Source organism: Chanodichthys erythropterus, chromosome 17 (assembly GCF_024489055.1).
Source record: "Chanodichthys erythropterus isolate Z2021 chromosome 17, ASM2448905v1, whole genome shotgun sequence".
Taxonomy (NCBI): domain Eukaryota; kingdom Metazoa; phylum Chordata; class Actinopteri; order Cypriniformes; family Xenocyprididae; genus Chanodichthys; species Chanodichthys erythropterus.
The window spans coordinates 11,212,062-11,284,150 of NC_090237.1; the positions used below are offsets into that span (position 1 = coordinate 11,212,062).

Below are 72,089 nucleotides of genomic sequence, written 5' to 3' on the forward strand. Positions count from 1 at the left end.
AAGACAGTTTTATGAAGTGGAAATAGGCAGGCTAAAAGTAGGACTTTTAAACTGTAACAATATGTGTTGGGAAAATAATCTTAAGTGACATGGTAATTTAAGAAAAAGTGAATTGAAAATATGATAACTGTTCCCGGAACAGTGGGGATAATTTTAGAGTAAAATAGGTGTACAGGTTAAAGAGTCTGTGAGCAGAAGCTCGGACTCAAACATGTAACAGTGGTGTGTAAGATTGTCTCTCACACTGCACTGTCTGAGGACCGAGAAGAGCTCATAGTTCAGAACGCTTAATGCTTAAAGACTGGAAAACAATAGTTGTGATAACTGAAGGGAGGCACTGACTACAAAATAAGTTAGGTAATTTTTCTTTTATTAGAAAATTAAAGAATAGTTTAAAAGGAGTAACAAATCTGTAGTATTGAAAGAATATAATTGAAAATCCCAAACAAAGAGGATAATAGAAGATTGCTAACAATAAACTTGATAAATAACAATGCAAAGTAGTAGGAACTAAAAACAGACAAATAAATAAATAAATAATAATAATCTAAGATGAGAAAAGTTGATGTGTCAGGACCATCTCAGCCATCCGCACTTCAGTATGAGAAGGCTGCAATAGGGAGAGATTTATGTGTCAGGGTGAGACAGAGCCAGGAGCTTGTATTCAGTGCTTGAATTTGACTCTGATACCACTGATAGTGAAAGCAGAGAATTTGATATATTATCTTAAAAGAAGTTAGACTACTGTAACAGTTGATGTAAAAGAAACACTTTAAATACTGAATGATTAACCTGAGGTTAAAGATGGAATACAAATATTCTGATATAGTGGGATGATGTAGGATACTTAAGAAAAGAGGGGCAAATAAAGTTGTGCCTAACAGAAATTTGACTTACAGACAGATAAAGTCAGCCCATTGTTCACCCTTATTGTATCCGTATTGCTTAAACCAAAGTTTTAGAACTAGTAATATTGTCATTAAATAATAATAATAATAATAAAGGATTCTGAAAAGGGAGTTAGAGAAAGTAAGAAAATATCAAAAGAGTGGCAAAAATATCAAAAGAGTGGCAAAGAGAATTTTCAGAGCCCAGATAAAGCGTTGGAAAAAGATCACAATAACAGTAGGATTTAGATGATCCCAGTCTGGATTTTAACCGAGTTCAATGACGAACAGAATAGTGTACAAGAAAGAATATTAGAATTAAAATTGTATCGTCTAATATAACTGTGGTTAGTTATATTTTAATTGTCAGTAAATCAGATTTAAAGGGAAAGGACAGTAAAATCATATAGAAAAAAATAGAGAAAAATAGTCGAAGATGCCCCTGCAAGACAGACCTGTATCAACTGAAGTTTAATTAAAATAATGAAATTAAAATAATAAATTAATCAGGTTATTCTTGAGAGATATTAATGGATAAAATAAAAAGTGATATTGAGATAAGTAATAACTACATTTTCAAATTACATTTGTATAGACATAAACTGGCTGTTGAAAATACCAGAAAAATAAAAGGGCAATAAACTGAAAAAAAGAAAAAAACTGAAGCTTAGAACAATCTCAGTTTGTAACATGATAATGCAATTTAGAGAGTTACTAAAAGTTAAGAAAAGGATTTAAAAACCAAATCAACAGCAGACTACAATAAAAATAAATAAATAAATAACGTTAGTAGATTTGTTGGACAATATAGTGATGGGGAAAAGGCTAAAAAAAACATGCTGTATAGCTTAACATATTGCAAATCTAGGATTACTTTAGTCCTTATTAAAAAGTAAATAATAACTACAGCTGTGAAAAAATGCTAATATAATAGAGTTACTTAAATCTTAAAGTGATTAGAAGTCTGATTAAGTTTTTTTTTTTTTTTTTTTTAATAAAATAATAATAATAATAATAACATTGAGAGTAGAAAACTGAAGCAACTTGAGAATGATTGACTAGAAAAGCCCAGAAAAAGGAGAGACTGAGACTCAAATACCACAGGTTTTCTACAGGAAAACTTTGATACCAGGTAAGAAAGAATATGATTTTTATTTTGCTATGTAGACATTGAGATATATTCCTAAGATACATTTTTTAATTAAAAATAAAATATTATATGATGGAACAGCTGAGAATTATGGGATATGTATACATGTATACAAGGTATAAAGAATCCACTAGGTAAACTAGAGTCCACTGGAAGATAGATGAAGTAAATGAGGGGTAAATACACTGTAAAATGTAATTAGTTGAGTTTACTTAGAAAGCTTAATTAAACTGTTGGGTTTAGCTACCACACAGTACAGAGTACTTAGAAATCTTGAGGATTGGTAATTCAATTTTACAAATTGAGTACTTAGTTCAGTCATGTTAAAAATCTTGTTCACATTATGTAGAAACTGCCTTAAACTTCTCAAGCATTTTTTACTCAGTTGCAACAATGGACCATACATTTATTTGTATTTATTAAACTGGAGATACTATTGAAAATAATAAAGTTTGATGTCACCATCATGGTGGAAAGTGTTTGCTTTAGTTGGGCTCTTGACCTTGACTTTTAACATTAGTGTTTCTCTGGCTGTTGTAACTCTGTGGTTGTAAGACACAGCTGTTATGGTGAAAAAAGCCAAGAGAAATCGAAACAGTTACCAACTTGTTTTGGCACTGCCTTTTTGTCCAGAGTTTCTGGTCTGACATTTGTAATTTTATTGCAGAAAAAATTGAGGAAGATTTCAAGTTGTTTTGGAAGGATGTTCTTTTTGGTCTTTATGATCTCAACAGAACTAAGACTAGGCCTAATGAAACATTTTTAAACTTATTATTCCCTTGGCAAAATTTTACATTCATAAATGTAAGTTTGCGCATTCCAAAACATATTTTATTGCTTTCAACATTGAGGTCAAGCAATATATCAACACGATTAAGTATTCTCTTAAAGGGATACTCCACCGTTTTTTCATATTAAACTATGTTATTCCCTTAACTAAGACGAGTTGATACATACCTCTCTCATCTCAGTGCGTGCACTAAATCGCTCTGTCTTGCGGCGAAACTTTGTTAGCACTTAGCTTAGCCCAGTTCATTCAATAGGGGCCAAGCAGAGAAGCTACCAAACACCTCCACGTTTTCCCTATTTAAATACAGTTACACGAGTAGTGAAACTCGACCTAGGACGGTGACACAAAACAAAACGTTGCGCTTTTCTAAGCGTGTAAAATGGATAACTATATTGTATGGCGGAATACCATAGCAAGTGCTCGGGAGCACTTTGACTTGGCGCAGTAATATCTTCACTCGTGAAAAGTCCTCTCACCGGCCCCCGCTCCCTCTCCTCCTCGCTCTCATTTCCGTCATTAGAACCAACGTGACTTTTACAGGAGAGGGAGAGGGAGATAATCACTTAATTATCTCATTAACTCTGACACATGCTTCAACGGTACTTTAACTCAGTAGTGCGCAAACGCATGTGGTAAATAGCATGTGGTAAATAGCAGTGGTAAATAGACTGGGCATACTCTTAGATAAATCTTACCTATTTCATTTACATATGACTTACAAATATGAATCACATTGAGTTTATTATTTTGTTTATGTAAAAACTATGTAATCCAGATGGATGGAAATTTTATATGTAATTCAATTACATAAAACTTATGTTTAGCCTGAAATTTTTTTTTTGAGTGTACAGGCTCACCCAGCATCACTTCAGACTGCTTCGCAATTAATGAATAGTCCACATTTATGCCAAGTGATTGCTTATAAGCTATTGTTGATGAACGTTATTTGGTGGACCTTCAGGGAACCTGTTAACTTCCCAGATGTCCTCTTTGTAACGTTCTTGCATGACCATAAAATAACCAAAATAGAACGTCCCCCCTAAAGTCATATCGGGAATGTTATTAAATGACCAATAGAGGACCATGTGGGAGCGTTCTGTTAATGTCCAAAATGTCCTCATTGTAACATTCTTTTTTGACCATAAAATAACCAAAATGGAACGTCCCCTTAAAGTCATATAAGGAACCTTGAACTGCAGCACCTCATATTTCATGTTTACATCATAATAGCAGTGTAATACCTATGTCATTATACAAATTGGTGCCCTTATAAATCATGAAAACAAGCACGCACACAGCAAAAACTGCAGTGTTAAATTAACTCTCCTGGGAGTACATGTGAGACCATACTCAAGAGTGTTAAAGTGTTAAAATACGAGTGTTAAATGAACACTGAAGCGGTGTTAAAGTTATTGAGTTAATTAAGTGATTAATTGAGTGATGATTGACCATTATTGAAGACACCTGATGATAACAAGCAGAATCACCAAAGGAGAAAATCACTATTTTTAAGTTACCATCATCGTGGAGATGAGTGTTTGTTTTAGTTGGGCTCTTGTCCCTTGACTTTTTAAAATAAAATTTTGTTTGGTCTGTTTTAACTGAGTTATAACATTCTGAAAAACAAATGGAAAAAATGATCAGGTTTTGGTTATGTTTTCACATGATCATTATTTGATTTGAATCCCTGAACTCATTTAGAGCCCAATCTGTGAGTTAGAGTTACATTAATGATTACAGCAGCAATGTGATTCTATAGCAGAAGATCAACTTTATCAATATAATCTGAAGGATTTCACAAACAGTCATTCTGATCAAAAAAAAAAATCTATCTTTTAGGCACACACAGACATCAAGAATCAGTCTGTGAATCTCAACAGTGGTGAGAATAATAAACCATGTTACAATGCATTCTGGGTGCCACCAATCAAAATTCTCTAAGTCAAGTCAAGTCAAATTTATTTATATAGCGCTTTTACAATTGGTAATTGTTTCAAAGCAGCTTTACATATTAGAAGCACAGAAAAAAGGGAAGTGGTTAAAAATAAACTGTACAAACAAGCGTGGTAATATGTAACATATACAAGATGGTGCTACATTAAGCCAATGTCGGCTGACTTCCAGGGGTGGAAAAAACCCCCTAGGAGAAAAACCCAGCGTGCTAACACTGGGAAAAAAGTCCTAGGAGGGAAAAAACCCCTTGGAAGATATATATATATAATATATGTAAATGTATATGGAGATCAAAATCTGAATTGTACATTTTTATTATAGAGATTAAAAATAGATTATATATAAATATATGTAAGCGGATACGGGGATTAAAAATCTGAATTATAGATGCAGCCAGAACTGGATCTGTAGGCCCATTGTCTCCTGGGCTAAGTTGTAGTCAGGTCCAGACACAGGTTCTCCATCTGATCTGGATACGGCCTGGATCCAGCACCCGGCAAACCTCAGGATAAGCAGAGAGACATATATTAGCGTAGATGCCATTCTTATTCTGATGTACAGGTATATCTAGTGTTATAGGAAATGTTCTCGGTTCCGGCCGACCTAATTATTGCAGCGTAACAATCCTTTAACGGATTTGAAAAATGTTAATGCATTGATAATGTGTTATGTGTATGCAAGAGCAAAGAGATGTGTTTTTAGTCTAGATTTAAACTGACAGAGTGTGTCTGCTTCCCGAACAATGCTAGGAAGATTGTTCCAGAGTTTAGGTGCTAAATAGGAAAAGGATCTGCCGCCTTCAGTTGATTTTGATATTCTGGGTATTATCAACTGGCCTGAATTCTGAGATCGCAATAAACGTGAAGGACTATAATGCATTAAGAGCTCACTTAGGTACTGGGGAGCTAAACCATTTAGAGCTTTATAAGTAAGTAGCAAGATTTTAAAATCTATACGATGTTTAATAGGGAGCCAATGTAATGTTGACAGAACTGGGCTAATATGGTCATACTTTCTGGTTCTAGTAATAACTCTAGCTGCCGCATTTTGGACCAGCTGTAGTCTGTTTAAAAGCCGAGCAGAACAACCACCCAGTAGAGCGTTACAATAATCTAGTCTTGAGGTCATGAATGCATGAACCAACTGTTCCGCATTTGTCATTGAGAGCATATGTCGTAATTTAGATATATTTTTTAGACTAACACCAATCTCCCATCATGCATTGCTGCATGAATAAATTATGAGCTGAATTGTCTTAGTAATTTTCTTTTCTCATATTTTATTTTGTTCCGTTTATGCAACTTTTTAGTAGCTTGTTTTCTAATATTCAGAGTTGATCTGTTTATCAGAATATGTTGCTTGTCACCGTCATTGAGATTCATACGCTGATTCTTGATGTCTGTGTGTGCCTTTTTTGCTCAGAACAACTGTTTGTGAAATCCTTCAGATTAAACTGATAAAGCAGTTCTTGTGCTGCTGTAATCAAAAATGTAAATCGAACTCAGAGATTGGGCTCTAAATGAGTTATGTTGATAGTGATTTAGATCAAATAATGATTATGTAAAAACATAACCAACACCACCGGACCATTTTTTTCCACTGCGCAAACATGTCAAGAGTCAAGAGCCCAACTAAAGCAAACACTCATCTCCACGATGGTGGCTTAAAAATAGTGATTTTCTCCTTTGGTGATTCTGCTTGTTATCATCAGGTGTCTTCAATAATGGTCAATCATCACTCAATTAATCACTTAATTATCTTATTAACTTTAACACTTTTCAGTGTTCATTTAACACTCTTATTTTAACACTTTAACACTCTTGAGTATGGTCTCACATGTACTCCCTGGAGAGTTAATTTAACACTGCACAGTTTTTGCTGTGCACACTTTAGTTGTTCTTTTTTGAAAGAAATGGCTGTGCTGTTTTTTCCTTTTCACCAAATCATTTGCATACTAGTTTTTTTTTAAACTCCAGTGTCTGTGTTTATCACAAAAGCTCATTGATTTTGTAAGTTTTACTAATCACAGAACAAACATACAGAAATACTGTAGCCTCTAAAAGCTATTCGCATGAGCATGTTTAAACTAAAGGGTTTATACTTTAATTAGTTTTTTCAAATTGCTTACACAGTTTTTGAATCTGTGCCTCCATTTCTCAAAACTCTAAACACAAAACCACAAAACACGCACACAACATGCAAAATGCCACACAAATCTTTCTAAAACTACTACTACTACTATTTTAAAAATTGTATTTTTGTGTAGTAACTCTACACACAAACATAAAATGATGAGCCACATACACACCAAACTGTGAAAAATGTAAAACTCTACTGTCTTGTGTCTTTTGCTTGTTCAGTGTGCAGTGAAGTGTACAGGAGTTTGTCATAGCACTCATATGTACATTTGCACAAATACACAGTATATACAGTATGTATGCACAACTGATGCATTTTACGCAGGTATGAACTGAACTGAATTAATACTGAACTGACTTGAGCTGTATAATGACACTATTGGCTTCTAAGAGATGCTTGACAGCAGAATCTGAATGCTTCATTTGCTCACAATACCACCTGGTGGTCAAAGAGTGTAAAACAGGCTATTATAAATGGCCTTACGTGATGCACTGTATTTTGCGCCAGTTAAGGCTTAGAAATAACGATGGAAAAGGAAAAGAAAAAAAACACATAAATTGTCCCCTCAGACTACTGTTTATATGAATATAATGTGTATTTTCTGGTGGTATACAATGATTGTAGCTATAACATAACTGTGTGATAAACGTTTTGGCTTGAAATGAATGGGGCTATGAAATGTGTGTAGCCTAAATCAATTCTTTTGTCATAATAGGCAGGGGGGGCGACATTCTAAACCACACATTTTGAGGGGACCCATGGGTATCCGTCAAAATGTCACGGCAAGATTCGAACCGCTTCCAGAAACAGTCAGGTACAAGCGAGACTTCGGACGTCATCAATGACGTCATTGGTCTAAAGCTATAAAGCCTCGATACGCGCATCACTGAAAGATTCCGGGATTTCTCGACACACACTCCGAAGCCTCGGCGCAGAACGTAACATCACTATTTAAAAGGTCTTCTGGTATGTGTGCTTTTTTTGTGCTTGGACCACCATTAATACTGTAATTAATTACTTTATATAATAGTTTGTGGTTGTGCGCTATCCAACACAGTGATAGTTTCCAGAGGTGGGAAGTCCAGGAGTTAGAGAGTAAAAGTCCTGCCATATTTTTTTTCCACCCACTAAAGTGTTAATGAGATAAATAAGTGTTTAATTGAGTGATGATTGACCATTATTGAAGACACCTGATGATAACAAGCAGAATCACCAAAGGAGAAAAATCACAATTTTTAAGTTACCATCATCGAGGTCAGGGTTTGTTTTAGTTGAGCTCTTGACCGTTGACGTTTTGATGTTAGAATTTGTTTGTTTGGTGTGATTTAGAACGCAGCCTCTGAGTGTCGACTTTGAGCGATGTTAACTCACAGTATATTCCTGTAGGTTACTTTCTCGAAAATAACAAATATTAGTCAGAATGTCTTGTTTTCTACAGTGTATTACTGTTTTAATGGAAAATTGTTTGTTACTGTCAGAATTTGGCTGTTTTTCTACAGCAAGGTCTAAAAGTGTGTGTTCACCATTACAGGTTAAATGTTTGTTTATTACATAAAAACTCAACCAGACACTTGAAAACAATTACAAAATTAAGTTTTATTAGTCTTAGTCTATAAGATTAGTCTTTAATCAAATCTATCTGTTACACTTAAAGTTACACACTTCAAGTTGAGGGTGTCATACTGTATTCTTTGTATGTTAAACAACACTTTAAATAAATAAACCTCAACTGACAATTAATTCTTTTAAGTGAAAGGGTGCGTGATTCAGGCAATTTATATTCTGCCCACACCAATACTTTGTGTTTTAGGTGTCTGCCTTTTAGGTTTGATCCAGAAAGCAGACATTGTGCTGTCTGTGTTAATAATTTGTTGTTCTTTAAGAAAACAGTTTTTTCCCTCTTCACTAGAATACAAAACATTGATTCAATTTCCAGTGAATAATCATTCACAAGAATTTGAGGAAACATCTGAATCCCATGAAATCCGCGGGGCACACCCGCAAGCCGAAAGATTGAGGGGGATGCGTCACACTTGCAAACTTTGTGCAAGTGTTATGCCGGTGAAAGCTTAACCTCGGTCAGTATTCAAAGTGAAAGTAAAAAGTGGCGGAGCTGTCTGACTCTGCATTAACGCAGCATATTCTGTCAGTGACGAACTTCAACATAATATGCTGATAACGGTAGACTATATTTTACTGTCATAATTTATTCCATTATTTCTCTTGTGGCCCGTACATGTAAAAATGAGAAGAAAATTTCGTAGGCCTATTAAAGTTGTTTTTATACCCAGCCAGCACAGCTATGTGGGGCCCAGATGGGTGTCTCCTGGGCTGTCTACGGTGTTTCTTGATCCTTGTTATTCTGGTAGCCTGTTTTCTCCTTGTGTATACCCCAGTGTTTCTCATGTTCTTTGTCTGGTGTTGTTCTTCCATGGATGTTATGTGTGTGCGGTTGTTGTCAGTTTTTCCTTGCCCATGTCTGGATTTATCAGTTTTGCCTGGATTTACTTTGATTTATGTTTGTTTGAATAAATGATTGCTGCATCTGGATCCTACTCCTCTGAAACAGCCACCGTTACAATCAGAATCACAAAATTGATTATAATCATCATTAATACATGAAACCTTATCATGAATGCACAAAAGAAAATCATCACATTTTTCTTGAGAAAACTGAGAAGTATACAATTTTTTTGTAAAAAGAATATACAAAGGTTGAGATCATTCCTGGATCTGTACATAAAACACTATTAACATTTAAAGCAGAGAGAGATGTCTTTTTACGATTTCTTTTCTCTAGAGCAAAAAAGTAAATAGTGTTTCTTTCACACTTCTCGATCCACTTCGCTCTAGAGCATATAAAAGCACCTTTAACAATCACTGTGTACACATTTTCAATGTGCGATTGACATACGCTCAATTCAACCTTATCTTCTTTACTGGGATTTTCTTTCTGCATTAACAAATGTAATCTATGAATGAATTCAAATTCTTTCATTTTTTTTTTTTTAATTCGTTTATTTCTATTAAAGGTGCGGGCATTTAAAGGGGATGTGCGCTGAATCGCCGCATTTTTAATTATGCCCCGAAATAGGCAGTTAAAAAATTAAATAATAAAAAATCTATGGGGTATTTTGAGCTGAAACTTCACAGACACATTCAGGGGACACCTTAGACTTATATTACATCTTGTGAAAAAGGGTTCTAGGGCACCTTTAACAGCAAGGTCTCTAACTTTAAATTTAAAGAACTCCCAACTAGAGCCAAGGTCGTCTTCAGCGTTACTGAACATAGAATTAGACAGCTGAATTACACTATCATTAAAATTAGCGTCTTCCAAAAGACTGTTGTTAAATTTCCAATAACTCCTTGTTCTATTTAACTTTTTATATTGTGCAAGATCTAAAGAAATTAACATGTGGTTAGTAAATGGGGCAAACTGATGATTAACAGCATGAACATCTTGTGAATTAGAAACATGTGAATTAGAAGTAGTTCTTGTAGGAAATCTATCTTGTGCATCGTCAAGAGTTTCATTAAAATTTCCAGCTATAATCAAATAAGCGTTAATAAAGCAATTCTGTAAACTTTTAAGCTTAGCTCCCAATTCTTTAAATTTCAACATGTTCTCCAACCAATACGCCTATATAAGTCGTTTGTCACTTCCCTGAAATACGACCCATAGGAGCGTTTACTAAGGTTGTGCCCCTAATCGACAACAGGACACTCATTTTATCTGCGTCATATTTCAGGTTTCGCGTAGCTCAATTGGCAGAGCATTGCAATAACAATATGCAATCGTGATCATGCGATCGCAGGTTCGATCCCAGGGAGCGCATGTGCTCATAAAGTCTACAGTATATTCACTATAAATCACTAAGGGTAGGTTTAGGGATGGAGTGGGTGTAGTCGTTAATAAAAAAAAAAATGAGTTTTGCTAAATGGAAATAGGAGAAATGGTGTAAAAACTCCACACATTGCATTTAAATGAGCACACATTTTGATTCGTAACGACAGTCATACGTAGAGGTGGGAAGTCCAGGGGTCAGAGAGTAAAAGTCCTGCCATTTTTTTTTCCACCCACTGAAGCATTAATGAGATAAATAAGTGTTTAATTGAGTGATGATTGACCATTATTGAAGACACCTGATGATAACAAGCAGAATCACCAAAGGAGAAAATCACTATTTTTAAGTTACCTTCATCGAGGTCAGGGTTTGTTTTAGTTGAGCTCTTGACCCTTGACTTTTTGATGTTAGGTTTTGTTTAGGCAGTTTTAACTGCATTATAACCAATCAGACAAGCAAAGTCAATTGCTGATTCATACGCTGATTCTTGATGTCTGTGTAAAATAAACTTTTTTAAAAAAAAAAAAAAAAATTCAGAACAATTACTCACATTTGCATTTATGTGAAACTGTAAGAATTGAAAATATCTAAAGATATTTTAAAATGAACAAAGACATTTGCTTTACTGTTTCAACCCCCTCTCTCTTGCCAAGGGCCATTTGGAAGGCTCAAAGGTGTTGATAGTGATCAAGCCCTGTAGGCCAAGATGTATGTACATCGGGGGTCTACAAATGGTCACACCTTTAGTACAGTGGGGGGAAGTTTAAATCTTCTGATTGGTCAGTTTGAATGTCTCACATTTGAGTTTCAGTCACATGGTCAAGGAAGGGATAAAAGAAGATTTTAACTGTTGCTCTGGTCTCTTTTCTATGCTCTTCTTCCTTGGATCTCGGGCACTCCCTTGCCCTCTCTCTCTCTCTCTCTCTCTTTATTTCTCTTTCTCTCTCTCAGGTAACTTTTTACATACATGCTGTGTACAATTAATGGTATATGATTTTATCATCTCATACATCTATTTTGTAATTATTTTAAGTGTAGCCATAATCAGATATTGTCATTAAACCCTTTCTATTACAAATGATGTGCTAACTAGTTTTGATTTAGTAACATTAATGTGTTCCCTATTGCAATACAATTTTGTCACACTATAGCAACGCTCTCCCACATATTTTGCTATTATAACTGCGCTTATTTCCGTCGTTGGTATAAGTTGCAGTGGGTGGTAATAGACAAGAAATGTACAGTATTCTAACATCTTATGTTTTGAGTTCCACCCTTACAAAACCATAACTAACACCACTAGATCATCTTTTAACCTTGCTTGCCTGATTGGTTTTAATGCAGTTAAAACTACCTAAACAAAATCTAACATCAAAAAGTCAAGGGTCAAGAGCTCAACTAAAACAAACCCTGACCTCGATGATGGTAACTTAAAAATAGTGATTTTCTCCTTTGGTGATTCTGCTTGTTATCATCAGGTGTCTTCAATAATGCTCAATCATCACTCAATTAAACACTTATTTATCTCATTAGTGCTTCAGTGGGTGGAAAAAAAATGTTTGAAACATTTGTGCTGCTTAATGTCTTTATAACCTGTGATCATTTTTGATGAAGAAAAAAAAAACAGCTTTTATTCAAAATAGAAATCTTTTTCTAACAATATAAATCTTTATCACTTTGTATCAATTTAACACATCCTTGCTAAATAAAAGTATTAATTTCTTTAAAAATTACAGACCCCAAACTTTATAAAATATTTATTTTAAATAAATGCTGTTATTTAACTTTTATTCATCAAAGAATCCTGAAAAAAGTATAAAAAACAAATATTAAGCAGCACAAATGTTTCAAACATTGATCATAAATCATCATATTAGAATGATTTCTGAAGGATCTTGTGACACTGAAGACTGGAGTAATGATGCTGAAAATTCAGCTGGAATAAATTATGTTTGAAAGCATATTCAAATTAAAATGTTTAATTGTTATATATATTTAATCATTAAATTGTAATAATATTTCACAATATTACAGTTTTTTTGTTGTTTTTTTCTGTATTTTTGAACAAATAAATGCAGGCTTGATTAGCATAAGAGACTTATTTCAAAAACATTAAAAATAGTAACATGTCCAAACCTTTGACCGGTACTGTATAATATAATGGTACATGGATTCTCCATTGCTATGCTGATGACACACCGCTTTACTTTTCATTTCAGGCTGATGATCTGACAGTATAGCTGCATGGATCTTGGACTGCCTGGTGGACATCTCGGCATGGATACAAGAACATCACCTGCAACTCAATCTGGCAAAGACAAAACTTTTCGTCTTCCCAGCCACTCTGACGATTCAGCATGATTTCTGTAATTCCTTGTGGTAATCTTTGATGACCAGCTGACGTTCAGAGACCTCATTACAAAGACAATTTGGTCATTTAAGTTTGCACTGCACTATACCAGGAAGATCAGGCCCTTCCTAATGGAGCGTCCAACACAACTTCTCATCCAGGCCCTTGTCATTTCTAGACTGGACTATTGCAACGCTCTTCGAACATGTGCAATCTCTCTAACCCTAACTGGACAGCTGAATCCCTGACAATATTCAAGAAACAACTGAAAACTCTCTTCCATAAACACTTAATGGCATCCTACTGACTCTAAAAAAAACCCCACTATGCTTTAACTATTAAATCCCTCTCTGTTCTAGATTGTACTATTCTGAATAATGTTTGAATCTTTGTATTTTTTAGCACTTCTTGTGTTTATTGCCTCCTTAAGATGAATTGTTCCTTATTTCTAAGTTGCTATGAATAAAAACGTTGGCTAAACAAATGTTTAAATGGTTAATTAATATTTCAAAGTTATGAATGCAATAATTCATTACTAAACAGCAATGATTATTTTTCATATTGACCACTGACAGCTAGTGCATATTTACATTGTTTTTAATATTGTGGTTGTTTTACAGTAAATAACTGTTTTATACCTGCTTTTATGACTTTTAAATAAAAACATCTCAACCAAGTTTTGTGTCCAACTAAATGATTTATTTTGAGTTGGACGAGCATAAATAAAATTATTTTTATAAATGAATCAATTTCATTAAAACTGTATTTAATAAAATTAAGTTGGACCAACTCATTTACATTTCATTGCATGAATTTGTCTTTTTTGAGTTGGGGTCACACATTTATTGGATGGAAAACCATCCAATGAGGTATTTTTTGAGTGTACTACAGCAGAAGGCTGAGCCCTGTTGAGATGAGATTTTTTAAAAACATATTTTGAAAAAAACATTTTTAACTACATTGTTTAGATACAGACAAGAATCAGCATAAATCTCAACAACAGTGACATGCTTCATGCTGTAATGCATGCTGGGAGCCATCATAGTTTACCTCATCCATGGCAGCATGCATTGCAGCATGAAGCATGTCACTGTTGGGATTTATACGCTGATTTGTATTTTGCCAAATATACTTCAAAAAAGTGGACCCCAAAAGGTATCATTTCTCAATGCTTCATTTGCTCACAATGGTGGTCAAAGAATGTAAAACTATTATATTTAGATTAGATTATTTAAACTATTAAGTATTATAGATGGCCTTATGTGATGCACTGTATTTTGTGCCAGTTAAGGCTTAGAAATAACGATAGAAAAAACATAAATTCTCCCCAGAGTACTGTTTATATGAATATAATGTATATTTTCTGGTGGTATACAATGATTGTAGCTATAACATAACTGTGTGATAAACGTTTTGGCTTGAAATGAATGGGGCTATTAAATGTGTGTAGCCTAAATCAATTCTTTTGTCATAATAGGCAGGAGGAGCGATATTCTAAACCACACATTTTGAGGGGACCTATGGGTTTATATATCGCGCCAAGATTCGAACCGCTTCCTGAACAGTCAAGTACAAGTGAGGCTTCGGACGTCATCAATGACGTCATTGGTCTAAATCTATACAAGCCTCGACACGCGCTTCACTGAAAGATTCCGGGATTTCTCGACACACACTCCGAAGCCTCGGCGAAGAACGTAACATCACTATTTGAAAGGTCTTCTGGTATGTGTGCTTTTTTGGGGGGTTACCATTGTGCTGAAGAGTTAGAGCCTGTGATTAGGTTGGCCAATAACCATTTTTACTGCGTTTACTTAATTTATATATTTAGTGGTTGTGCGCTCTTCAACAGTGTTTCCTTGCACAATTCTTTAAACCATGCAGGTATGTTTGTGTTTTATAACTAGTTTAAGAATATGAAACGTTTTAATGCAAGTAGTTAAAAAATATAAGAAATGTTTTACATTATGTCTTTCTTTACATGTGTGTTTGTTTTGCATGAGTAAAATATCTGCATAATAGGCCTATTAAACATGCAGCACCATATCTGATGAAGTGTATTAGGCCTACTGAATACAAAATTACATAATATAGGCTAGCCTACATTATGATATTTTAGTAAATATATTGTAACGTTTCAGTAGCATAGGCTATATGAAAAGCGGCAATTCCCTATTATTCAATATAGCTTGTAATATTAATATATTTGTAATATTTACAAATATATTATCCTGTATAGCCTATATTTTCAGATATAGCCTAATGTTATATCATTTAATAAATTGATCATTCATATAGGCCTATAGGGAAATATATTTTCTTTCTGTAAGCGAGAGTAGGATAAACAACATGATTTTTGATGTCGTACGAGCTCGCAGGCGATAGACCTTTTTCACAAGAATCGGAAATCACGTGACGCCGGGTAAAGTTAGTTTCGCTATGCGTCTACGGCTATTCGATTGATATGCTCTTTTCTCAAGTAGCGCTTCTTACCTTTTCTATTTTGTGTTTTTCCCAAGTTGCTGTTGTACAGTCTACAAATAAATTAATTTCTACTTGTTTGTGGTTATACAGCCACTCAGTCAGACCGTTGCTCGAATTCACCGGCAGATGGATTTATATCACCAGCTGTCATAAAGTAAAGGCTACGCAGCTACTCATTCAGTAATTCCCCCGATCGTATCACGTACGACAAACATTATTTATATAATTTATTCATTAAAAAAATTAACTCCCAATACTTCAATGGGGAATATAAAGTCGTGAGATACATATATTGTAGTGAGTTTAATACGTTTTAAAAAATATATGGCATGTAATCTCATATGGCATTACATCCCACATTCAAGTATGTTATAACTAATCTTGATCGATTAAACTGATTAAACTAAGAAGACATAATTTATTTCCAACACTACACTGTTACACAACTATCAGTATTTGCAATAATGTTGCAACAGCTCAATAATACTGTGCATAGGCTAATACACACTTTAAGATGATGATGTTTATATCCAGAAATATCCACGGTGCGAGCGGTCCTGTTTCAAGAATCAGAGGATCAGGCTTGCTTGATAAGGGAGCTGCCAGATGATTTCCCCAGCACGTCATGAAAAACTATACACCCCAATGTGCATACTATCCACCCTAAATAGTACTGAATATTACTAATGTCAAATAGACTACTATTTAGGATGGATAGTATGCACTTTGAGACTCAGGCACTGTCTTTACAGCACATGGAGCACGATAACCCACACAGCGAAAGTCCAGGGGTCAGAAAGTAAAAGTCTTGCCATATTTTTATTCCACCCACTTAAGCGCTGTTAAAGTTAATGAGATAAATAAGTGACCATTATTAAAGACACCTGATGATAACAAGCAGAATCACCAAAGGAGAAAAATCACAATTTTTTAAGTTACCATATCGAGGTCAGGGTTTGTTATAGTTGAGCTCTTGACCCTTGACTTTTTAATGTTAGAATTTGTTTGGGCTGCTGTAACTGAGTTATAACAGACAGACAAACAAAGAGAAGAAAAAAAAAGATTAGGTGCTGTTGGTTATGTTTTCACATTGTCTGATCTGAATCACTGAACTCATTTAAAGCCCAGTTTTAGTTAGATTTACATTATTGATTACAGCAGCATTGTGTTTTTACGGCAGAAGATCCAGCTTTTTCAAAATAATCCAAAAGTTGCTCTAAAAAAATTTATTCTCTTGACACACAGATCAAGAATCAGCATATGAATTTCAACAGTGGTGAGAATAATAAAGCATGTTGCAATGCATTCTGGGTGCCACCAATCAAAAGTCATCCACGGCTCCCATCATGCATTGCTGCATGAATATATTATGAGCTGAATTGTCTTAGTAATTTTCTTTATTCTCACTATTTTATTTTTTGCTGTTTTTATGTGACTTAGTAGCTTGTTTTCTAATGTTTAGAGTTGATCTGTTGATCAGAATATGTTGCTTGTCACCGTCATTGAGATTCACTGGCTGATACTTGATATCTGTGTGTGCCTAAAAGAAAGTTTTTTTTTTTTTTTTAATCAGAACAACTTTTAAGAAATCCTTCAGATTATATTGATAAAGCTGATCTTCTGTAGAACCACAGTGCTGCTGTAATCAATAATGTAAATCTAACCATTAGATCAAGCTTTAAATGAGTTTGGTGATTCAGATCAAACAATGATTACGTGAAAACACAACCAACATCACCTGATTATCTTTTCTCTTTGCTTGTCTGGCTGTTATAACTCAGCTACAGCAGCCCAAACAAATTCTAATATTAAACAGTCAAGGGTCAAGAGCTCAACTAAAACAAACCCTGATCTCTGTGATGGTGTCTTAAAAATTGTGATTTTTCTCCTTTGGTGATTCTGCTTGTTATCATCAGGTGTCTTCAATAATGCTCAATCATCACTCAATTAAACTTTAAAAGTACTTCAGTGGGTGGAAAAAACATATGGCAAGATTTTTACTTTCTGATCCCCAGACTTTCCACCTCTGTCGCGAACAGACCCGTATCGGCGTCCACTTGCGCGCAGTGACAGATCTGCAACGAAGGCAGATCGCGGACCTCGCCTTGGCTTCGCACTGCATCCGCTCCGCATCCGAGATTAAAACCTTACCTCCACCGCGGGTCCGTTTGGGACATGCAAATTGATACAACCATTACAGTAAAGGCACTTCAGCGGATCCGACATGGATCTGCTCAGGATCGCTGACTGACAGTACAGTTTATGGCATCGCCTGGAGGTGGACTTGATCCTCTGGGTGGCGCCAAAACAAATGTGATAGTCACGCGGGCTTGGTGACTTGAATGCGGATCCGCCTATGAGTCCCCTGCTGTGTGGGAATGCACATCCAAACAGACACGGAGAATGTAACCAGTTTAACCGCCATCACTTTGAATTATTTATTAAATTTAGCTCTTAATAAGAGCTCTGTAGTCTCACCAATAATTCACCAAAAACATTTTCATGATATTTAATTCGTAAAACGACTTTTATTCCCGAGCTGGTTCTGATCGAGGCTATGTATCACTGTAATCGGAAAAACTTTTACCCGGCGTGGATCATTTCGGAAGCCAAAAACCCGGAAGTGTGATCATTTTTTAAGCATGTTTGAAAAACTCGGCCCGATTTTGACCAGTGCATAGGCTGTCCCGTATTGCTAAATCATACAACCACGAATCTCAAGAATCGCCTGTGATGGGGGGCTATCTGGATGTGAAAGTATGCATCTTTCAGGTCCAGCGAGCAGAACCAGTCCCCGGGGCAAACCTGCGCGAGGATCTGCTTCAGCGTTAGCATCTTGAACTTCCGTCTCATGAGGGAGAGGTTCAAGAGCCTGAGATCTAAGATGGGTCTGAGACCGCCATCTTTTTTGGGAACTAGAAAATAACGGCTGTAGAACCCCGAATTGCTCTCTGAGGGGGAAACTATTTCTATAGCTCCTTTCCTCAGAAGAGACGTGACTTCGGCTCGGAGGACATGAACGTCGTCCTTGTTGACTGAAGTCTGAAGCACCCCGCTGAAGCGCGGGGGCCTTCGGTCGAACTGAAGCGAGTAGCCTCGACTTATGGTTCCCAGAACCCAGCTTGACACTCCGGGGATGGCCCGCCAGGCCTCGGCCCGCGTGACAAGGGGTTGAATGGTATCGGGTGACGGGCCGCCAATCGGGGGCCCGTGCACCGGAGAGAGTGGAAGAGGAACTTCGCTCTTTCTTAGAGAAGGTAGAATATTCATAGTGTTCGCCATAAGAATAGCGTTTTGCATGGACACAGCTTACCCAGTTAGCACAACACTGAACATATCTCCCACGTCCGGAGCTGAACGAGGCGGAGGGGGGGTGGAACGAAAGAGCTTTTGGGGTGGTCCGGCCGTGGCGAGACTTTGCCCAATCCTCTTCCTTCCTGAAACATCAGGAGGGCTTAGGAGGTGTCGGGTCCAGCGTAATCTTAGGCGGGGGTCCCTGACGTTGCCTCGGGAAGGAGGCAACGTCAGTTTTAAGTTTTTAGAAGTTTGATATACATGTGTTGTTAATGGGCTGTTCGTGTTCATACAGTAATTAAATGACCCAATATTAATTTAGTGCATTCCCAGTGTCCGTAGCTGTATCCCTTCTTGACCTTATACCCTAAAATTGGTGTCTTCTGAGTTAAAAAAATGCTTCAGAGAATTATTTTAAGCTTGCAGTTAAGACAATTTGATGCATTCCACATAGGCCTACACAAAAATCAATTGGCCTAAGATTCATTCTATTTGCCCTATATAAAAATATCATTAATTTATTTGCGATAACCCGGGAGCCTGTTCTCTTCTTGGACGAGTACAGTTTAAATCCATGGGAACAGACTGTGAAATGTGGGCACGGTTTACAAATTTGTGGGTATATGCGGATTGAAAAACCAATATGGTTTACAAATCTAAGCGCACAGATTGGATATTCCAGGGTACGTTTAATTTTGCACTAAGTGAAATAGCAATAGATTCTATTTATACTAAGTGAAAATAGCATCATTTCTTATATGCTACTTATACTAAGTGAAAAAAGCTAAATATTCTATTTGCCCTATAAAAAAGTATTGTCTTTGCAATAAGTGCACATATTAGTTAGATGCTATATTTCCAGGCTACCTATAAATAGTGTCAGATAATATTTGTACATTAGTGTTGTTGTACATTAAACGGTATACAATAATAATGGACAGGGACATGCAGAAAGTTCCTCAGGGGCAGGGGCTCAAATGTAAAAAAGGGGCAATGTAAAACAAACAAACAAAAAAACATAATGTTATATTTTTGCAAGAAACAGTTATGCTGCTTAATATTTTTTTATAACCTGTGATACTTTTTTCCCAAGATTCTTTGATGAATAAAACTTTAGAAAAGAACAGCATAAATTATAGGAATAAATTATATTTAAAAGTATATTAAAATAGAAAACCATCATTGTAAATTGTAATCAACTTTCACTATATTGCTGTTTTTTATCAAATAAATGCAGGATGAGTTTAAGAGACTTTTTTCATAATGCTGCATAATTATCAAAAATAGTAACATAATGTCCTTTCTTTTCATGTCACCATTTCACCAGCCTACACAAAAGGCAGATTCGAACCTCTGTCAATTTGCGTCAAAACTATTTTTTAACGCACCTTACCTACACTTTTATTCATTCTCAGGATGTCAGTTGTTGATATCAAGAACTGAATTGTTGATATCAGGAATTACATTTCCACTAGTAAAAACTTAATTTTTACTAGTAAGAACTGCATTTCTGATATGTGAAATTGGAATTTCAACTAGTAAGAAATCAATTCTTGATATCAACAATTGAATTTGAATGGCAGCCTATGGTGACATTTCACTAGTGAAAATACAATTACAGATATCAAGAATTCTAGTGTCACGATCACAGTCTGTTCCTGTTCACCCCGGACTCCATTTCCCATAATCCTCCCTGTCAAGCACATGCACTCACTCCACCTATCACCTGTTGCCACATACAGTCATGCACACTCCACACTAATCACCACACCCAGTTGATACGCATTACCTGGACTATAAAGGACTCACACACACCACCTCACTGCGAAGTCTTGATTACACTGTGTGTCATTTCCGAGCATTACTATTCCTGTCTGCCTGTCTGTTACCGTTACTGCCTGTTCCTGTTTCTTGACCCGTTGCTGCCTGTCCTGACCCTTGCCTGTTATACTGTTCTGTGAATGATATCCGCCTGTCCTGACCATTGCCTGTTTCCTGATTACGATTCTGCCTGTCCCTTGCTGTTATCGTCTGCTCCTGATTGACCCTGCCTGTACGACATTCTTAATAAAGCTTGCATTTGGATCTTACCATGACTCCCGCTTCGTTACATCTAGTTTTTACTAGTGGAAATTCAAATGTTGATCAAGAATTAATATTGTTACTAGTGGAAATGTAATTCCTATTATCAAGAACTGAATTGTTGATATCAATAATTCATATCCTGAGAATGAATAAAAGTCAAAACAGCTTGTCATAGTTACGTCAATGAGATGAAAGTAGTCTGCGGCCACACCCCCGTGCTAATGGTACAGCCCACGGCGCAAATTACAAGACAAAAAAAGTAGAAGATCGGTTAGATTTCATTTATTCAAATGACTGTTTCTAAAGTCATAATTTAGCAAAAGCAAAATTAAAAAGAGGGGGAAATGGCAAATATCCACTGATGATGTTGGCCTAACCGAAAAACAAGAAAAATTAACGCCTGGGTCCGTGTAACGCTTTACAATTCAATTTTCAGACTATACAATTCAAATGCATAAATGAAAAATTGAAACCAGATGTTCATTTTTCTTGTTTTTCGGTTACATCATCAATGGATATTTGCCATTTTTTCCCCCTTTTTTCAATTTTATTTTTGCTAAATTATGACTTTAGAAACAACCATTTGAATAAATAAAATCTAACCGATTTTCTATTTTTCCATTTTTTGTCTTGTAATTTGCGCCGTGGGCTGTACTGCATGGGGGTGTGGCTGCCGACTACTGTCATCTCATTGATGTAACTACTTTATTTACTGCATGTATGTTGAGGAGTAGTTTAAAAGAATGAACACAGAGGATGACCTTTTTCACCCAAAGTGCTATCATTTTTATTATTAATTTTTAACTGTGCTAAATATAAGGCAGTCTCGGACTGGCCATCGCGAGCAGCTGGGAAAAGTGAAATCCCGGTGACTTGGCAGTGGGATAGGCAGCAGACGCAGGGTAGATCGAGCAGCAGCGCGTGCCAAGATCCTTTACGTCAATATGAAAGATAAAAAGACTTTTTATAAGTAAAAAAAGACAAAATCAATGTGTAATTTACAGTCAAAATCTGTAAACTGATGTTCCCACAATTCCCTGTGTGACACTCCACATTTGAAAGTATTTTGTTTAAATAATCATGTTTGTTAATAGTTTTTGTTATCAGCCATGTACATTAGGGTTTTATGTTACATCTTCTGTTGTTTAATGAATGTTTATTGCATTATAGAAGTGTTGTGGGTTACCATGATGGTGTTTGCGTGAATGACTCTGTACACCTTCTTTATAATAGTAAATACTTCAGCTAGTGGATAAGCTACTTGTGATTAACTCTGATTCTTTCTCTTTTAACACCTGTGTTATTATGGTTGTTGTCAGTATATGTTAAAGGTACAAAACAGATTTTAGTAGTAGTGCGCATTGTTGAATTTATTGGTTTACATTCAAATTTTCTTCAATTACAGTTTGTTCTGTAAATGTGTTTACAGTTTTTCTGTATTTTTTACAAAATTATTCTGGCAACCACAGCTGCCAAAATTATTTTGTAAAAACTACAGATTTTTTTTTACAGTGTTGATATCAACAATTGAATTTGAATGGCAGCCTATGGTGACATTTCACTAGTGAAAATACAATTAAAGATATCAAGAATTCTACTTTTACTAGTGGAAATTCAAATGTTGATCAAGAATTAACATTGTTACTAGTGGAAATGCAATTCCTGATATCAACAACTGAATTGTTGATATCAAGAATTCATATCCTGAGATGTGAATAAAAGTCAAAACGGCTTGCCATACACCTCATTAAGAAGATTTAGGGTGACCAGACGTCCCAAAATCTAAACTGTTGTCCCGAATCCCGAATCTGGCCCTAATTGTCCCGAAAATTATACTAAAACAAAATCTTGAGTTGTTAGTTATTGTCTGATATACATTAAAAACTGTCTGCGGAGGTTGAGTCATCCTGCAAACAGCCCCTGCCGACTGCTCATTGGCTGCAGCATGTTTTTTCTAAGTTCTAAAAAAAACCGTAGGCGCGAATTTAGATATGCCTTGATGAAGAGAGCGCAAGTTGCTGCAGCCACGAGGAGGACAGTGATGCACGCGTAAAGGAGTGATTGATTGCTCGCGGCACTGTGTACAAAGAAAATACTTCACCACTTATTTAATTATTTCGTTATTTTCGTTTAAGCTTATTAGCGTTAGGCTATACAGAAAGGTTTTTCTTTTCACAATGACATTTAAGTTCATGATTCTAATGTTGTTTTTTTGTGACAGACTAATGACAGACTGTTGATCTTTGAATAAAAATATGTTTGGTTCAGGTTTGAAATTCATTATCTTTTATTATAGGCTACGCAGCCTAATATCATAGAAGCCTGTCACCTCAGACCGCAGACACCCCCGCACAACACTCCTTTTGCCTGAATTACTGCAGCAATGCGGCCTGGCATGGAGTTGATCAGTCTGTGGCACTGCTCAGGTGTTATGAGCAGAGGTGGAAAGTCCAGGGGTCAGAAAGTAAAAGTCCTGCCATATTTTTATTCCACCCACTGAAGCAGTGTTAAAGTTAATGAGAAAATTATTTGAGTGATGATTGATTGTTATTGAAGACACCTGATGATAACAAGCAGAATCAGTGAAGGAGAAAATCTCAAATTTTAAGAAACCATCACAGAGATCAGGGTTTGCTTTAGTTGGGCTCTTGACCCTTGACTTTTTAATATTATTTTGTTTGGGCAGTTTTAACTGTGTTATAGCAAACCAGACAAGCACAAAGGCAAAAGATGATTAGGTGGTGTTGGTTATGTTTTCAAATAATCATTATTTGATCTGAATCACTGAATTCATTTAGAACCCAATCTCTGAGTTAGATTTACATTATTGATTACAGCAGCACAGTGATTCTACAGAAGATCAACTTTATCAATAAAAAACATTTCTTTAAAAGTTGCACTGATCCAAAAAAAAAAAGGCACACACAGACATCAAGAATCAGCCTTTGAATCTCAATGATGGTGACAAGCAACATATTCTGATCCTCTGCTGTAGAATCACAGTGCTGCTGTAAAAAATAATGTAAATCTAACTCAGAAATTAGGCTCTCAATGAGTTCTGTGATTCAGGTCAAATAATGATTATGTGAAAACAGAACTAACACCACCTTATCATCCAAGAGCCCTTTTAAAGCAAACCCCAATCTCTGTGATCGTGTCTTAAAAATTGTGATTTTCTCCTTTGGAGATTCTGCTTGTTAACATCAGGTATCTTCAATAATGGTCAATCATCACTTAATTAAACACTTATTCACCTCATTAACTTTTACACGGCTTCGGTGGATGGAATAAAAATATGGCAGGACTTTTACTTTCTGACCCCTGGACTTTCCACCTCTGCATATTGCATCTTCATCTTCACAATACCCCATAGATTTTCTATGGGGTTAAGGTCAGGCGACTTTGCTAGCCAGTTAAGAACAGCGATACCATGGTCCTTAAACCAGGTACTGGTAGCTTTGGCACTGTGTGCAGGTGCCAAGTCCTGTTGGAAAATGAAATCTGCATCTCCATAAAGTTGGTCAGCAGCAAGAAGCATGAAGTGCTCTAAAACTTCCTGGTATACGGCTGCGTTGACCTTGGACCTCAGAAAACACAGTGGCCCAACACCAGTGTTGAATAGACAGATGACATGGCACCCCAAACCATCACTGACTGTGGAAACTTTACACTGGACCTCAAGCAACGTGGATTGTGTGCCTCTCCTCTCTTCCTCCAGACTCTGGGACCCTGATTTCCAAAGGAAATGCAAAATTTACTTTCATCAGAGAACATAACTTTGGACCACTCAGCAGCAGTCCAGTCCTTTTTGTCTTTAGTCCAGGCGAGACGCTTCTGACGCTGTCTGTTGTTCAAGAGTGGCTTGACACAAGGAATGCGACAGCTGAAACCCATGTCTAGCATACATCTGTGCGTAGTGGTTCTTGAAGCACTGACTCCAGCTTCAGTCCACTCTTTGTGAATCTCCCCCACATTTTTGAATGGGTTTTGTTTCACAATCCTCTCATGGGTGCGGTTATCCCTATTGCTTGTACACTTTTTTCTACCACATCTTTTCCTTCCCTTCGTCTCTCAATTAATATGCTTGGACAAAGAGATCTGTGAACAGCCAGCCTCTTTTGCAATGACCTTTTGTGTCTTGCCCTCCTTGTAAGGTGTCAATGGTTGTCTTTTGGACAACCGTCAAGTCAGCAGTCTTCCCCATGATTGTTTAGCCTACAGAACTAGACTGAGAGACCATTTAAAGTCCTTTGCAGGTGTTTTGAGTTAATTAGCTGATTAGAGTGTGGCACCAGGTGTCTTCAATATTGAACCTTTTCACAATATTCTGATTTTCTGAGATACTGAATTTGGGATTTTCCTTAGTTGTCAGTTAGGGTTTAGGTACTGGGTGTCCTTTTGGGGTCATGACTTCTGTCTGCTGGTCTCAAGCATTGTGCCAGTTGTCCACCAGTACAAAGGACCTGCACAGAACACTTAGCGCACATACACAGATACACATGATTCACAGCTTCTTCAAGGTTGAAGTTGATCTGAGCTCTGCTCTGAGCAGGAAACTTTCCCAAAACATACTGATAACAATATTCAAAATTATTTTCTAGTGTTTGAAAAGGAAAATAAATGCTTTAATATACGTTGAAGAAGTCATTCAAATAATTTAACAGAAAGATAAATGTTGATTAATAACTTAAAACACATGTATTGAAGCAGCAGTGGATTCCAGAATCCACCCCTTCACCTCTCTGATCAGACCCCTCAAGATCATTTTTGAAATTGTTCTAAACAGGGTTTCGGGAATTTCTGTTGATCTAAACTCTACAGCTATGGACTCAAGAACAGTGATGGTCTTATGGATGTTGCTGTCTTCCTCCACTGGAATCAAACTAGATGGAAATGGTTATGTTGATGTTACCATTGCAATCAGTTCAAGAGTACCACAGGATAACACACTCATTGATAAAATCAAGGTAAAAATATACTTTTTTGTCTATTTAACAAAATGTGCATGAATGGTTTTAGTGAATTTTGTGAAAGATAATACTTTGTTGCAGTTTTCAAGAAAATCTTAAAAAATATATATATAAATCAAGTTTAATTGATAGTATCTGTGAATTAATAAATTAAAGTATAATTATTTTTATAAATACTATACCACACATTTTGAGTTTTTTTTCTTCCTTCTGACAGGACATGGTCACTAAAGGGTCGATTCATCTTCATCAAGCATTGGATAAAAAGGTTTTTTTCAAAGAAGCCACGATACTCGTTCCACCCCACTGGAATAGTAAGGAATTTACCAAAGCAAGAACAGAGTCCTATGAAAAGGTACAGATAATTATGCCATTGTATCTTATGTGTCAAATATTACCCAGATAACAAACAATGATCAAATTTTCGAACAATGACCCACAATTAATGTTGAAAATTGTTGAAATTTCAACTAGAAATCAATGGTAATGGCATTGATGTTGGTTCAACATCATGCTTGCACTCTCAGAAAATGAAACACAACTACAACCCAGATAGCAACACTGTGTCGGCCCAGATCCGGCCCACATCTGGCACATGCGGAATGATGATCTGGCCCACATGTGGCAGGAATGATGGCACTTGGGCGGACCGCTCCTGTTTGCCAGATCTGGACCACAAGCAGGCCACAAAAATGCCAAATGTCAGCCAAGAGCAAAGAACTGGACCTTATTTGATCCACAAAATCTTATGTATTATTTATAGAGTCATTTCAACATTAACAATCCTGTTATCAAGCAGAATCACTGAAGGAAAGAAGAAAAAAAGACATGAACAGAAACACAAGAACTACAACTGACTTCAGTCACAGCCTTAGAGGAAATCAACTGAAGATAAAAGACATTAAATCACTGAAGATCTGATTAAACAACTCCACAAACAGCATTACCAGCTTCACTTATTACTAACCAGACTGACTTTATTTCTGTCACACGTCTACAGAAGATCTTACTGAGAATTAACAGTTCAATTTAACTCTCATGTTTGTTACATTTAAGGTTACCATGATGGTGATTGATGTTTCCATTAGTTGGGCTCTTAACTTTATGCATATATTACCGTCTTTTCTGACTGTTGTGATGGTGTGTTTATCAAACACATTAGCAGCTGCAGCAACAGAAATTGAAATGAAATCAGGTGTTAGCTGTTGATGATTTTACTATCATTGTGAAATAGTCTGAATCGATGATGTTGTTTAGATGAAAAAAAAAAAAAATTACAAACACTGTTTCTGTGGCTTGAGCTGTATTGCAGAAATTTTTGTTTTTATTATTTATTTAAAAAGGCATTTTCAGATGACACACTAAGACATCAAGAATCAGCACATGATTCTCAACTATGGTGACAATCAAAAGCATCGTGTAAGCCGCAATGCATGCTGGGTACTGTAGTATAAAACTCCCAGAATGCATCAGAGCATTATGCCGCTGATCTGATTGTCTAAATATTTTGTTTATTGTCACCATCGTTGAGACACATATGCTGATTACTGATATCTGTGTTTGTCTAAGTAGTTTCTCTTTTAACTGATTTCTGCAATATATCTGAATCTCTTTTTGCAGTAATATTTGTATTCAATTATTATGACTTAAGCGAAATAGGCTATTTCATGATTACAAAATCATCAAAAGTTAATAATGATTATATGATCATACTTCAGTTTACTTTGCTACCACTAATGTGTTTGACAGAAACACTACCACAGCAGCCAGAGAAGATGAATATATATAGGTAAAAAGTTAAGAGCCCAACTAATGGAAACATCAATCACCATCATGGTAACCTTAAATGAAACAAACATGAGAGTTAAACTTCTGTTAATTCTCAATAAGAGCTTCTGTAGACGTGTGACAGAAATAAAATCAGTCTGGTTAGTAATAAGTGAAGCTGGTAATGCTGTTTGTGGAGTTGTTCAATCAGATGTTCAGAGATTTAATATCTTTTATCTTCAGTTGATTTCATCGAAGGCTGTGGCTGAAGTCAGTTGTAGTTCTTGTGTTTCTGCTCATCTCTTTTTTTCTGTTTCCCTCTTTTCTTCACTGATTCTGCTTGATAACAGGATTTTTAATGCTGAGATGACTCTATAAATGATATTTAAATTTTTTGTGGATCAGATAAGGTCCAGTTCTTTGCTCTTGGCTGACATTTGGCATTTCTATGGCCTGCTTGTGGTCCAGATCTGGCAAACAGGAGCGGTCCGCCCAAGTGCCACCATTCCTGCCACATGTGGCCCAGATCATCATTCCGCATGTGCCAGATGTGGGCCGGATCTGGGCCGACACAGTGTTGCTATCTGGGAACTGACTTAAAACCACACAGCCTGTAATCAACTGAAGATAAAATAAGACATTGAATCTCTCAAGATCTCAGCAGAAGTTCTTTTTGAGAATTAACAGAGGTTTAGATGTTGATGTTTTATTGAAAATGTTTGGTCACCATTTTGGTGGTCAGTGTTTCCTTTAGTTGGGCAGTTTGACTCTTGGCTTTTCATGTGAGTCTGTGGTCTTTGTAACAGTGTTTATTAAAATTATAATTTGTTGCAAAGACACCATAAGCAAAGGTTATTGAGTGATATAGTTTACATCATCAGCAGCAAAAACAATTTCTAATTGTACTCCTGACCAAAAGTGTGCATTTGTTTTTAATAAGTTATATTCACCAATGATATTTTATTTCTGCAGATCAGACATTCTGAATTGTTACATTTAAAGTGCATAAAACCTTTAGACACACAGACATCAAGAATCAGCATATGAATCTCAACAATGGTGACATGCTTCATGCCGCAATGCATGCCGGGAGTCATGAGTTGTATACTTTGATGGCTCCCAGCATGCATTGCGCCATGAAGGATGTCACCATTGTTGAGATTCATATGTTGATTCTTGATGTCTGTGTGTGTCAAAAGTTTGTTTCCTCTAATGTATTTTTTAAAAAATGATCTGTGGCAAGAAAATATTATTGGTGACCATAATATTTTAATAACAAATATTAACCACTTTTGGTCAGGAACAAGATTAAAAAACTACTCTGTTTTATGAGGCAGAAAACTATATTATTGGATCATTTTGTTTCTGTTTTTCTTTGCAACAAATTATGTGCTTTGGTAAACACTGTTACAAAGACCACAAACTCTCACAAAAAACTGCACAACTAAAGGAAACACTGACCACCAAAATGGTGACCAACATTTTCAATAACATCAACATAGTTGTTTAATTTTCTGCGAGTGCAAGCATGATGTTGAAGCAACATCAATGCCATTTCCATAGATTTTTTGTTGAAACTTCAACATTTATTCAACATTATTAGCGGGTGCAAAAGTGATATTGATTCAATGCGGTTAACGTTGACACATTAACATTGATTTAACATTGTTTTGATCATTGTTTGCTATCTGGGTACTGTTTACTCATTTCATTAACATACTGCTAACAATTTCAATGTGAAATGCAGGCAAACATAAGAATTGATAATGCTAATCCAGCATATGGTGATGAACCCTACACTCTTCAATATGGTGAATGTGGAGCTGAGGCTCTGTTCATTCATTTCACCCCAGACTTCCTCAGAGACGATACACTCACTAAGACTTATGGGTCAAGAGGTGAATGTCATTTGTTATCCTTCAACATTTATCCAGGTTAATCTAGTAATCTGTTTCATTAACTGTTTTATTAACAAGAATGTTTGTTTGCTTGTTTGTTTGCAGGAAAGGTCTTGGTTCATGAATGGGCTCATCTGAGATGGGGCGTGTATGATGAATACAGTGAAACAAATCCATTCTACCAATCTAATGGCCGTATTGAAGCTACAAGGTCATAAAACTTAATAAAAAAGAATATTTTTTAAAAGTCATTGTAAATTATCTCAACCATTGATTTCCTGCTTATCTTTAGGTGTAGCAAAAACATTAAAGGTCAGTTTTATGATGAATCACTTCAACCGTGCCACATTGATCCACAAACTTTACTACCGACTAAAGGGTGCAAGTTTTTTCCTAACAAATATCAAAACACAGACAGCTCTATAATGTTCTTTCCAAGCCTGGATTCTGTAAGTACAGATTTTACATGTCCCCACACATGCAAAATGTATCTTTGACCATTTGCAGTGCATTTCATGCAAGATACAGAATAAAGTAATTATTCTAAATATTTGGTTTCAGGTGAGCACTTTTTGTCGTGAAAACGAGCACAATTATGAAGCCCAAAACTTGCAAAACAAAAAATGTGGCAAAGCAACACGGACTGTGATATTTGAGGATTCTGTTGATAAAGACGCACTTCGTTCTCTGAAGCCACTGCTGTCCTCTCCACCAGCGCCAACTTTCAAAGTTGTGCAGCGAAAGCATCGGGTTGTTTGTCTCGTCCTCGATGTCTCAGGAAGCATGACAGTATGCCATAACATTAACTTTACTTGAAATCAAAGATGCTTACAATTATTATAACCTTCAATGCTCTGATATGATCTTAATTATTTTAAATGAGTATAAACCTGATATTACATGCACTTTTTTTTTATTGCACCCATTTTCTAGGGCTCCAGAATCCTCCGACAGCAGCAGGCTGCCACACATTTCCTGCAGACCATCATTGAGGATCAAGCCAGTGTTGGAATTGTAACCTTTAGTTCTGATGCTTTAACTCTGAGCCCCTTGACAACTATTGACAGTGAATCCACACGAGAGAAACTCATCAAATTGTTGCCAAAAGTAGCAGATGGAGGGACATACATTTGTAAAGGCCTCAATCTTGGCTTACAGGTGCAATATTGATCATGTTTATGATGTGTTAAGTATATAGCCTACAGTTTGTTTTATACCAATGATCTGTATTTGTCTTCAAAACTTAAAGGTACTCGAAAAGGACAATGGGGATGTGATAGGGGATGAAATCATTTTTCTGACAGATGGTGAAGCATCGGATGACATTAATACTTGTGTCACAGCTGCAATTGAATGTGGAGCCATTATACACACAATAGCTTTGGGTGATAAAGCAGATAAAGCACTGAGGGAAATGGCTGACAAAACTGGTAAGTACCATCATCACGTAATGATGTACAACGTTACAGAAAAAGTTAATTAAAACAAAATAAAATAAAACAAAAAAAAATAAAAAATTAAAAACGTATGAGTCTACTTACTTCCCACACAGAAGGTGATATTCTCAGGACCTTGCGCAACATTCCCTAAAAGTTCTCTAAAGGTGACAAAAATTCAGAACCTTTACAGAACACTTAGGACGTTCCTAAAACGTCCTCTTTTGGTAATGAAAGTGCTGCAGTTCAAGGTTCCTTATGTGACTTTAAGGGGATGTTCCATTTTTGTTATTTTATGGTCAAAAAAGAACGTTACAAATAGGACATTTGGGACAGTAACAGAACGTTCCCACATGGTCCTCTGTTGGTCATTTAATAACATTCCCGATATGACTTTAGGGGGACATTCTATTTTGGTTATTTTATGGTTATTTAACGTTAGAGAGAAGACATTTGGGAAGTTAACAGAACGTCCTATAGTAACAGTCCCCTAAACATTCAAAGAACTTCCTGAATGTTCCCTGAAGGTCCACTAAATAACATTCCCCAACCCATAAAATAACTTTAATGAATTAAAATCTTTTCTGTGACTTTAGTAGCTTGTTTTGTGATGCTCAAAGTTAATGTTTATCTGAAAAATTTGTCACCATTGCTGAGGTTCATACACAGAATCTTGATGTCTGCGTGAGTCCGCATGATACTGCCTGAATACTTTCTACATGATAATGTTCAAATTACCAAAGCAGGACAGGATTTTATACATCATCATAGCAATACAACATGTGTGAAAGGAAGCATAATAAGATGAATCAATAAGCAACCAAGCATAAGTATTTTTTTCCTCACAGTTTCATTTTAAAATCACACTGTGACTATAATTGGAGAAATATTTAGTTTCAACATGATGGGGCGGTTTCCCGGACAGGGTTTAAATTAAAGGGGTCATGAACTGTGTTGGTTTATTGTTTTATAATGTTTCCTAGGGTGCACTTATAATGTTAGTATGCTTTTTATATCCAAAATAGTCATAATTTATAAATAAAAGGCATTTTTCCTACCCTGATTTCAGCCTCTGGTTTGAAAGCTCTGTTTTAAGGGGCATGTCTGCTGTGAGACTTCAGTGTAAACACCCACTGCTGTGATTGGCTGACATCTTTGCATATGAAATAGCCAAGTATTACTCTCTCTTTTAGGGCGTTTTTACTATTACAGCTCTGGTTAACTAATCGTGAAAAGTGTTGCATTACATTTAGATCTATGTAGTGATGGGAAGTTCGGATCATTTTACTGACTCTGACTTTTGAGTCTCGTTCAACAAAATGAACGAATCTTTTTTCGAGTCATTTCGTTCATTTCGTTCATTTTAGCAAAATGTAATTAAAATGTTACGTGTTACTTCCCCAACACATTTACTACTTATGCAAACTACTTATGCAAACAAAGAGAATTGATTAGTTCATTTCATGAAAGGAAGGACTAAAAAACCCGAAAGACTCATAAAAAGAACTAATCAATTCTCTTTCCGGCTCAGAATGCATTGGTTTAGCGTATGGGTCTGTCACGTGATTAAGGAACGACTCAAAAACCCGAAAGACTCATGAAATGAACTAATCAATTGAATCATCAGGTGCACTACTACTAGCAGTACAGAACCTATAGAATATTGCGCATGAGCGACTAAACGAATCACCAACCCACTTTTTTTCCTCATACCTCCGAATAAAGTAGCTAATTATTAGTGCATTTCAGCTTTGTTTACAGCGGTAACCAAGGAAACGCTGTATCACTGCTGCTCCATAAGCGCCACCTGCTGTTAGAGAGTGAATTTACGTCCCATTCAGCCTGCTGTTTTTGTTTCATGCTTTTTTTGTGTGTGTAGCATTTAGAATTTCACAAAGATAAAGTCAGACTGTTCTGTTTTTGCTTTAAATCTTGAAATTAAATCTAATTCAAATAAAAAACAACTGCTCATGCAACGTGCGTAGCATCTTTGTTTGGATTGTGATTAAAAAGCAATGGTTCCCTCTAATTTGAAATGGCTATGTATTTTTATTATAATAATATTACTAATAAATATCTGCAACCAGTATCAGAATCGGCCAATTTGCTTGTAAAAAAATAAATAAATAAATCAGAATCTACATTGACCACGAAAAAAATACTAAATACAATCTGGGCTATCTTTTCTATCAAGTAGGTCTTGTCTTTCAAAAAGGTCAAGGTTGGTGACCACTGCTGTAGCCGATCACAGACATATTGAGTGAATGAAAGCAGGGATCTCGTCATTACAACTCAATTTCTGCACACTAACAAATGCTTTCATCTTCACTAACAGTGCAATCAGATAAACTTGCGCTGTTTGATTGACAGCTCCAGCTGCTCCAACGATTGCAAAGGGAGCTTTCTTTGATCACTTTCTTTATATAACTTAAATAACAGATTATTTTCATCCTACTAAGAGAAACAACGCAAATTGACGTTTAGTCACAGGTTTGAGTTACTGACACACAGACATAGATCATCTGACTGTAGCCTACATGAATCATTAATATCAGATCAGGCATTAGAATTAACACAGTTACTGACATGTAGTTGCGTTACTGTCGAGTCTAGTCCTGCTCAATATTTTGTAATCCTCAACGGCATGTTTGCTTGGTAGCTCGGTCTGGTTTAGCACCACATAGGCCTTTGTTGCTTAGGCCAAAGAATATACACTAACAAGCAGAGATGGGAAGTCCAGGGGTCAGAGAGTAAAAGTCCTGCCATATTTTTATTCCACCCACTGAAGCATTAATGAGATAAATAAGTGTTTAATTGAGTGATGATTGACCATTATTGAAGACACCTGATGATAACAAGCAGAATCACCAAAGGAGAAAATCACTATTTTTAAGTTACCATCATCGAGGTCAGGGTTTGTTTTAGTTGAGCTCTTGACCCTTGACATTTTAACATTAGATTTTGTTTGGGCAGTTTTAATTGCATTCAAACCAACCCGACAAGCAAAGTTAAAAGGTTATCAGGTGGTGTTAGTTATATTTTCACATAATCATTATGTGATCTGAATCAATGAGCTCATTTAGGACCCAATCATAGTTAGATTTACATTATTAATTACAGCACTGTGATTCTACAATGAAAAATATATATTTTTTTAGAGATCTGATTTAAAAATAACAACTTGAATTTAAACACAAAGACATCAAGAATCAGTCTGTGAATCTCAACAGTGGTGAGAATAATAAAGCATGTTGCATTCTGGATGCCACCAATCAAAATTCATCCATGCCTCCCATCATGCTTTGCTGTATGAATAAATTATGAGCTGAATTGTCTGTAATTTTCTTTATTCTCACTGATTCTTGATGTCTGTGTGCCGAAAATAAAAACTTTTTTTTTTTTTTCAAAAAAAAATTTGTATTGATAAAGTTGATCTTCTGCTATAGAATCAGAGTGCTGCTGTAATCAATAACATAAACCTAACTCAGAAATTGGGCTCTAAATGAGTTCAGTGATTCAGATCAAATGATGATTATGTGAAAACATAACCAACACCACCTGGTCATTTTCTAACTTTGTTTGTCTGGTTGGCTTTAATGCAGTTAAAACTGCCCAAACAAAATCCAACATTAAAAAGTTAAGGTTCAAGAGCTCAACTAAAACAAACCTTGACCTTGATGATGGTAACTTAAAAATAGTGATTTTCTCCTTTGGTGATTCTGCTTGTTATCATCAGGTGTCTTCAATAATGGTCAATCATCACTCAATTAATCACTTATTTATCTCATTAATGCTTCAGTGGGTGGAATAAAAATATGGCAGGACTTTTACTCTCTGACCACTGGACTTCCCACCTCTGGTTATAAGTTCTGCATACTGTCCCTGCGTTCCATTTGGAAGGGCTCATCCCTATGCCCCAATCCCTTCATAGGGTTTACCCTCTGGAGTGAGAGCTTCAAAGGTATGAAGGGTGTAGGGGTCAAAAAAATCTTCTTTTGGAACACACTTTTGCGTCATATTAACAAGACAATCAAGGAGGAGTTGATTGTGCAAGCTGCGCCCTTTGTTTAAAGTTAGTTTATTTATTTTTGGTTTATCGCACCATAATGTATATGTATTTGAAACATTTGAATGGAATATGTATCTGTAAAGTATTTTTGTTTAAGAACAAAGTCATTTTGACTATAATAATGTACCAAATCTAACTTGTATAAATATTGCAGTAGTAAAGAGAAATACTATACATACCTTTATAGATAAAATCGAACTCCTATAACCTCCGTACCCATTCTGTGACGTCAAAGAACTTCCCTGTGCACAGGATCATGGGGGCCCGAAGTGTCCATCAGATGTACCCTTCGAAATCCTTCATTCTGAAGAGCCCTTTGAAGTGGCCAATTTTGGCCCTGTCCCAAAAGGCACACTCCGGACTTGTGGACTTCCTCAGAGTCCACACTTTGGTGACGTCATGTAGTGCAGACCTATAGGGCCCTTGGCGCGAGTCCACGAGGGCGCATTGAGAGGTATTTTTGGGACAGACTCGATCGTCACGCCGGAAATAACGGTCTGATTGTTTTTTGACAAGAGCTGCAGATTCGTGGATAATATTTAGCATCAAGAACAGGTTTCTTTTCTTTTGCAAAATATTATCTCCATGTCAACTACACAGCCTGCTTTTGCTTATGCCACCTGGGAATTAGACAATATATACATGCTTATTTAAATAATGTATACAGTTGTAATAATACATAATGTTCCATTTGAACTAAGATTACAATTTTAACACATAATAAACATGTGCGTGAGTTTCAGATGAATTTACAGGTTTAAATATAAATACTAGGTTTACATATTACTCAGTAAAGCCCTGACATTCGGTTCTATTTATTTAATGAATCATAATGCGATCGTATTAATCAACGCGCTATTATTATGAGATATCAACCACTGGTCGATGACCATAATGTTTGTATAAACTGTAGGTAACAACTAGTAAAAAGTACACCTAGGTCATAAAAACCGTAATGATACCTACACTTAAATATTTTCTTCTCAGCCATGTCATCAATTGCTCTTGAGGGAAATATCCTCCCATCTGTTGTCTGATTGGCCTTTCGCAAGGATTCCTTGGTAGTTAAAGTGTGCGGAGCCTGCATCTATGCGGGCTTCGCGGAAGACCGCTTCAAGGGCACAAAGAAGGCGCTGCTGAGCACACTTCAGAGCATTAAAATTCTGAATGGGACAGCCTACGGACTCGTAGACTCTGCGAGCACGCGCAATTTAAGTCCACGAGACCGTAAGTCCACATGAAGTGTGCTATTTGGGACAGGGCCTTTGAGCACTTCAGTTTGAAACGACCCTTCAATATGGCGGCCATGATTATTTTCACTCCGAAGTGCCCTTTAGTGGGCGATATATCCCGTCTGGAACGCACTGACTGACTGATTTTGATGAGCTTCAGTTGTGTGTTCATTGTAGGAGCCCAATCACATGTGCTGCGTCCCAATTCAACTACTTATACTACGCCCTAAAAGTATGTACTCTTTCTGTGAACAAGAAGTACTTACTTTTGAGTGTGTAGCAAAAGAGTAGACAAGCTTTGGGACATACTATCACGTCATACAATTGCGTCTTTGCTCTCTGTCATATCCTGTCACCGTAAACTGGCCTGTCAATCATCTTACATCCTCCACATTTCATTTAGCTAATTTCCTACCGTATCGGAGAGAAATGCAGCATGTTGATCTCCAGTCGCTGGTCCTTCATGTGGAGAACTCTCATATTAATGCATAATGATGCATTTAAAAGTTAATGGCCAAAATGATATTTATAAAAGTCCACATTGGTATTTGCAGATGAAAAATAACACGGATAACATTAAATAAATATTTTCTATCAGGTTGAACTGATTATTAGTCACTCAAACCTCTCAGCGTCGTCCGCACATATCTGCCATGTTTTGTAGTTTTTAACACTTTTTAAGTCACAGCACCACCAACTGGCAGCAGTAAGTGTCACTTTCAAAAATGCTTTGAAATCTTATTTTGACCCTATCCAAACTTCATCAGTATAATGTCAAAACATGGCAGATATAGACCTCTGAAAGGATTATTGATACTGATGCCATGGCAACATGTCAAACTTTAATAATATTTTTGGCTGTTTTTAAGCATACTTCAGATTGCATAAAACTTGACACACATGTCAGTTGTTGGCCAGTAGATATGGGCAAAAGCTTTATAAATGGGTGTGGAGGAGGGGCTCTATAGCGCCACCTTTTGACAAAAAGGGAGTGGTTAGTTTTACCTACAGTCACCAAACTCACTACATATATTGTTCTTATCAAGCCGGACATTTCCTAATTTACAGTCATTAGCTTTGACCAGCAGAGAGTCAGATATTTTTGTTTGAATGTGGGTTTTGTGACTCTCATTTTGTGAAAATCTGAATTTTTAATTACTCTTCCTAGGTGGTTTATATGATTCACACCAAACTTTTTCAACATGATGCTAATACACTGAAGATGCTAAATTGTGAACGGATATTGGATATCTTGAACGGTGTTGCCATGGCAAGGGATTAAATTAATGACAAAAAAAGGAAACAAGTCTCAGATCTAATAAACAATAAATGATACAACATTTATTTCTATATAAAATATAAAATAATACATATATTAGAAATAAACATTCAATTTTTTTCAATTAATGCATGTTAAATTAGGCAGATTAATCAAATAATACATAGTATATCCACTAGATGGCAGTATGCATAGAACAGTGTTTTGCATTTGGATATATATTTAGACGTGATCAAAAACAACTTCCTGTCACAGTTTAGTTTTTTTAACTCTCTCTCTCTCTCTCTCTCTCTCTCTCTATGTGTCAGTTACACTCTTGATGGTTTAGAGTTTAACCCTTTCATTGCTGTGTGCTTTTGACTGCATTAAAGAATAAGATCTCTGTAACACTTTGCAATAAGTTGTCATTAGTTAATTACTTTAGTTGACACGAACTAAGAATTATCAATACTTCTAAAGTTTTTATAAATCTTAGTTTTTATTTTAATCTATTAATGTCAATTTCAGCATTTATTAATACATTATTAAAGCTGCAGTCCACGATTTTTCCTCTTTGTCGCCATCTCTGTTTGAAACCTGCAATTGCAGCCATATGCATAACAGATACCTGTAAGTGCGTTGTGCCTCAGCACAGCTCGTCAGCGCGGATGAATCTAACGTTTGCTCTCAGTCACTGCACCGGTGTGGATACTGTACTTCAGAATCACAGATTCTACGTCTTGAAAATATGACCAAAATAAGAATTTTCTCTGGAAAATATCATCTGAACAAGTAAGTAACATGTCTGCCACTTTTGTTCTGACCAACTGAGGAAAAAGGCATTAGGCCTACAGTAAATCGCGCTGCCAATGATGATTAAATCTAACGATCGCTTAGCTCAGATCACGTCAACCGTGCAAATTATTATTATTGTTATATTGTTCTCAAATTGTAAATGTTTAAAACATCAGCTGCGTGACTGTGTATTTAGTGTATATTAGCGTTACCTGTAGATTTCAATTTCTGTAGCCACTCAACAGTCCAAAGTCTTTTGCTTTTTGACTATGGGTGAATCTCCAGTTGTCACTGATGATTGTCATTTGGATCTTTCTGGATTACAATCCGCCATCAAAATGATAAGTTTAATTATTTCAGCTGCTGTGAGAAAAGGCTATAAATGATCCGCTACCAGCAGCATCCTCACGTGAACTAGCCTCTCGACGGGACTCCTTCCTTTCTGTTTACGGACTCCTTCCTTTCTGTAATGACGCGCAGACGAACTGCTGCATGCTCGAATTTCCCGTGGAAATCCACCATGTCGCTCTTATTATAAAACAATACTACAAGCTTACCGTTGTGAATCGAGACAAGATAATGAGATAGTTTTGAACACTGGCTGGTTATGTACTTGCTCAAAAATTGATTTTGGAAAATTTTTATCCAAAAAAAGTTGAGGACTGCAGCTTTAAAATCAAATGTTGTATTTGTTAACATTAGTTAAAGGGATAGTTCACCCAAAAATGAAAAATTTATGTTTATCTGCTTACCCCCAGGGCATCCAAGATGTAGGTGTCTTTGTTTCTTCATTAGAACACAAATGATGATTTTTAACTCCAACCGCTGCCCAAAATGAAATCAGCGGTTTGGAGCGCCAAAGTCATGTGATTTCAGCAGTTTGGGTGTTTGACACGCGATCCGAATCATGATTCGATACACTGATTCATTATGTTCCGAATCTAACTGAAACAAGTGTTTTGAAATCGGCCATCACTAAATAAGTCATTATTTTGTTTTTTTGGCGCACCAAAAATATTCTCGTCACTTTATAACATTAATATTGAACCACTGTACTCACATGAACTGATTTAAAAATGTTTTTAGTACATTAATGGATCTTGAGAGAGGAAATGTCATTGCTGGCTATGAAGACCTCACTGAGCCATCGGATTTCAACAAAAAAAAATCTTAATTTGTGTTCTGAAGATGAACGAAGGTCTTACGGGTGCGGAACAGCATGAGGGTGATTAATAAATTACATTTTTTTTTTTTTTTTTTTTGGGTGAACTAACCCTTTAATAAATAATGTAACAAATATAATGCTCATTGTTAGTTTGTGTTAGTTAATGCATAAACTATTGTTAATAAATAATCTCTCTCTCTCTCTCTCTCTCTCTCTGTGTGTGTCTAATTGCTTGACAGCCTAAATCATAATATTCAAGTTATGAATATCTGTTTATTATCCAGTGCATATTTCTCATATGTTTTATGTTGGAATTAGGCGGGAAATTTATCACAGCCAGTGACGACATTCTCTCTAATCAGCTACTGAATGGATTTTCTTCACTCACAATAACAACAGGAGATCAAACAAAAGACCCAGTTCAGGTTTGACAAGTGATCGCTCATTGCTCATGGTAAAATACTTTAAGATTGTTATAAATATTCTAATAATTCATTTTTATCCACACTTTAGATAGACAGTGAGGGAATAAAAACATCAGACTGGTTCAATGGGACAATATTAGTGGATCAGACCATTGGTACCAAAACCAGCTTTATAATAACCTATGAAACAAGTTTACCTGACATTTCCATACAGTCACCAAGTGGCTCAACCTACAAACAAGTACAGATGCGTCATGATGAAGCAGCAAAAACAGTCACTTTAAAAGTTCCAGGAACTGCACAGGTATGACAACCTGCACAGGATTTCATTAGCCGCGTTTCCACTGTCGTGCCAGAAGCAAGCTGGTGCGTGCAAGGGCCAGTCACGTTTCCAATGTCACTTCCGGGGCTTCCTCAGGGCCAGTAGCCAGGGTTTTTTGTCCTGCCGAATACCTTGGTCCAAAGCGGGCCATTTGGGGCTTGAGGAGTGGTCATGAACAGGAAACAGGAAGTATCACGTTGCTATGCCAACACATTCATGGCAGTGCCGTTGCTTTCTCACAACAGTTGAATGAATGAAAATTATTTATAAATTTGGAAATTATATGGATTTATTTTTTTCTAAACTTAATGTATTTAATTGTTTTATTTTGGTTAATGATTGAGGAGCTGGCATATGTACAACATATCTGTTGCAGAGACAAAGGAGGAGGATATTAAGAAGAACAGAGTATAAAACAAAAACATGCATTAAACTACTTACATTTAAACACATCTTTGCTTGACGTATGCAACCTTTGAATGCGACCTCCGGAGGATGCAGTCTTCTAAATGACACATAGCTAGACACTCCGCTTAACTCGTAACTCCTGTTTTCCTCTCATGAGCTCCCTCAGTTGCTCTGGCTGAAAGAATAAAGAGAGATCGCTCAAAGTACCTCCTCAGATTGCAATCATCGCATAATTTCGAGAAAAATTAATATAAATGCTCAGAAGTATATGTAAAAAATATATTTTATCAATATTTTTCTAAATATGTAACCCTTTAGAAGTATGTAAAACATTGGTCAAATATTGTTGTTGGAATCTTAAATCTTTAAGTAACACCAACCGTTTGCTTCTGTCATGGTCATTTTGCTAGTTTTCAGTCAGCTGGTGAAATAGTGAGGTCATGCGTTGTTGTTCTGTGGAGGCATGTTAAGGATGGGTTTTAGGGGAGGGCTGCGGGACTACTGGCCTGACAGTGGAAATGCAACTTGATTTTGGCCTCGGTGCTTGAGGTCCGAGGCTATTGTCCCAGCACGGCACGTTGTTAACCCTGGCTCGCACTAGTGGAAAAGCGGCTATTAACTTTCCTAACATTTTTTAATTTATTATTCATCTAATAATACTATTGTGTGTTTGCTAGCATGGGGACTGGAAGTACAGTATCCAAACTACAATAAGTCAGTCTGTGACTGTAACAGCAACGAGTCAAGCGGCGCAAGCTGAAGTTCCTCCTATCGTTGTCAAAGCCCGCATGAACCAGCAGCTCAGTGACGGCACTAAACCCTTGATAGTGTTTGCTGAGGTCAGTCAGAATTACAGGCCTGTAATAAATGCTAAGGTGTGGGCTACGCTGGAATCTGAATCTGGGTTTCCACAAGAATTACAACTCCTGGACAATGGAGCAGGTAAATTACCCATAATTTTTGTTTCAATTGTGCACTTAACTTAAAATAAAAATAAATAAAGTGTACAGTACCTTTCCAAATTCTATAGCTCAGAGATCCCATCTTTTTCAGGAGCTGATGCTTTTCAAAATGATGGAATCTATTCCAGATATTTCACAAAGTTTGAAAATGGGAGAAGCAGCTTGAAAGTAAGAGTGAAGAATCAAGATGGACAAGCCAGATTTATTGTCCCAAAAAGGGGTGGAGCCCCATACGTACCTGGATACGTGGTCAACGGTAAACCCCTGGTCATTTTGAAAATACGAAAAGAAAAACTTACATTCAGACCAACAGCACAATCGTGAGTGTGATATTACTGACATACAGCAGTTCATTAAAAAAACATATTAACATATTGAGTAACTTGAGTTTTAAACACAGTATTGCCAGTTACATTCTATTTTGTCATCAGCAATAGTTCCAAATGAAGCCGAAGCAGAATTGTTTGTAAAGTTACATGTTTTGTATCTAAATCAATCGATTTTTGAACGAGTGAATTTTGATCAACCGAAAGTGGCCTGCAAAGTGGCCTTCACAGGCTATTCCACCATCTTAAAGGGAACCCCGGGTATTAAGGCTTGTATGGCTTAATATAATGTAAATTATGTCTCTTACTGAAATATGTAGTAGAAAACCCATGAAAGATTAACGTTATTTAAAAAATCCACAACATTTTGGAACAATGGGATCCCAGACAGCAACAGAATGTGGGCCAGATCCGGCCCACATCTGGTACATGTGGATTACATGAGGACCAGATGCAGGCCAGATCTGGGCCGACACTATGTTGCTGTCAGAGATGCGCCATTTTGTTTAGGTGCGCAGCACATTCTATGTTGATGATGTCAAATGGTTGCACTCGGTGAGCTACTGATGCTACCCTGTTGCTATTTTTACGGCAACACAACTCGGAATATAATACCCACATAGAGGGCGACATTCTCAGGACCTTGCGCAACGTTCCCTAAAAGTTCTCTAAAGGTGACAAAAATTCAGATCCTTTACAGAACATTTGGGACGTTCCTAAAACGTCCTCTTTTGGTAATGAAAGTGCTGCAGTTCAAGTTTCCTTATATGACTTTAGGGGGACGTTCCATTTTGGTTATTTTATGGTCAAAAAAGAACGTTACAAAGAGGACATTTGGGACATTAACAAAACATTCCCACATGGTCCTCTGTTGGTCATTTAATAACGTTCCCGATATGAGTTTAGGGGGACGTTCTATTTTGGTTATTTTATGGTCACGCGAGAACATTACAGAGAGAACATTTGGGAAGTTATCAGAACATCCTATAGTAATAGTCCCCTAAACATTCCCAGAACGTCCTGAATGTTCCCTGAAGGTCCACCAAATAACATTTGAATCACGTGACTGGTTCAGACCAGTCGATACTGCTTCACATCGCGAGAGGCTTCATGACGCGAGACTTTGCTGCGCGCACACTTCAGCACCTTTTTTGGCATGTAATATGACTATATAGACACCCAAAATGTTGCACAAGATGTGGGTTTGTTGCAGAACAACCAATCAATCAAAGTTTACAAATACCCCCGGCCCTCAACTCCGGACCTCGAGATCCACATTCCTGCAGTGTTTAACTCCAACCGTGACAGTTAATGATATAATTAAGTGATTAAAGGCCCCGATATACTTCAAACGAAGTTCTTTTTTGTTCTTCGTTTAGGAGTAAAACGAAGTTAGAAATGCGTGACCAGCGATATACTGTAAACGAACATGTGACTCCTGTTACGTTATCGTCACTGACCAATGGTAGTACGAAGGTGTTTTGCAGCTTGAACGAACTTTTCCGTTTCAAACTTCCAAAAAGAACACAAAACGAACTTCGTTTTGGCCTGATTTTGTTCGAAATGACGTCACATCAGTTCGTTCTTCAATTTCGTTTGAAGTATACCGGGGCCTTAATTAAGGGATGATTAAGCTTTAATGATGAACACCTGCTGTTAACAAGCAGAATCACTGAAGAAAAGAGAAACACAAGAACTACAACTGACTTCAGGCACAGCCTTAGATGAAATCAACTGAAGATAAAACATTAAATCGCTCAAGATCTGATTAAACAACTCCACAAACAGCATTACCAGCTTTACGTATTACTAACGAGACTGACTTTATTTCTGACATTCATCTACAAAAGATCTTATTGAGAATTAACAGAAGTTTAGATGTTGATATCTTATTGAAAATGTTTGGTTTGAGGTCACCATCATGGACGTCACGAGTCAAGAGCTCAATTAAAGCAATCGCTGGACTCCACGATGGTGACCTCAAACCAAACATTTTCAATAAAACATCAACATCTAAACCTCTAATTAATTCTCAATAAGATCCTCTGTAGATGTGTGACAAATAAAGTCAGTCTTGTTAGTAATAAGTGAAGCTGGTAATGCTGTTTGTGGAGATGTTTAATCAGATCTTGAGTGATTTAATGTCTTTTATCTTCAGTTGATTTCATCGAAGGCTGTGGCTGAAGTCAGTTGTAGTTCTTGTGTTTCTCTTTTCTTCGGTGATTCTGCTTGTTAACAGCAGGTGTTCATCATTAAAGCTTAATCATCCCTTAATTAATCCTTTAATTGTATCATTAACTGTTAGGGTTGGAGCTAAACTCTGCAGGAATGTGGATCTCGAGGTCCGGATTTGAGGACCCCTGGTTTACATCATTCACACAAACCCTAGTTACACTCAGAGGTGGGAAGTCCAGGGGTCACAGAGTAAAAGTCCTGCCATATTTTTATTCCACCCACTGAAGCATTAATGAGATAAATAAGTGATTAATTGAGTGACGATTGACCATTATTGAAGACACCTGATGATAACAAGCAGAATCACCAAAGGAGAAAAATCACTATTTTTAAGTTACCATCATCGAGGTCAGGGTTTGTTTTAGTTGAGTTCTTGACCCTTAACTTTTTAACATTAGTTTTTTGTTTGGGCAGATATAACTGCATTAAAACCAACCTGACAAGCAAAGTTTAAAGATGATCAGGTGGTGTTGGTTATGTTTTCACATAATCATTATTTGATCTGAATAACTGAAGACCCCAACCTTAATTAAATTTACATTATTGATTAGTAATTGAATTGTCTTAGTAATTTTCTTTATTCTCACTATTTAAATTTTGCTGTTTTTCTGAGACTTTTTAGTAGCTTGTTTTCTAATGTTCAGAGTTGATCTGTTTATCAAAATATGTTGCTTGTCACCGTCATTGAGATTCATACGCTGATTCTTGAAGTAAAAAAAAAAAATTGTATTGATAAAGTTGATCTTCTGCTGTAGAATCAGAGTGCTGCTGTAATCAATAATGTAAACCTAACTAAGATTGGGCTCTAAATGAGTTCAGATCAAATAATGATTATAAGCAAACATAACCAACACCACCAGATCATCTTTTAACATTGCTCATCTCATTTGGTTTTAATGCAGTTAAAACTGTTCAAACCAAGTCTAACATCAAAAAGTCAAGGGTCAAGAGCTCAACTAAAACAAACCCTGACCTCGATGAAGGTAACTTAAAAATAGTGATTTTCTCCTTTGGTGATTCTGCTTGTTATCATCAGGTGTCTTCAATAATGGTCAATCATCACTCAATTAAACACTTATTTATCTCATTAATGCTTCAGTGGATGAAATAAAAATGTGGCAGGACTTTTACTCTCTGACCCCTGGACTTCCCACCTCTGCTCAGATATTGTGAGTGCGGCTGTGCCTGCTTAAACTTTGTTATATGTAAACCAAACATGCTTTTTCTCTAGAATCTCTTCTCTCCTGGATTTAATGTTGCTAGAAGCTATCAGCCATCAAACTTACATAACTGACTGTTAAAATAACACCTAGAAAATATAAAGAAATTAAGTATCTTTTTATATAATAACCCCATGTACAAATTATATCATTTTCAATCTTGGCCTACTTTAGTCAGACAACTCTCTAGATATTTTTATTACCTATTTAATATATACATTTTTAAAGTTAAGTGCTTATTGTAGACTAAATAGATGCTTATTGAATTATTATATTTAACCACTACTGATCATCAAATGACTATATCAGAGAGTTATCAAAATAGCTTGGCGAATTTATGACTTTATAGATAATCTGTATTTTTTAGAACAAAGATCACGGTTTTTCCATGATTCAAAAAGCAAATTACACAATCAAACAAAACAAAAAAAAATGTAGGGCTGATTTACTTGAGGTTATGTTCAAAATTAATTTCTTAATGTCTAAACGGTTATAGATGAGTCTAATATTTTTATTATTATTATTATTAATTTAAAGAATTCATCATGAAAAATATTAAAATAATGAATGAAATACATTTTAACAGTCTGGTCGCCACCTATTGGCATAACAATATAACAGATACAGTGTTTATTTAAAGGTGCCCTCGAATTAAAAATTGAATTTATCTTGGAATTGTTAAATAACAAGAGTTCAGTACATGGAAATGACATACAGTGATCCTCAAACTCCATTGTTTCCTCCTTCTTATATAAATCTCATTTGTTTAAAAGACCTCAGAAGAACAGGCGAATCTCAACATAACACCGACTGTTACGTAATAGTCGGGGTGTACGCCCCCAATATTTGCATATGCCAGCCCATGTTCCCAACATTATGAAAGCCATTAGACAAGGGCAGCCAGTATTAAAGGTGCCCTAGATTATGTTTTTAAAAAATGTAATATAAGTCTAAGGTGTCCCCTGATGTGTCTGTGAAGTTTCTACCCCATAGATTTTCTTTAATTTTTTTAACTGCCTATTTTGGGGCATCATTATAAACGCGCCAATTTTATGCTGCGGCCCCTTTAAATCCCGTGCTCTCCGCCCACAGAGCTCGTACTTGCCTTAAACAGTGCTTTAACAAAGTTTACACAGCTAATATAACCCTCAAAAGGGATCTTTACAAAGTGTTCGTCATGCATACTGCATGCATGCATCAGATAATTTGAGTATTGTATACTGTTATATTATTTACTTCTGATTTTGAATGAGTTTGAGGCTGTGCTCCGTGGCTAACGGCTAATACTACACTGTTGGAGAGATTTATAAAGAATGAAGTTGTGTTTATGAATTATACAGACTGCAAGTGTTTAAAAATGAAAATAACGACGGCTCTCTTGTCTCCGTGAATACAGTAATAATCGATGGTAACTTTAACCACATTTAACAGTACATTAGCAACATGCTAACGAAACATTTATAAATATATATTTATCAGCAGCCATATCACCCTGTAGCCCAAGACTGGGCCCAAGACAGCCTCAAATTCATTCAGAATCAAAGTAAACAATATAACAGTATACAATACTCAAATTATCCGACACATGCATGACGAACACTTTGTAAAGATCCATTTGAGGGTTATATTAGCTGTGTAAACTTTGTGTATGCACTGTTTAAGGCAAGCGCGAGCTCCGTGGGTGTGGAGCACGAGAATTAAAGGGGCCGCAGCATAAATTGGCTCATATTTAATGATGCCCCAAAATAGGTGTCACAGACACGCCAGGCTCCACCTCACCACAGTACCCACGCACCCAATCACCAGCATACTAATCACCGCCACCTGCATCTCATTCACTCTGCAATCACCAGCACTACAAAGCCACCACACTCACACACACTCACTGTCCGGTCTCGTTTGCACTACTACATGTAAATGCTTACCTTAAGGACTCCCCATCGACATACTTACCTGCTCCAGCGATCTCCTTCATCTCCTTCGTCTCCTGGTCCCTTCGTGTGCTTACCCTTCTGTGTGTGTGAGTGTCTCCAACGTCTCTCTCCATCTCATCTCAGCTCCTGGATCTACAAACCAAACAAGGACAGTATCACTTTATATTCATCTCTCAAGAACCTGATAACAGCCATATTCACTCTGTGTTCCACGCATTGTTCAATAAAGCTCACCTGGATTGCTTTTATCACTGCCTCCGTGTCTATATCATAACAGAAGCAGGACCATAACAACTTCACGGCATGAGCACCAACGATCCATTCCAGGAGCTCGTGGACGTGCTGCGTCGAGCACTCACACCACAGCCCTCTACATCGTCACCCCTCAACACGGCTGTCTCCGCACCCACCAGCACCGCTCCTTCACCTGCATTCACCGCCAGTCCCATGGCCAAACCGGCGCCCTACTCTGGATCGGCGGAGGAATGCAGCGGATTCCTTCTCCAATGTGAACTGGTCCTGGAGATGCAGCCGCACCTCTACACCACAGACACGGCTAAAATAGTGTTCATTATTTCACAACTGCAAGGGAAAGCTCTGCAAAGGGCAGATTCGCTATGGACCCAAAAAGGCCCAGTCGTCCAATCCTATTCGGCGTTCGTCTCCCACTTCCGGGAAGTATTTGGGAAACCTCTGACGGATTCCTCGACTGGTGAGAAACTTTATAATCTAAAGCAAAGAAACCTCTCTGTTAACGAATATGCCTTGCAGTTTCGAACGCTAGCCGCCACCAGCGGATGGAACGAGCAAGCCCTCATCACCACGTTCCGTCAGGGGCTGGAACCCTCCGTGCGGCTGCATCTCGCTGCATACGAGGACTCCATGGGATTAGAACGCTTCATCCAACTCGCCATCCGCGTGGGGTCCCGTATGCAGTCGTGTATTCAGGAACACCAGGGCCAGTCATCCACCACCAACCTCCTCCGTAGGTCCGAACCCGTCAGCTCCCCAGAACCAGCCACAGAACCCATGCAAATTGATCATTCTCGTCTCACCCCTAACGAAAGACAAAGAAGGCTGGCCCTGAATCTCTGTCTCTATTGCGGGACTATGGGGCATAATCTCTCCACATGCCCAATACGTCCTCCTCGACCCGTGGTGAGTGCAATATTTCCCTCCATTCAGAAAATGAAACCACTCACTACAACTGTAACCCTTACTGCTGCTAACATCTCTGTTCCAGTAGTGGCGCTCCTTGATTCAGGGTCAGCCGGAAACTTCATCTCAGGCACCCTCTGTAGACAACTCAACCTCAAGATCTCTCCTTCACCGACGAGCTATCAAATCCACTCCATCACGGGCAAACCCCTAAGCCGCAAACACATCCGTCATTGCGTGGGTCCACTTCAACTCAGCATCGGAATCCTGCACACTGAACAAATCCATTTGCTGGTTCTGGAGGAATCCACCGCTGACGTGGTTCTAGGGCGCCCGTGGCTGGAACAACATAACCCCAACATCTCCTGGCGCACGGGCGAAGTCCTGAAGTGGGGCGATCACTGCTTCCCAGACTGCTTCTCAGCGCTTCCTGTTCCGAAATCTCCACTCTCAAAGTCTCTTCTCGTGAACGCCACGTCCATCGAGAGCCCTGTTTAGAAGCGCTCCGTGGATGTCCCCCCAGACTACGCCCTCTTCAGTGACGTTTTCTGCCCGCAACGCGCCTCCAAGCTTCCTCCACACCGGCCATGGGACTGCGCCATCGATCTGTTGCCGGGTGAACCAGTGCCCAGGGGACGCATATACCCCCTGTCCATACCGGAGGAGAAGGCCATGGAGGAATACATCAAAGAGGCACTCGAAAAAAGTTACATCCGCCCGTCTACTTCCCCTGCTGCTTCAAGCTTCTTCTTCGTGGCAAAGAAGGACGGAGGCTTGAGGCCCTGCATCGATTACCGTGCCCTTAACAAGATCACCATAAAATTCCGCTACCCACTTCCCCTCGTCCCAGCGGCCCTGGAACATCTCCGCGGTGCCACTGTGTTCACCAAGTTGGACCTCCGCAGCGCGTACAACCTCATCCGGATACGTGAGGGGGACGAGTGGAAGACCGCCTTTGTCACGCCCACAGGACACTACGAATACCTCGTGATGCCGTATGGCCTGGTCAACGCCCCCTCCGTATTCAAGGATTTCATCCACGAGGTGCTCCGGGAGTTTCTCCATAAGTCCGTTCTGGTTTATATTGATGACATCCTCATCTACTCCCGGAGCTTGGCCGAACATCGCCACCACGTTGCGGAGGTCCTCCAGCGCTTACGGCAGTTCCATCTCTTCCTCAAGGCTGAAAAATGCTCGTTTCATCAACCCTCCGTCCAGTTCCTGGGGTACGTGATTGATCACAGTGGCATCCGGATGGACGAGGGGAAGGTCTCCGCCATACAGTCCTGGCCCACTCCTACTACCATCAAAGAACTCCAAAGATTCCTAGGCTTCTCCAACTTCTACCGCCGGTTTATCAAGAATTACAGCACTATCGTCAGTCCACTCACCAACCTACTCCGTCACCAGCCCAAGTCTCTGTCCTGGTCTCCACTAGCCACCAATGCCTTCGAGACCCTGAAGAAAGCCTTCACCACCGCTCCCCTCCTTGTCCACCCTAACCCGGACCTCCCGTTCATCGTGGAGGTGGACGCATCTACCACCGGAGTGGGAGCGGTCCTTTCACAGCAGCAGGGGACACCAAGTAGACTCCATCCATGCGCCTCTTCTCCCGCAAGCTCAACCCGGCGGAGGTCAACTACGACATCGGTGACCGCGAACTCCTGGCCGTCAAGCTTGCCCTTGAGGAGTGGAGGCATTGGTTGGAGGGAGCTACTCACCCGTTTCAAGTTCTCACTGATCACAAAAACCTCGAATATCTGAAGGCCGCTAAGAGACTCAACCCTCGCCAAGCTCACTGGGCTATGTTCTTCTCTAGATTCAACTTCTCCATCTCCTACCGTCCTGGTTCTAAGAATACTAAAGCTGACGCCCTATCTCGCCTCTATGCTCCTGAGGAAAAGCCCGAAGAGCCTGATACTATTCTGCCGGAGTCCATCTTCGTGAACCCCATCCAGTGGTCCGAGGAAACCATTCCCTCCGCCAATGCCTCCACACGCACTCCGCCGGGTTGCCCCCAAGGCTTGCAATACATCACATGGGCACGTTGACTCCACTCCTGCACAGCATCCACTCTTCACTTGGCACTGGTCACCCGGGGGTCAAGGAGACCCTCTCGTTGCTCAAACAACGCTTCTGGTGGCCCAACATGGCCAACGACGTCAGGAGGTACATGCAGGGCTGCAGGGAGTGCGCCATCTCCAAGAGCCCACGCCATCTTCCCACCGGCAAGCTCTTTCCTCTGCCCGTTCCTGAGAGACCCTGGTCACACCTGGGAGTGGACTTCGTCACCGATCTCCCCGAGTCTGACGGTCACACATGCATCCTGGTGGTTGTGGACCGCTTCTCAAAGTCCTGCCGATTGATACCCCTGGAGGGTCTACCTACCGCCATGGCCACCGCAGAACTAATGTTTAATCATGTTTTTCGCTATTATGGATTACCTGAAGACATCGTCTCCGACAGAGGACCCCAGTTTGTCTCCCACGTCTGGAAAGCCTTCTTCTCCCTCCTGGGTGTGACCGTCAGCCTATCGTCTGGATACCATCCTCAGTCGAACGGGCAGACGGAACGGAAGATCCAGGAGATCGGCCGCTTCCTGCGTACCTTCTGTCACGGCCACCAGAACTCCTGGAACCAGTACCTGGGTTGGGCCGAGTACGCACAGAACTCCCTCCGCCAAGCCTCAACTGGACTAACACCCTTCCAGTGCGTACTCGGCTACCAACCCCCGATGTTCCCCTGGGACGGGGAACCCTCCAACATTCCGGCAGTCGACTACTGGTTCTGGGAGAGCGAGAGGGTGTGGGACTCAGCTCACCACCAGCTGCAGAGGGCCCTGCGCAGACGCAAGATGGCAACCGACCTTCGGCGCTCCGAGGCTCCTGTCTACCAGCCGGGGCAGAAGGTCTGGCTGTCCACCCGGGACATCAGGATGCGTCTGCCCTGCAAGAAGCTGAGTCCCCGCTTCATTGGCCCATTCACCATCCTTCGGCAGATCAACCCCGTCACCTATCGTCTCCAACTCCCGGCACAGTATATCAGAAGTCACCCCACATTTCATGTGTCTCTACTCAAACCTTACCACCCTTCTGTTGTTCCCTCCACAGAGCCTGACGTGGCAGCCGCCGAGCCCCCCCTTCCACTTCTCCTAGAGGACGGCACAGCCTACGTGGTCCACGAGATCCTGGATTCCCGGCGCCGTGGTGGTAAACTTGAGTACCTCGTGGACTGGGAGGACTATGGTCCCGAAGAACACTCATGGGTTCCCAGGAATGATATCCTTGATCCTCTTCTGTTACAGAACTTCCATACCAACCATCCAGACAGACCTGCCCCGCGACCCAGGGGAAGACCACCACGACGTCAGGGTCCGCGGCCCTCAGGAGCAGGCCGTGGGAAGGCGGGTACTGTCACAGACACGCCAGGCTCCACCTCACCACAGTACCCACGCACCCAATCACCAGCATACTAATCACCACCACCTGCATCTCATTCACTCTGCAATCACCAGCACTACAAACCACCACATTCACACACACTCACTGTCCGGTCTCGTTTGCACTACTACATGTAAATGCTTATCTTAAGGACTCCCCATCGACATACTTACCTGCTCCAGCGATCTCCTTCATCTCCTTCGTCTCCTGGTTCCTTCGTGTGCTTACCCTTCTGTGTGTGTGAGTGTCTCCAACGTCTCCCTCCATCTCATCTCAGCTCCTGGATCTACAAACCAAACAAGGACAGTATCACTTTATATTCATCTCTCAAGAACCTGATAACAGCCATATTCACTCTGTGTTCCACGCATTGTTCAATAAAGCTCACCTGGATTGCTTTTATCTCTGCCTCGTGTCTATATCATAACAATAGGCAGTTAAAAAAAAACAATTAAAAAAAATCTATGGGGTATTTTGAGCTGAAACTTCACAGACACATTCAGGGGACACCTTAGACTTATATTACATCTTTAAAAAAAAACGTTCGATGGCACCTTTAAAGCTTAGTTTCAAAGGTTGTCTACTCAATAGGCTTGTTTGAGATGAGCCTAGCCTCGCCTGAAGTTCAGCCGAGAGTAGGCGGCTGCAGTTAGGGGAGGAGTGAAAAAAGTGCAGGCAAGACGAACAGTTCTCTGTTCTCATAGTGGATCAGAACCTACGAGATCAAAGGCGGATATCGCGGGATTCACACTCGTGCGCTGTGTTGCTGATAAACTGGATGTAATTTAATTTCTGTTGCTTTTATATGAAAATAAACATAATGAACAATACACCCAAAGTACTTGATATTTATTTCCATTCGAAGGATGTGTGTATCAATCATTTTTATTTTAATTACAGACATGTTTTTATATATTTTTATAAATATGATAACAATCACATAACCCATAGAGAGATTGCACTGTCAGAGACTTTTGGAATATTCACACATAATTTATACGCATAAAATCATGGTATTAGTGTTTCCAAATCAAACATTTTAAAAGAGATCAATACATCACGGTTGTTTAAACCAATAAGCTTTAAGCTGTGTCATCATCAAGTCGTTTCCCATCGTGCTTTTGGTCAGCGAAGTCGGTGGAGAGCAACTGCGCTCGACTGCAGAATCCGACACGTCCGCCTCGCCCTCGAGAGAGGTTTTTGACATACGTCAGCATGACATCAGAGCAAGGCGGACCACCCTCGGACACATTTCTAACCGGCATGCATCTTGCGGTGATCAGGCGGATTCAGGTGGTTCCTCTAATTTCAGGTGTGGTGGAGCTGAACCCTCCAAAGCCTCAAGTTTCTGAAGAACCACTCGAGGTTGGAAGCTTTACCAGGACAGCCACTGGAGAGAGTTTTGAAGTGGTTTTTACAGGCTCAACCCCACCAAATTTCCCTCCTAACAGAATCACAGATCTGAGTGCTGAGATCCAGGAGGACTCTGTGCTTCTCAGCTGGACGGCTCCTGGTGAGGACCTCGACCAAGGGACAGGTAAAGCATACAGTTACTATAACAGAAATTAAAATTTCTTTAACATTTTCACTGACAACATAAAAGTAGAATCAAATTTGGAGAATTTAGATGAAATAATGAAAATTTAATTGTCTTGCATGGCATGTTTCTTTACCTTTAAGCTAAATCCTATGAGATCAGGTGGAGCTATGACCTTCAAATGCTTCAAGAAAACTTCAGCAATGCTCATGCAGTCAACACATCTGCCGTCTCACCGCTGGAGGCTGGATCAGTTGAACAGCATTCATTCAATCTCAGTTTCACAATCCAAAATGGCACCACAATATTCTTTGCAGTTCAGTCTGAGGACAAAGAAAATACAAAATCTGAAACCTCTAACATCGCTCAAGCTTCAAAGATCCTCCCTGATCCAACCCCCTCTGCAATATCAAACCCAGGCTTGAATTTGACAGTTCTAGTAATTTCATTGTGTGTTGTAGCTATGGTCGTTGTTGCTGTAATCATATGGTCAGTGAGACGCAGACAACGCCTTTTAAGTAACAGCTTGATTTAACAGTCTGGAATTAAAATGCTAACGATCAAATCAATCCTTTTATCTAATTTGAACATAACTATGAACATGCAACAACTTTAGAACATTTTTTATAACAACTCTTTCTATCAAGCAGAATTTCTTATTTTCTCAATTTTTTATTTTCTTTTTTTTTTCCAAGTACATGTATTGCTATCTCATGTAGAATTCTCATTTGTAACAGATTCTCAATCGCTTTATCTTCCTCTGAAATGTAAGAACCTTTAAATACAAAAGAATAAAATTATTTTTGTACAGTAAGACATGTATTAAACTTTTATTATAATGATTTAAAGCACATTTTTAGTTAAGTCAGTCTTTGAATTTTAAATGGGGACCTATTATGCCATTTTTCAGTCTTGAATTTGTTTTTGGGCTTGACTAGACTTGGCTGTCATGATTGAATGCTCAAAAAACTTTATTTTTCACATTATTTTCTGTGCATGCTGTCACAGTTTTCACAGATTTGCAATTTTTGTAGTTTACATAAAGACGATAACGGTATTATTTTAAAACACTTCCACTTTGAAACCCCTTTTGCAAAAGTTTGCGTTTTCAGACATTGTTGTCATGTAAATGAGAAGCCAAAACATAAAAAAGTTAAACTCAAGAAACTCAACCAGCCTCAACCTTTTTTTTTTTTGTTTTTTTTTTTTTTTTTGTGTAAGCTTTGAGCAGGAATTATTTAAATGAGGAATATTCTATTCATATATATACATATATGAATTGAGTGGTTTAGTGCAAATTTTCTGAAGGGACTCAATTGCTTATATGATGAACAGATTAAATTTAGGCTTCTATTCACATATAAACATTGATCAGTGAACACAAACAAAAGCTCAACGATACTTTCTTGATGCGCAAGAACAAATCTCATTGGTTCTTGCAAAAGCTCAAATGTGCTGTGTAACACAAGAATGAACCTCACTGGTTCTTGCACATCAAGCAAACATGCTTGATTACCATAACTGATGTGTGAGTTTATGAATGTTTATATGTGAACAAAAGCCTAATGACGTCTCAGACAGCAGATACATAATAATGAGGACTTTTGAGTGATTCGATACTGTTTTGTACACGTTGCACGTTGTATTATTCAAATAGATTGGTTTTTTATTGACCACAATATTATTGTTGATAATTGTTGAGAGGGGCACTTTTGATTCATTTTGAAAAAGGGCATGTACTTGAGAAGTTTAGCCAACTACGACGAATTCCACTTCTGAGAATCCTGGAAAATGTGAAAAGGGTCCATTAATATTCTAGACCATTTTTGGGGGGTTGTTGCAATGTTTTATTATTATGTCATGTAACTGCTCCAAGACACAAAAGCTGTGTCCCAATTCAGGGGCTATGCACTTGAGAAGGAGGTCTCTGCGGAACAAAAAGGGGCGTTTCCTGATTTTGGGGTGTTGTCACACGGGAATAGGTGTTTTTCAACACCTCTTTACCTGATTTGCTCAAAATGAGTGAGAGATTTTCAGAAAAACAACAAGAGTTATATTAATGTAAGTGTATTGTTTTAAACTAACAGCTGTTTAACATTTCTTTTGGGTGAATATGCTTGCTAGCCCATTCTAAAAAGCTCCAAGCAATCTACTTTCACTCACTTCTAGCGACAACTATTATTAGCTAACATTCGCTATTCTATTTGATGAATCTGCTGGTCACTTGATTTGTTTTATTTTTACCATTAGGGTTTTGGCTACAGTGTCTGTGGTCAATAAAATGATTACAAAGTTTAAAGTCTTCAGAGTCATCATTTCAGGTTAACACATTTTCTTTATTTTAATGCTTACACAAGGTCAGTAAATAGTTTCATTAATGCACATAATAAAGCTCATACTTTTAATATTATATTATATTTAATATATGCTGAGGAAGTCATGTGTTTCTGTGTGGTTGATAGCCTATAAAAAACAATTACACTTAAAATTAACGTTATATAAAAGTTAATATATAAATCACAAGCACCTCAGCTAACAGAATTTTGTTATAAGAACGTTCTCTAAATATTCAGTATTGGTTCTGGGAACGTAAAAAATGTCCAGTTTTCTTGACGTTCCAGGAACGTTTTTATAAGGTATAATGTTCCTCAACCGTTTTTTCTATTTTTCTACATTTTGATCAGTTATCTCATTAACTCCAGCATGTTTCTGTGTTACATTTACTAGCCTGTAGTGTGCACACTGAGCAGTGTTCATTTCATCTTGGCAACCCATGTGGGGCTTCTATTGGAAACTGCCCTGCTAGAAATTTTACCTTCCCAGAACTTTCTCAGAATATCCTCACTGGTGTTAAAGGAACACTCCACTTTTTTTGAAAATAGGCTCATTTTCCAGCTCCCCTAGAGTTAAACAGTTGAGTTTTACCGTTTTCGAATCCATTTAGCCGATCTCCGGTTCTGGCGGTACCACTTTTAGCATAGCTTAGCATAGTTCATTGAATCTGATTAGACCGTTAGCATCGCGCTTAAAAATGACCAAAGAGTTTTGATATTTTTCCTATTTAAAACTTGACTCTTCTGTAGTTAAATCGTGTACTAAGACCGACGGAAAATGAAAAGTTGCGATTTTCTAGGCTGATATGGCTAGGAACTATACTCTCATTCAGGCGTAATTATCAAGGAACTTTGCTGCCGTATCATGGCTGCAGCAGTGCAATGATATTACGCAGCGTCTCTCACAAACGTCTCCATGGTTGCAAGGCACGTTCCCTGTGCAAGCAGGGGCTCACAGGCGCTGCATAATATCATTGCACTGCTGCAGCCATGGAATGGCAGCAAAGTTCCTTGATAATTACGCCTGAATGAGAGTATAGTTAAAATTAGCCTATTTTCAAAAAAAGTGGAGTGTTCCTTTAAGGATGTTGCCTAGTAACATTCCCAGTATGTCCATAGACAGTCACAGTCTCTGCGGAACAAAAAGGGGCGGTTACCAATTTTGGGGTGTTGTCACACTGGAATAGGTGTTTTTCAGCCTCTTTACCTGATTTGCTCAAATCGAGTGGGAGATTTCCGGAAAAACAATAAGAGATATGTCTTGTATACAGAGGTGGGAAGTCCAGGGGTCAGAGAGTAAATGTCCTGCCATATTTTTATTTTACCCACTGAAGCATTAATGAGATAAATAAGTGATTAATTGAGTGATGATTGACCATTATTGAAGACACCTGATGATAACAAGCAGAATCACCAAAGGAGAAAAATCACTATTTTTAAGTTACCATCATCGAGGTCAGGGTTTGTTTTAGTTGAGCTCTTGACCCTTGACTTTTTAATATTAGATATTGATTGGGCAGTTTTAACTGTGTTAAAAGCAGCCAGGCAAGCAAAGTTAAAAGTTGATCAGGTGGTGTTTGTTGTGTTTTTACATAATCATTATTTGATCTGAATCAATGAACTCATTTAGAGCTCAATTTTAGTTAGATTTATATTATTGATTATAGCAGCACTGTGATTCTACAGCAGATCAACTTTTTAAAAGTATGCCAGGTGCCAGGTGTATTTCCTAATGTGCGACAGCAGGGGGCAGTGTGCGTGCAGCGCGCAGCCTTACTGAGTGCTTGTTTATTCCTCTCAACTGCGCAACGGCTTTTATGGTGACGAAACGAGAGATATGGTTGCAAATACAGGTGCTCTTGCAGACCGTCCACAAATTGTTGAGAAAGCAGATGCACGAAGCGAAATATGGCCTTATTTTGCTTACATTGCCGACTGTCAGAGCAAGCCCACGGACACCACAAAGCCCGTCTGCAAAAGATGTTACAAAATAACGCAAGCCAAGGGAGTCAAAAGCATCTTACCGACAAACATCCGATTTGTACAAAGAATTTTAAGAGCGACAGGTTAGCGAATGTGATACCAGCATTACGTTTATACTTTCAAACATAAAATGAGTGTTATTTATTTATTTTACTCGTGCAAGCAGACCTCCGAAGAGAGGTATTATTGAGTCTAAGCTTAATAAGTGATATCTGGTTGGAAAAAAAATAAAATTAATTTAAAAATACATAAATATGTGAAGGGTATATACAGTTATTTTAAACCAATTTATGCTTTAATAACATTGCTTCTAAGTATTTACAGTAATCTAATTTTATCTAATTTTAGAATTTTATCTAATCTTATAATAATCTTACTGTGAAAAACACCTACATATATATAAAAAAAGCATAACAGCATAATTTAGAAATAAGCATAATTTACAATTTTATTGAGCATGAAAATAATAAACATTAAAAATGTTGAAGCTAGATCTGTCTCGGTCAAAAAGCGATGCTTAAATGAGAACACTAGTGCACTGTTTATGAAGGCTATATCTTTAACACCAAGCATATCTGCAGACTCTGTTGATTTTCTCCTTGATTCTTTTAACTCAAAAGTACAGAATGTTATTGATAACATTGCTCCTGTGAAAGTCAGGAAGAAAAGTGGTAGACAAAAAGCACCATGGAGAAACTCAACAGCAGTGCAAAATATGAAAAGACAATGCAGAAAAGCTGAGCGCATGTGGCGAAAGACAAAACTTGTAGTCCATTATAACATCTATAAAGACATCCTTCATGCTTTCAATGTGGAACTAGGCAAAGCTAGACAGACCTTCTTCTCAAATATTATAAACAGAAACTTAAACAACACCCGCACTCTTTTTGCTACAGTAGAGAGACTAACAAACCCCCCAAGTCAGATTCCCAGTGAAATGCTCTCAGACAGCAAATGCTGTGAGTTTGCTTCCTTCTTCTCTGAGAAAATTAATAATATCAGAAAGGCGATCAGCACATCCTTGAGCTGCACTGGGGTAAAACAGATCAGATCACAACCTCAGAAAGTAGCTATTATGTCTGATTTCGAAGCAATTGATGGTAAAATTTTGGAAAAAACAGTACAGCACCTTAAAACATCAACCTGCGCCCTTAACACACTTCCCACTTCCTTTTTCAAAAGAGTGTTAAACTGTTTAGAAGCAGATCTCCTAGAAGTGGTAAATGCCTCACTTCTCTCTGGGACTTTTCCAAAATCCCTGAAAACTGCAGTTGTCAAGCCCCTCCTGAAAAAGAGCAATCTGGATAACACCATATTGAGCAACTACAGGCCAATCTCAAAGCTTCCTTTCATAGGCAAGATCATTGAAAAAGTTGTTTTCAATCAGCTGAACAAGTTCTTAAGCTTGAATGGATACTTTGATAACTTTCAATCTGGTTTCCGACCGCATCACAGCACAGAGACAGCGCTCATAAAGATAATAAATGATATTCGCCTAAACACAGATACAGGTAAATTATCAGTGCTGGTTCTACTTGACCTCAGTGCTGCGTTTGACACTGTCGATCACAACATTCTTCTTGACAGGCTGGAAAACTGGGTTGGGCTTTCTGGGATGGTCCTTAAATGGTTCAGGTCATACTTAGAAGGGAGAGGTTATTATGTGAGTATCGGTGACCATAAGTCTGAGTGGACATCCATGACATGCGGAGTCCCTCCTGTTCAACCTATATATGCTGCCACTGAGCCAAATAATGAGAAAGAACCAAATTGCATATCACAGCTATGCAGATGACACCCAGATTTACCTAGCCCTATCACCCAACGACTACAGCCCCATTGACTGTAAATTCATTGATGAAATTAAAAATTGGATGTGCCTAAACTTCCTTCAGTTAAACAAAGACAAAACTGAAGTCATTGTGTTTGGAAACAAAGATGAAGTTCTCAAAGTGAACATGTACCTTCACTCTAGGGGTCAAACAGCTAAAAATCAAGTCAGGAATCTTGGTGTGATTTTGGAGTCAGACCTGAGTTTCAGTAGCCATGTAAAGACAATAACTAAATCAGCATATTATCATCTCAAAAATAAAGAATTAGATGCTTTGTCTCCAGTCAAGACTTAGAGAAACTTGTTCATGCTTTCATCACCAGCAGGGTGGATTATTGTAATGGGCTCCTCACTGGTCTTCCCAAAAAGACCATAAGACAGCTGCAGCTCGTACAGAACGCTGCTGCCAGGATTCTGAGCAGAACCAGAAAACATGAACACATCACACCAGTCCTCAGGTCCTTGCACTGGCTTCCAGTTGCATTTAGAATTGATTTTAAAGTACTGTTGCTTGTTTATAAATCACTCAATGGCCTAGGACCTCAATACATTGCAGATATGCTCATAGAATATAAACCTAACAGATCACTCAGATCATCAGGATCAAGTCATTTAGAAATACCCAGGGTTCACTCAAAGCAGGGAGAGTCTGCTTTTAGCTGTTATGCCAGCCGCAGCTGGAACCAGCTTCCTGAAGAGATCAGGTGTGCTCCAACAGTAGCCACATTCAAATCCAGACTCAAAACACATCTTTTTACCTATGCATTTGATGACTGAGCACTGTGCTATGTCCGAACTGTTTGCACTTTATTTTATACGTATTATCTTTTTATTCTTTAAATTCTTTTCCTGTTTTTATTTCCTTTTTAATGTATTTTTTAATATCTTTTATGTATCATCATGATTCTGACTTTTAATGCATTTTAAATCCAAATAGCAAAATTATCTGTTTTTACTGTTATTTCTATTCCTTATGTTCTATTTTTATTCTTCTTCTTTATGTAAAGCTCTTTGAATTACCATTGTGTATGAAATGTGCTATACAAATAAAATTGCCTTGCCTTGCCTTAAGTATCAGTATCGTGACAACACTATAACCAACACCATCTTCTTTCTTTGCTTGTCTGGTTGGTTTTAATGCAGTTAAATCTACCCAACCAAAATCTAATATTAAAAAGTCAAGGGTCAAGAGCTCAACTAAAACAAACCCTTATTTATCTCATTAATGCTTCAGTGGGTGGAACAAAAATATGGCAGGACTTTTACTCTATGACCCCTGGACTTCCCACCTCTGCTGGAGGCCCACCAACACTGCACATTTTGCATGTTTCCTCAATCAAACACTCCTGATCCTGATGTTATCAGCTAATTATTAGTGACTCAAAGATCTAAAATAGGTGTGTCTGACAAAGGAGACGTGCAAAATGGGTCTCCAGGAATGTGGTTGAGAACCACTGATGTAGTGCAGAAAAATGTTAAACTACTGCACCACTTAGACACACGCAGACATCAAGAATCAGCATATGAATCTCAACAATGGTGAAAACGTTTCATGCTGCAATGCATGCTGGGTAGGACAAAGCTCCCATCATGCACTGTAGTATGAATAATTATTGTCGTCACTGTTGAGGATTGTATGCTATGTTTCCATGTATAAGCCAGAGCGGTAAAAGTTGCTTGTTTTTTAACATTACAGTGGCATTTGTTTAATGGATTTATTTTTTTTTTTTTTTCAGTTGTCTGATTCTGCAATGTACAAGAGTTTGTTGTGAAACATGATTGCAATTGCTCAATCACAAAATACTTTATAGATGTAAAGTGATGGTGGCATGATGGTGGCATACTTCTTTGACCAATAAAACACTCTAAACCTCTGTTAATTCTAAATAAGAACTTCTTGAGTCGTCTAACAGAAATAAAGTCAATCTGGTTAGTAATTAGTAAATCAGATCTTTTAATCAGATCTTGAGAGATTTATCATCTTTTATCTTCAGTTGATTTCATCTAATGCTGTGGCTGAAGTCAGTTGTTGTCAATGCTTCAGTGGGTGGAATAAAAATATGGCAGGACTTTTACTCTCTGACCCCTGGACTTCCCACCTCTGCTTGTATATGAATGTAAGTGTATTGTTTAAGTTGTTTAATGTTTCTTTTGGGTGAATATGCTTGCTAGCCCGTTGTAAAAAGCTCCAAACAATCTACTTCCATTCACTTCTAGCGATAACTATTATTAGCTAACATTCGCTATTCTGTTTGACGAATCTGCTGGTCACTTGATTTGTTTTTTTACCATTAGGTTGAGGCTAGTGTCTGTGGTCAATAAAATGATTATAAAGTTTAAAGTCTTCGTCATCATTTCAGGTTAACACATTTTCTTTATTTTAATGCTTACACGAGTAAATAGTCTCAACAATGAATATAAAGCTCATACTTATACAATATACGCTGAGACAGTCATGTGTTTCTGTGTGGTTGATAGCCTATAAAAAACAATCACACTTAAAATTAAAGTTAATTATAAATCGCAAGCACTGTCTAGCCCATGTATTCTCTCTGCTCGTCTTTTGACTATAGTGCAGTAGTTAATGTTAATGTGTTAATTTAACATAGGCCTATACAAAATTTTCTTCATATCATGTGCAATAATACGTGCATGCATGAGATCACAAAAATCATGTTTTTTTTTTTTTTGTCCTGAGTGGACTTTAATCCTGTTATCAGCATGATCACAGAGGGTTTTTTCACAGCCTACCTGACTGAATGGCCTCATTAATATGCAAGTCATTTCAGGTCATTATTATTCAATTCTTTTGTCTTCTCAGGTGAGAATCACCCATTATACATGAGGATTCACGTCTCCATGCATACTGTGTTTCTTGACCAAAATTGTCTTAGAAAATTTAAATCTCTCTATTGTTTTATATGAAGGAGTAGGAAGGATAATTTTTACTTCATTCTGAAGCAAAAACTAGTCTACAACCTCCAATACCCAGAATCCTTGTGAACACAGTTTTAATATATTTTTTTGGCCTTATTTCAGTGAGTTTTTTGTTTTTTTCAATAGCCACGCATAAACGTTATTCCTTTAAAAACACAAACATGTACATACATGTTCCTCACATATTATTGTAGCCTAGTTTGTGCTGAATACAGTGTAATGACACTTTTTCCATTAATATGTGTATGAACAAATGAAAAAAGCACAAATGTCAGGACATGTCAAAACTTCTCCAGGGCCCTCAAAAATCCTCAGACCCCTGAGGGTTAATAGCTTTTATGATGAAGGTTTACACTATGCATGTGAAATTTGGCATGCGAGATATTTAAATAAAATCGGCTATTTTTTTACCTGGGCCATGTCCAACCTCAAATTATGCCGATTGGATAAGTTCAGACAAATGACGAAATGTCTAAAATAAAGACTACAGTAGCAATATTGTGACAAAATTACATCCCGTGTCATTATAATTTGTAGTTTATGCAAAATAATAATAATAACAATAAAATAAATAACTAAGCAATAAAAAAACGGAGTAGGCTAATCATAAAATTATAAATCATTTACTTGAGCTATATGCTACAGGCCCTGTAAAATAGTTAATACTCTTCAAAATATATGAATATAGTAAAATGTTTCCATATATCTGGGCAGGCACTCGGGAAAATATTACGTCAAATGTTATGTCAATATTTTATTTATTTATTTCTCATTATCTCTACATAATCGTTTCTCATGATCTAAACATTAAAAAAAATAATTGTGACCATGAAAAAAATAAAAATGAATGGCCTTTCAGGCTTACATACTTAAAAAAAAAAAAAAAAAAGCTGTATCACTGCATCAGCAACTACACAGTTACTGCAGCCTTTAAATAAATCATCACAGACTGAAGCACAGGCTCTACTCTCCAGCACAACGGTAACCTCACAAAACACAGACAAACAGAAACAACATTAAACACTAACAGATCTCAGCGTCTAAACCACTCTGATTTTGTTGATGAGGTGTTAGTTTGCCACCTCAACAATGGTGACAAAACAGATTAACTCTGAACATCACAAAACAAGCTACTAAAGTCACAAGAAATATATTTGTTTAGTGTCACCATTGTTGAGGTTCATACGCTGATTCATGATTTCTGTGTGAGTCTAAAAGACACTGCTTAAAACTCTTTATAATGAATTATTATTATTTTTTTTTTAAATAAACAATTAATTAATGCAAAACCTACAATTAATACACTCATAGTTTAGACTTTGGTGATGATCAGTGATCACCAGCACTAAACAAACCAATTAATCTGACCAGAATTTCTCTTGCATTTTATGCCGTAACGTGTTTTGATAACACAGTTCAAACAACCAGAGAAAAACTTCAGAGAAAAATGTTTAGGGGACTATTACTATAGGACGTCCTGATAACTTCCCAAATGTTATCTCTGTAATGTTCTCACGTGACCATAAAATAACCAAAATAGAATGTCCCCCTAAACTCATATCGGGAACGTTATTAAATGTCCAACAGAGGACCATGTGGGAACGTTCTGTTAACATCCCAAATGTCCTCTTTGTAACATTCTTTTATGATCATAAAATAACCAAAATGGAACTTCCCCCTAAAGTCATATAAGGAAACTTGCACTGCAGCACTTTTATTACCAAAAGACGATGTTTTAGGAACGTCTTGAATGTTTTGTAAAGGATCTGAATTTTCGTCACCTTTAGAGAAATTTTAGAGAACGTTGCGCAAGGTCCTGAGAATGTCGCCTACTATATGAGAATTAGTCTAGAGGACTGTCCAACTGATTATATGGTTGCAGATGTACTAACAAAACCAGCAACAAAGCTTAAGTTGAAATTTTACTTGTATATGTTCGGTGTATGAATTTTGTGTACTTATGTTGAAATGATGAAATAAATGTTCGAGCAAGTGGGGTTGTTAAGATGTATAAGTATTATGCTCTCATTTATCTTAATTTATATTTGTATTTTATTTGTTTACCCAGCTTTGTTTTTCTCTGTGGGACAGGCAATCCAATCACAGTGTCAAGTGTATGTCATGTGACCTAATAAATGACTGAATGATTGCACTTGCTTATTCTGTTTAATAAAAATGTGCCAGTCAGAGCGGCTGGATGTTGGGAAAGAGTACACAGTAGTTTTGTTGTTATTTGTGCATACTCTGTTAACATTCCCCTTATCGCTGTAATAACAAAATATTGATTTAATTTCTAGTGAATAATATATCACAAGAATTTGAGGAAACTGAACTTCCTGGGCATGTCAAAAAACAGTTTCCTCTAGTGACTCAGACTGTTCCCTTCAATGACCAGAAACTTTCCAACCTCGAATCATGTATTTAATCTTGCAGATGTACTAACAAAACCAGCAACAAAGCTTAAGTTGAAATTTTACTTGTATATGTTCATTGTATGAATTTTGTGTACTTATGTTGAAATGATGAAATACATCTTAATACCCCCACTTGCTCGAACATTTATAAGTATTATGCTCTCATTTGTATTCATTTATAGATGGCTGCATATATGAAAAAAAAAAAAACACCTAACCCTAAAAAAATTCTAACAAAAGGTTTCTCGGCTGTTTTTTGTAGTATTAGGTGTCCTTAATAACATACTAAAAGTGTAATTTTCAAGATGGTGTCCAAGATGGGCAGGAAGCCCTTAAAATATCCTAACTCCTTCGTTATTTGACCTAGCCAAGTAATCTAGGTGTCTAACCCCATGTTTTTTGGGTCTATGAATCCATTGGACTTGTCTAAATTGCACTGACATGATTACATACTTATGGAATGCATAATTTTGTGAGATTACTGTAAGATTCTATCTTTGTTTGGGGTGAACCAGCAATGTAAACAATTTAGCCTATGTCATGTAACTCCTACTCAGTACATGTTTTTGGACACACACCCTTTTTTTTGCTAAAACACAGACGTGACATTCAATGTAAAAGTTATTGCACCCAAAAGTAACTTAGAGTTGTAGAACTTTGATCATAAACAACTCTGAATAAGCCCAAAACAGAGGCCTGTGTGTGAACCCTCTAAAATGGTCACTCATTTTAATTTGAATAAGGTAATACGTAATGCATCCTCTATAGATGTTCTGAGTATAAAGGTGGCATTATACTAAACCCAACAAAACTAAATTCACAATTTTCAACAATTCAGAAGATGGTGGTAGAGAATACTGACATTTGATATTACTTGCCTCATTTAAATGTTGTTGGCAGCACAGTGTATACCATTTTGCAATAACAAAATTCATCCTTGACTACTTAAAATAACCCCCCCACCCCCTCCACCAAGATTGCACCCAAATGCAATTTTGACCATGAGTCATATTGTTGTCAAATTTGCAGTAAAAATTTAAGAGATGGCTCTGATGTGGTTGAGGTTCATCAGAACGGAGCTGATGGAATCAACAATGCAAGTGTACAAAGAGGCGATGACTTACACATTTCCGCTGGTGAAATAGTACACTCAAAATGTCGACAGAAGTATATAAATAAAAAAGACATTAAAATCCAACAAGAGAATAAAGCTGAGCCACCAAAAAGAAGTGCCAGAGTATAGCAACTGGTCCTTTCAACAGCCAAACTGATTGTCTTTTCTGTGGGACTACGATAACACATGGAAGTAAAGACACAAGTACTGTGAAAACTGATACGCTCGCAGAGTCCATTTTTGAGTGTTTTGACAATCGTGCAGATCAATGGGCTTTCACTGTAAAAGGCAAGATTGAGTATTATGGCCGTGATCTACATGCTGCAGACTGTGTTTACCACCACTTATGCAGTAGTAGTTTTTGTAACGGATATAATGTAGCCCAGTGGTAAACTCGGGTATTATAGTGTAAGGGAAACTGGGTGGGTTATGATTGATCCCTCTTATTCTCAAAACCCAGTCACATGACTATTAAAATGTAAACGTGTATTTACTATAAATAAATAATAAGTGACAACTGATTTTCAAATAAGTAAATACTAATTTATTTTACATGATTAAAGGGAGATTAATAATTTGTCATTTTATTTCATGACAGTGATTAAAACTAAAGGTTAAAGTTTATATTATTTTGCTAAATAATATTATCAGAGGTTTTATGCAGCTATGCTTTTATTACTTTATCCTTCCTGTGTTTATGTGACCGCTTTTTATTGGTCATTTGAGTATTCACGCTGTATTGTCAGTAGTGTTTGGCTGCATGCATGAAAAAAGTGGTACACGTGACTGGATAGAGCGACGCGGATGAGAAAGTGCTGGAAGCCGTTTTGTTCCTCGCTCGTTTTTTGGGGGGGGGCTCGCTCTCTCGCTGGACCCGTGGGGAGCACGGGACGCTCGCACGTTTAGAGAGAAGGAAAAAGATGCTAAAAAGAGCCATTAAAGTCGACGAAACTGAGAAGGAGGTTCAGAGAAGGGGACCGCGGATGTTTGTGACTGTGAGAAACGAGAGACTGAGCGAGAGACGAGGCCGTCTACCCGTCTGACGGAGCGGACGCTGCGATCGGAGGTAGCCGAGCTAGCTAGCCACGGCGGACGCACGCGAGGCGGAGCTGTTGGTTCATCGCACTGCACCTGAGTATCCGCACCAGTCTTTTCAACGCTCTCAATGTTTTGTAAGTGTCTGTTCAGCGCATTCAATGTTTTGTGAGACCAAAACAGGCCTGCAACGTTGTTGTTTTTTTCCCTTCGTTCGAATCGGTACCGTGAGTAAACTGGAACATGCGAGCATGTATGTGCGACTGGGCCCAACACTGCTTTAGCTAACACTTGTTACAGGACACTTGACACGTTTTTGTAAAGTTCTCTGTGCATTCTCAATATTTAGGAAAGAAATAAGGGAGGAAGATTTTTACACCCCTTATTTTGGTATTAAACGTGTGATTTAAAGGGATTAAGGTTATTATTTGATTGTTTGGGATATCTTTTGGTTATTTACTTTTGTACATTTTGTCGTAATTAGGGACTTTTATATTGTGTTTTATGGGAAGTTTTATATTTCATTTGCAAAATCCTTTTGATTCATTAAACAAGGGTTTTACCCATTTATCTTCTAAACTAAAAACCATCTCTGGGTCTCATTATTGTTAAATATTCCTGTCAAAAGGTTTTACAATTGAGTAGAAACTCATTAAGTGCACCTTCGTGGTATCCACCTGAACTACAACGAACCCAAGCACCCCCATTATCACGTATGTAACATACAGAGTGGTTGTATGGGTGCTACAATAACATACCAATACAGTTCCAGAAAGACCCAGAGGCAAAGCGCAGAAAGTCTGGCCGGCCCAAAAAATGAAGATCAGGAGCAGGCATTCATGAAAGTTTGCTCTTACCTCGAGAGTAATGACGAGGAACAGTTGACAATTACACATCTTCGAGACAAAATGAAAGAATCTCTGACAAACCCAGATTCTGAACTATATGGAAATCAATACCTTAAGAGAAAACTGAGAGAACAGTACCAGGACAATATACATTTCACTGAAGGGGAAGGACTCCATGACATAGTGACAATGAGAGAGAAGACATCACAAATACTAAGCTCTTATTTCAGTGAACAAGAAAAGGATGAGGAATCCCAGAAACGAGCAATCATTTAAACAGCTGCGCGATTGATCAAAAGTGATATCAAGACCAATGTCACATCTGTTACGGATCAGTATCCGAGCACAAACTCACTTGAGCTTGACTCTGCCCTTTTATTTGTTCCTGAGACTCTCCGTACACTTTTGAATGGTCTTTTTGTGGGTAAGGAGACAAGCCGAAAGGTTGCAGGAATTGGACAGGCAATTGCGCAGGCAGCACGACCACGTGCTGTGGTAGCTCCATTACAACTTGGTCTTGCAGTACAGGCACATCATATGTATCAGTCACAATTTCTGGTGGATACACTTCATGGACTGGGATTTGCTTCATCATACAAGGATTTTTGCGTTTTGAAAAGAATGCAGCAGATTCAATTGCCCCAGATATGTTAGCGGATGACATAGATGTGCTGGACATGGCACTTCTTTTTTCTGGGGACAATGGTGACCACAACATCCTTACTATTGATGGTAAGGGGACCTTCCATGGAATGGGAATCATAGGAGCAATCACTCCAGGGCGAAAAAGGACTGTATCATTCCAAGGAGACACATTACCAATCTAGATTTTGCAGTGCAAAGGAAAATCCCAGTCATTGAATATCGCTTTGCGAAACATGTGCGCCAAACCATCGTGTTCAACGACCTCCCAGCACTGATCAGCTGTGACAGAACAGTTGATGTCCTGTGGGAGCTCTCACTGAACTTCAAACAACAAACCCCAGGGTGGCAGGGAATGATGCATATCATTCATCAAGGATTAGAACATCCAGGCCAATCATCAGTTGTGTTCCTGCCAATGATTGGCCTGTACTCTGGAGACAAAACATGTATTTTGTCCACTTTGGATTTTGTTTGTGACCTGGCTATCAAACACAATGCTCCACCCATTATTACATTTGATCAGCCACTGTACTGGAAAGCAGCAGAGATAATCATGGATGCACCACAGAGCAGTCCCCTGAAAAGCATAGTCTTAATGCTTGGAGGTTTTCATACATTTATGAACCTACTTGGTGCAATAGGCACACTGATGGAAGGCACAGGACTCGGGAACATTATGGAAGTTGTCTATGGATCAGATGCCGTCCAGCACATGATGACTGGAAAGTAAGTGCAAAGAGCTTTTTGTGGACATTTGCTGGTGGACAGATGTCTCAATCACCTGGTTGTGTCAGAGCTGCAGGAGGATGACTCACAGTTTGAGTCATTGGTGAACCAAGCTGGTGAGATGTACTCATCCATGGTAATGAAAAAAACAACTTTGGAGAGTGCTGCAGCATCAGATATGCTGAACCAAATCAAGGAAAAGGTGGACACGAAGAGGGCAGACCTTAGCACAAGGTCAAAAACCAGCCGGCTGTGGGTAAACTATCAGAAGATGCTGCAGACAGCCCGAGCTCTGGTCAAAGCAGATCGTACGGGATCTTGGAAGATGCACTTGCATGCAATGTTGGACTGTCTGCCAATATTTGCTGCCGCTGGGCACTACAACTACCTAAAATCGGCATATTTCTACCACCAAGAAATGTGCCAACTCGAGACCAGACACCCTGATGTACATGACAAGTTTTCCAGGGGTTTTCATGTGATCCGCCGCAGCAACCAGTACTGGGAAGGCCTTAGCTCTGACCTTGTCATCGAGCAGACATTGATGACCGTGGAGGCTTGACCCACGGAAGTGGAATGACTGAAGAAATGCGAGCATTGTGGACCATGTCTACACCCATCACATCTGAATACAACAACGCCATGCAGGAATTCAATGACCTCACCTACATGACCAGCGAGCAGCACCGAGAATCCTCAGAAGCGAGGATGAAAAGAGATCACTCTGATCTAGAAAAGATCAAGGAAAAGCTTAGCATTTGCACACCATTCTCTCCAGACCCATCTCTGAGAAACATTGTAACTGGTGTTGTTGCCAAAGAGGAGGTGAATGTGCATGAGTTTGAGACTGTTGGCAATGAGATCATTGAAAAGATTATTGGAAAACCCGTTTTTGGAATATCCTTCAAACGGAAAGACCAGGCAAAAACCCTTGCAGATGACTCCACCATCAAAGTTGCCCAAGACCGAACCATTGATCCTGCTTTGCTGATCCAACGATTCCTGATCATGTCGAAAACTGAACAGTTTTCACTGGAAGATGTAATGAGCTATGAGCTCTGCTCATTTCCTGCAGCCCTGTTCGAAGGCAAGGAAATCTTCCGTAAAGCCAACAAGCCCCAACTAGCGCAGGCAGTCACTGAGTTCTCAAGCAAGAAGTCTAACAAAACTGTCCTGGATTCCATCCCACCAACTGAGCATTATGTCCTTGACGGTGGCTCCCTGGTTCACCGCTTGGCATGGAAAAAGGGTGACAGTTACTCATATGCAGACTTTACCATACGCCATTATGGTAAAGCAACAGTCGTTTTTGATGGTTATAACGAAGGTCCTTCCATCAAAGACAATACGCATCAGAGACGTGGTGAAAACACTCACCCCATCGTTAACTTCAATGCAGAGACTGGGTTTGTGGGAAGAAAGGATGATTTCCTTTCCAGATCTTGCAACAAACAAGGACTTATCAATCTTATGACTGAGGAGCTGGAGAAAAAGGACTGTACTGTTATCAATGCATCAGGTGATGCCGACATGGAAATTGTCAAAGCTGCATTCAAGTTCTCAGAACATCAGCCCACAACCTTGATAGGGGAGGATACAGACTTACTCATTCTTCTCCTCTACTATGCTGGGACGAACAATAGAGGCCTCTATTTTCGTTCAGACAAGTCCAAAGCTACTAAAGTGTACAACATCAGTGAGATGAAACAAGTCCTGGGTTGTGACTTGTGTTCCCAGTTACTGTTTATTCACGCTTTCACAGGATGTGATACAACTTCACAAATTTTTAGTGTTGGCAAACAGACAGCATTCCAGAAACTTGTGAATGGTGAATCAACCATCCAGTCCTGTGCAAATGTGTTTCTGCTCATCAAGCAAGGAATGTCATAGAGGACCATGGGACCAAGGCAATGGCAGTGTTGTTTGGCGGAAAGAGTACTGATTCACTTGCCTCTTTGCACTACAACCTTTTTAGCAAGAAAATTGTTGCCGCCAAATCATTTGTTACCCCAGAACGTCTGCCTCCAACTGAGTCCTCAACCAAATACCACTGCCAAAGAGTTTACTTCCAGATCATGGTTTGGATTGGAAAGGAAGGTGACATGAACACAGATGATTGGGGATGGAAACTGGTGGACAACCGGTTCTTGCCAGTTATGACCAGTAAGACTGCTGCCCCAGAAAGCCTCCTGCAGATGATCCACTGTAATTGCACAACTGCCTTCCGAACACAACGGTTTGTCAGGTGTCACTATTGTTGAGGTTCATATGCTGATTCTTGATATCTGTGTGAGTCAGTATGGTAACATAGGTGTTTTTAAACTCTATAGACATAAAAATGGAACTTAAACTGAAAAAAACACAGGTCTACTAACATGAATCCTTAATTTTTTTTGTTTAATCAGATATTATTCAGTGGAAAAGATCAGCAATCAAACCACAAAACAATGATTTTCATCATCAATACATAACCATCTATGCCTGATTTCAACCCAGTCTCATATGAAAACGTATCCTGACTACGTTGGTCCAAAGTGCAAAACGTAGAGGGGTTACAATAATGGCCCTTAAATCAGGGATGGACAACTCCAGTCCTGGAGGGCCAGTGTCCTGCAGAGTTTATCTCCATCCCTGATAAAAACTCACTTGCCTATAACTTTCTACTAATCCTAAAGACCTTGATTAGCTG

At 38.1% G+C, this 72,089-nt stretch overlaps 1 protein-coding gene across 7 annotated transcripts; it reads left to right on the forward strand.

Moving 5' to 3' along the window:
- Nucleotides 1-14,719: 14,719 nt before the first annotated feature.
- On the forward strand, nucleotides 14,720-55,819 carry LOC137004454 (calcium-activated chloride channel regulator 4-like). Of its 7 annotated transcripts, XM_067364785.1 has the most exons (16): nucleotides 14,789-14,839; nucleotides 14,946-14,998; nucleotides 25,764-25,944; nucleotides 26,165-26,302; nucleotides 29,462-29,612; nucleotides 29,718-29,823; nucleotides 29,905-30,061; nucleotides 30,174-30,401; nucleotides 30,546-30,770; nucleotides 30,862-31,042; nucleotides 39,886-39,992; nucleotides 40,081-40,296; nucleotides 41,400-41,664; nucleotides 41,776-41,940; nucleotides 53,310-53,534; nucleotides 53,678-55,819. In XM_067364785.1, the coding sequence occupies exons 3-16, from the start codon at nucleotides 25,801-25,803 to the stop codon at nucleotides 54,067-54,069; spliced, it is 2,700 nt and encodes an 899-aa protein (XP_067220886.1). In that variant the 5' UTR covers nucleotides 14,789-14,839; nucleotides 14,946-14,998; nucleotides 25,764-25,800; the 3' UTR covers nucleotides 54,070-55,819. The 7 variants fall into 7 exon arrangements, with proteins under 7 accessions (XP_067220887.1, XP_067220885.1, XP_067220888.1 ...); XM_067364786.1 differs by lacking the exon at nucleotides 14,946-14,998 and having other exon boundaries at nucleotides 14,720-14,839; nucleotides 41,776-42,004; nucleotides 53,449-53,534; XM_067364784.1 differs by lacking the exon at nucleotides 14,946-14,998 and having other exon boundaries at nucleotides 14,720-14,839.
- Nucleotides 55,820-72,089: the final 16,270 nt, after the last annotated feature.

Bases quoted from the DNA above. Each gene is read 5' to 3' on its own strand.
- LOC137004454 (XM_067364784.1), top strand. From the start codon at position 25,801: ATGGACTCAAGAACAGTGATGGTCTTATGGATGTTGCTGTCTTCCTCC. The intron at 26,303-29,461 runs GTACAGATAATT...TGTGAAATGCAG, and splicing joins GAACAGAGTCCTATGAAAAG to GCAAACATAAGAATTGATAA. The intron at 39,993-40,080 runs GTTTGACAAGTG...TCCACACTTTAG, and splicing joins AAACAAAAGACCCAGTTCAG to ATAGACAGTGAGGGAATAAA.